Source organism: Balaenoptera ricei, chromosome 11, assembly GCF_028023285.1.
Source record: "Balaenoptera ricei isolate mBalRic1 chromosome 11, mBalRic1.hap2, whole genome shotgun sequence".
NCBI classification, from domain to species: Eukaryota; Metazoa; Chordata; class Mammalia; order Artiodactyla; family Balaenopteridae; genus Balaenoptera; species Balaenoptera ricei.
This window is the reverse complement of record NC_082649.1, coordinates 38,722,081-38,788,764: the sequence shown is the minus strand read 5'-3', so window position 1 is coordinate 38,788,764 and position 66,684 is coordinate 38,722,081. Positions and strand designations below refer to the sequence as shown.

Sequence of the window (66,684 nt, the reverse complement as noted above, 5' to 3'; positions counted from 1 at the left end):
CTTGGCACTTGGCGGTTCCCTTCTGCTTGTCCTTTCCCTTAAAGGGTGGAAAGAAAAGATAAAGATGTATTTGTATTTATATTATATATTGCATGCTATATCATATATATTGCAATATAATTACATATATGTTAGTATTCTCTACAATTTTAATATTCTTAAGAGGGCCAGGGCTCACAGGCTACATGGAGTAGAAAAAGCTAATTGTCCCCAAACTTCAGAAGGGTTGTTGTGTTGTTATTTCAAAGAACACTGTGTGTCCTTTGCTTGGCACCTGTAAGGCTGGTTGGAAGTGGAGGGTTTCAGTCTAACTCCCCTCACTTCTGAAGCAGTGTCTGAGTTCCTTCCTCTTCCTTTCTGCTTTGTATTGGCCCCTTTTGGGGACATAAAGATAGTTGGGGGAATGCAACGTTGATGGTTCCTGGTGGGCAAGAGCGCAGGATGCATAAGGGTCCAGAGGAGGGCCTCCCCACCCACCCCAGCTTCACAGTCCAGAAGACCGCCAAAGGATTTTATCTGAGCTGGTCACAGAAGAATATAAAATTTGTTATTTGCTATCTAATTTGGGGAAAAAATTTTTTTTAAGTGCAAAGGAGAAAGTAAGACTATTTTAACCACTTAGAAATAACCATTTCCACCATTTTAATGTAATTCCCTACTGTCTCGTTTTTTCTAGGTAAAGCATGCATGTATTTTAGTTTCTTGTACTGGGTTGCTGGGAAATCAGCTGATAGCTGTCGGCAGTCACTGCAGAAGTTCTCAGCATGACTGGAACACAAGGCCCAACAGCTCTTCTGCCCAAGTTTAACTTTTCCTCACTTGCTGAGTATCATGGACTGGCCTGTGCCAACCATTGCCTGTTATTGTTGTTTGCTTGTTCCCGTCATTTTGCTAAGGTATTGGTAGACTCTAACAGTTGAAATTGAATGAGAGCTATAGTTCTCCATCCTAAGAACTTTTGCTATTGGGGGTACACCTCCATGGAAATAAATCTTGGACCAAATTCCACCCCATGTTCAAACACCTGTGAGCGAGGTGGCCCCCAAAAGGCCATATACTTTCTTCTTCAGCTTGAGAAGTTCCCGCTCTCTGCCCTCTGGTACAGCACCAGCACCTGGCATGAAAGATCATTCCAAGGTGGACACAACACTCTTCTGAATGCAAAACAAGCTGCTGAGTATGCCGGTCAGGGGGCCAGAGCAACAGAGCTTTAGACCAAGAAACAATTTTTGTTGTTTTTGATATAACTACATACAGTAATTAAGATACACAAACTTGAATCTCTGTGAATTTTTACATTTGTAACCATCCATGAAACCACCACCCAGATCAAAATACAGAACATTTCCAGTGCCCCAGAAAGTTCTTCATGTTCCATCCTAGTCAATATCTACTCCCCCCATCCCCCAAGGGTAACTACTAGCCAGGATTCTATGACCATAGATCCGTGTTGCCTGTTCTTGAACTTCATATGAATGGAATCAGACAGTGTGTGTACTTTTTTGTCTGGCTTCTCTCATTCAATATCATGTCTCTGGGCTCCATTCCTGTTATGCACGTAGCTGTAGCTTGTTTTGAGTAGTATTCTATTGTACAAATATACCATAGTGTGTTTATTCTCCTGCTGGTGGACATTAGGTTGTTTCCGTGTTGAGCTGCCATAGTAACACTGCTATGAACATTCTTGTACATGTCATTTGGTGGACACAATGCTCATTTCTCTTCAGAAAATCCCCGAGAGTGGAATTGCTAGGTCACGGGTTGGGTGTGTGTTTAGCTTTAGTAGTTCTACCAAACAGTTTTCCATTGGTTGGATGATTTACACTCTTGTAGCCGTGTATGGCAGTCCAGGTGTTCCATATCCTCGCCAACACTTAGTATTGTCAGCCCATGACGTTTGCTCTAGACCTGCTTGTTGAACGACTTCCGCTAAGAGCCATCATACAGCAAGGCTTCTTTCTTCCTGTACAACACTACCTTGCTCCCAAGGGAGAGTTATGAACTGCCAAGGTGTTTTCAACTAGGGAACCCCCCACTGAGGGGATGGGTGAGGTGGGAGAACTGATCTTGTCCTGTGTGGCTCAGCCTTCTCTTAGCACCTACCTGTGTACTATGGTGCCACCCAGATCCTGCTTGGCTCTTTGGGGAATAAGGAACTTCTTAGTTCAGAGTAACACAATCCTCCCTGGCCCCCTCCTCCTCATCCCTGGCCATTGGACTCTGGAGGACTGAGCCCAGCTTCAGGGCTCCCTCTCTCATACAGACCCACACTGCCAATACTTCACTCCTCAGGCATCCTGGGTACAAGCAGGGCAGAAGGCACCCCCTGCACATTGTGTCCAAATCCTTCCTTGCCCACTGGCTGGTATCTGAAATTCCATTAGCACCTCATGCCTTTACCTCTCAAGGCCATGATCCTTGGGGACATGCCTGTGGCCCTGGTTTCCTTTGAATTACTGGTATCCCAGCGTGATAAAGAATGTGCGAGCAGGTCTTGATGAGGCAGTAGAGCGAAGGACACCGGGTCCTTGAGGGGAGGATTAAAGAGGGGATGAAAAGGGCCTATTTGCTTTTGGCTGACCTTAGTGACACAGACGTACATTTCAGAGCCATCAAGGATGACGGCTCACTAAATCGACTTCAGAGGAATTGTTCAGATCACAGGTGGGCGAAGGTCTGAGATAAGACCGTAGGGTCAGGGGAAGAGACCCAGAGAGGGAGTCTTGTTTAGGAACAAAGCTCTGGAAACAAAAGATTGCAGAGCCCGAATTGATGTGGGCAATCGTGTGAAGCCAGCCCTGTCCTTAGGTGCAAGAACGTGTTGGGGTCTAGGCCAAGCTGTGGGATGAGGACACAGGCTTCCCTGGGCTGTCCAGTGGGGCTTCTGGGTCCACTTATGATTTTGGACACACTCCCAAGGTTTTGGAAGGTTTTGGCGGCCAGAGCCCCGCCATCCCTCCTCCTCCTGCCCCTGTCCCTCCCTCCTCCCTTCCTCACACCCTCCCTTCCCTTTCTCCCTCCCCTCTGTGTCTCCCTCTCTCAGTCTCTCTTCAAATTTTATTATTATTTATTTTTAAGTCCAATTGATTTAAGTGATTCAGAAAATTTAAATATTCAGGAAAGTCTCCCTCCTTGTCCCCAGCCTCCTAGTTCCCCTCCCCAGAGGCAACCGATTTTTCCAGTTGCATATGTAACTTCCCAGAGGTAGTTTAATATCAGCGTATGTGTGCACGTGTGCACATGTGTGTCTATGGGTGTGTGTGTCCCTTTTTTTATACAAATGGTAGCACACCGTTCACATTGGTCTAGCCCTCATTTTTAAATTGTTTTTATTAAATATTGATTAGGTATAAAAATAGTAGTTATACAATATATATCTATTAAAAAAAAAAAAACATAATACAATAAGCCACCTGGTAACTACCACCTCTCCTAGGGCCTTTAAAATCCTCTCTGTGGCCCTTCCCAGCCTCACCTTTCTTCCCCTAAATACTGTCCTAAATGTTATGCTTATCATGCCCTTTTTTCCTTTATAGTCCTGCCATATGTTCATGTCACCATACAATAAGTATGGGGTAATGTCTCACCTTTTTGGATTTTGAATAGAAGGAAGTGTACTGCGTGCAGTCTTCTACAGCTTGCTTGTATCGCACCCACGATTAGATTAAGGGTCTTGAGGTTCAGTTGAGTGAGGCCAATCATTTTCACTCTGGTATGGAATTCCATCGTATGAAGATACCACAATTAATTTTTCATTGCACTATTTAAGGACATTTGGGTTGCTTCCAATTTTTTGCTGCTAGGATCAGTGCTGGTGTGAATGTTCTTAATTGTTTCTCCTGGTGTGTATGTATGTTTGGGGGGGTTGGTTGGGGTAAGGATTTCCGTGGGGCATTTGCAGAGGCCTAGGGAACACACATTATTGTCAACTTCAGTTGATAAGGGCAAACTGTTTCCCAGAGTGGTTGTGTCAGTTCACATACTTGCCAGCTGTTTGAGAGTTCCCTTTGCTTCACTCCCTCGCCGATGCTTGGAATTATCAGTTTTTAAAATTTTACAGGCTGATACATGTGGGATCATAACTCATTGTGGTTTAAATTTTTTATTTCCCTGATTATGCACTTCGAATTTTTTTACTTAAAATATATTTTGGCAATTGTCCTGCATCAGAGCGGTAAGGACTTCCTCCTCCTTTCTTGGACTGGAGAGTGTTCCATCATATGAAAATATGACTATTTAACCAGTTCCTTATTGATAGACATTGAGTTGGCTCCATTGTTTTACAGTCAATTCTGCAATGAATAGCTTTGTATAGAGATGGTAAAGTGTGTCTGTACCTGAGGGAGTCTATATGTAGGTTTCTTACACAGGAATCTTCTGAGATGTTTAGATGAAAATGGAAGATGGTTTTTGCTCCCCTCTGGCCCTCCACCTGTCTGCTTCCAGCAAATTGCCTTAATTCCCAAGTTCCCAAGATGGGAACTGTATCTGTCCTGTCTTGTTTCACCACCACACCTTTTCTCTCAGATGGTGATGCTCATCTTCACCCCTTCCCTCTGAACCAACCCAGGACCAACTTGTTCACCCCTACACTCCACCCCCACCCCCCGACACACAGATTCCTTAGGGACGGTCCTACCCCGGCTTCTCCTTCTTATGACCATCCCCATCTCAAGAATTAGTATTTCCTAAGGGGGTGGACTTTGCCTGGCCCTGAAGGAGAAGATAAGAAAACTGACCGCAGCCCTTACAGAATGAATAGTCTCAAAGGGGGCGGGGCAACAGATACATAAAACAACCAGGAAGTCAGTCGTAGGACAAATCCCAGCCCAGCACCTATCGACTGTGCTGCCCTGGCAAACCTGGGCATCATTTCTTTTTTATTTATTTCTTTATTTGTTTATGGCTGTGTTGGGTCTTCGTTTCTGTGCCAGGGCTTTCTCTAGTTGCGGCGAGCGGGGGCCACTCTTCATCGCGGTGCGCGGCCCTTTCACTGTTGCGGCCTCTCTTGTTGCAGGGCACAGGCTCCAGACGCGCAGGCTCAGTAGTTGCGGCTCACGGGCCTAGTAGCTCTGCGGCATGTGAGATCTTCCCAGACCAGGGCTCGAACCCGTGTCCCCTGCATTGGCAGGCAGATTCTCAACCACTGCGCCACCAGGGAAGCCCCTGATTTCTTCATAGAAAGAGGACAGTAACCCTTCTCTGGGGCTTGGGGCCGAGTGGGGCCTATGTTCACGCACTTGCAGGTCATAGCTTTCCTTGTTATCAAGGACACTTCTAATTCAAGGAGCCCATGATAATGACTATGGTAGACACAAGTTCAGGGTCTGAGAGCATCCGGAGGAAGGGGAAGGAAGCCCAAATTGGCATGTCGGTTCACAAAGAGCTTTTCCTTATTCTGCTATAGAGCCCACATATTCTCTCTTTGGTGGGTGTTTTAGGGGGCTCTGAACTTATGCAGCTATAAAGCATGCTACAGTGAACAGCCTTGACCTCAGGTCATCTGGCATGAGCAGGTACATCTGCTGGATGAGGCTCTAGAAGGGGAGCTGCTGAGTGCACTGGGCACCATTCAGTACATCCTCCCTGAATCTGCTCATAGACTCAACCATAAAGATACTTCTTCCTTCCGTAATCAGACTCCTTTAGCACTTTCTCCCATAGACTCTGGCTGTCTGGGTACATGTCCTGTCTTCTGGGTACTTCTTTGGGGAGGGAGCAGGCCTAATTTCCTTCTCCTGTGCCCAGCACGCAGTAGGTGGGCACTCAACACAGGTGAACTGAGTTACCATTTACCTTCATAGAACATTTCCTCATTTGGTCCTCAAAACGACCTTGTGTGTGGGCCTGGCGGAATGATCGTCCCCACTTTACAGGTGGGTAAGCTGAGGCTCAGAGACACCCTGTCTTGCCCTTGGCCATACTTGGCCTTGGCTTCAGGCTGAGGAGGAATGGAAACCCAGGGCTTCTGACTCCCAGCACAGATTCACTACCCCTGGGCCACACTGCCTCCCAGGGGCTGTTGAAATGCAATTAGCTGAGGTAGGACCCTTGTCTCAGTCTTACTCTCTGGCTGTTTTTCCGTACACAGAACTAATGGCCAGGGCCTTCAAAGCCTTATTTTCTTGTTTATTTGCCAACAAAGATTAGAAAGATCAATATCTAACCAACATTTTTTGAGTCCTCACACACTCCAGGCAACCTCTCAGCTCATTTACTTTTCAGAAGCTGAGACATTATTATCCCCCTCATACAGATGAGGTTAAATGAGTGGTAAGTAGCAGAGCCGGGATTTAAACCCACGCAGAGTCCACTTTCTTAACTTTTCTATACCACTGGCTCTCAGTCAATGGCTTTTAATATATGACACTAATGAATTATCATTATAATATTATTTCAAGCCTCTGTTGAAATGGTGGCTCTCTGCTTGGTATTTTAAGGATGACAGGAAGGTCCTTGGGGGAATTCCCTGGTGGTCCAGTGGTTAGGACTCCACGCTTTCACTGCCGAGGGCATGGGTTCGATCCCTGGTTGGGGAACTAAGATCCCACAAGCTGTGCAGCATGGCCCCCCAAAAAAATAAAAATAATAAAAATAAATAAATAAAGTGATCATTTTAAAAAATAAAATAAAATAACAAACAAACAGAGAAGGAAGGTCCTTCACCCATAAAAAACTAAATACCTTCCCAGCAGTTTAGGGCTGCTATGATTGCACAAGTAGAGCTATATCCCTTAGGCTGACAGCTTTGATCCTTGATGAAACGAAATACTTCCAGGTCTTTGTCAACTTTTTAATGCTCAGTCCTGCTTTTCATGCCATGAACAGCTCTCTCCTTCTCTATAGTTCTTACAATAAAACAAAAGAGGTTTTACTCAAATGTAACATTAAGTCACACTATTAAATATGACTTTATAAACTCCTCCTCTCACCACTGTCACTATTTACGAATTATCTGAAGGTCTTATCTCCTGTTACAGAAACTGGATTTGGATCTGCTTGCCTGACACACAGCAAAGCCAATCTACTGACCCCAGGTTGTGGTGAAGAAAAGTACAGCGTTTATTGAAGGCACTGAGCAAGGAGAGCGGGTAGCTCATGCTCAAAAGACCCAAACTCCCCAGTGGCTTTCAGGGAAGGGTTTTTAAAGGCAATATTAGGGATGTGGGTTGCATTCTTCTGGCTGGTTGGTAGTGAAGTAACAGGGTGAGGTTTCGGGAATCAACATCATCAACCTTCTGGTTCCAACCGGCCTGGGGGTCTATGTGCTTGTGGTCAGCAGTTTTCCTGGTTGCAAGCGGGAGAGGTCTGGTTTGTGTAAAAACAGTTTAGGAATGTGTGTCAGACCTCGTTATCTATATCTTTCAGGGAACTGGGAATGTGCCTGATTTATAGTCTAAATTGTTAAGTTTCCTAGCCCAACAGCTATTCTTTGTTTCTGTGTGTTCGAATTTCCTAATCATTATCTCTTGAGCCAGACTTTTGAGACAGAGGAGGGGCCTGAAGCAAAGCCTTTTACCTCAAGAGATGGGGAACATGGGAGGGGTAGCTCGTACACCCAAGAGGTCCTAAAGTGTCGCACACAGTTTCACTCCCACCTCACTGTCCTCTGTCCCACTCGTCCTGCCATCACGCTCAGTGCTTTCACCATCCATTTGCCCGATCCACTGATGATTTGTCCTCCCTGCTCCATGGCCTCCTCTCCCCCAATGATCTTATCTTCCCTGGCTCACTACTCAGCCCCACACTCAAGCCCTAGGCCCTCTGAATATCCCATGTTCAAAGCTCTTTCTAGCTCTTCTCTTCAAGCCTTTACTCCCATGGGCCCCATAGTCCACTGATCTCACTACCTTTCACTGTCCCCTTCAAATCCCTTCTCCCCTCCTTTCCCTGACTCAACTCCATCGTTAGTGATTGCAACTCTTCTCTTATCTACAGCCTCCCCTCCCGTACCTCAAGCTTTCTAGATTGTACTCACTTGGCAAAACTCCAGCCCAGTTAAATCCAGCTCTTGGCCAGCTCCACCTGCTCCACTGTATATTTTACTTGTTTATTTTGCTTGCCTCTGTCTGCCCCTGTAGTATGTCAGCCCCACGAGGGCAGGGACCGTGCCTCAGTCCACTGCTCTGTGTCTCAGTCCATACACAGAGCAGTGGACTGAGGCACGATCCCTGCCCTCATGGGGATGACAAGGTAAATGTGCATGTTTGTTGAATGCATTTCTTTCAGAGTGTGGAGAAGGATCTGAGAACTCGTTTATGGTGGTATGTGGGGGCAAAGTGGAGGATGGCGGTCACATTGTGTCCAAGGAGGAACAGAGGAGTGGGAGCAGGATGAGGAGGACAAGCAGGGGACTCCTCAAGTTCACCCAAGGAAAATGCTGCTATTCCTTCCTAACTGACTCTTCTTGTTCTGGGAGAAGATCTTGAAAGAGTTCTTCATTCTCGAGCCCAAATTACAGAATTCTAAACCTTTACCAAATTGTTGTTTCCTGCTAGTCTTGGTCACTTAAGGCTTCCAAGAAGACATTTGAATAGCCGTGATTAGCAGAGAATTGAAGCCCAGAGAACAGAAGGGACACATGGGCACTGGTGGCAGAGCCAGGACTCGAACCCGTATCCTGCCTGCAGTCCTGAGTTCTCCCCTACTGCCTGCTGTGCTGCCCTGCTGTGCTGTCATTTGCCCAATTGTCCTTATCCTTAAAAGAAGGAGAGAAAATGTTTTGTCTAACCCACACTGAACACTCATGAAAAATGCTGTGGAAGAGATTTGTTACCAGTTCGGGTCCTTGGACTCTTTAATCCATAGAAATTGATAAGAGGCCAGACGAGGAATTCAGGCAAGGCTTTATTGGGAGCAAAAACAAATAATGGGTTCCCTTGCTCGGTCTCCTAGGAGGGTGGGCTGGTTCCTTAAAGGGGGTGATGGTAGGGGCAGATTGGTGGGTCAGGCCAGAGGGGTAGCTTAGGTGGTCTGCCCACCCCCTCGGTGGTGCTGTGTGCAGGAGTCATGCACAGGACTCACCCTGTTTTTCTCCTAGTACCTCAGAAATAGCAGTAGGTTTATGGCCTTTTTATGTCTTATTCTTCATAATTGCCCCAACTGTGCATGTATATAGTTATTTTTAGTCCCTTATAGTTTCTTTGTACTGTGTCGCTCTGGTAGAGGGTCCTAGGTCCCAGCCTATCTTAGATTGAAGGATCCAACAAGGCTCCAGCAAACCTGTATGACATGCTTACAGAGTGACACACATTCCCTCATCTAATCCCCACGGCAGCCCCCTGAGGTTGGTACTGTTATTACCCCCATTGTATGGAGAAGGAAGCAGAGACACAAGGAGGTTACACAACTACGCACACAGGAAGTGGCGGAGCCTCTGTGTGATTCAAGAGCCTATGCTTATAACCTTGATGCTCTAGGGTCGTAAATGCAACACAAAAATGACTTTTCAGTTTAAGCAAATTTTTTCCCCTGAAAGGTTTGAGTCCTGTCAACAAAAGGGACTCTGACCCTCTGAAACAGGAAGCAGTGTGCGAAGGCAGGCACTCCTTGTTAAATTGTGTGCAAGAGGTGTTTCAGCCCCAAGTCTGAAGGGGAAGTGCCAGAGGACAGGGGAAGGGGAAATGACACTTGGTTTGTCCCATTTTGTGCCAGATGCTGTCTGTACGTTAGCTCCACTCAATTCTCACAGTGGGCCTAGGTCATGTGTTCCCGCAGCTAGTTGGTGGTAGAAGTGGGATTCAAAACGTACACATTTTACTCTATCAAGAGGCTTCCCAAGGCAGTGTTACATAGGACATGTTTAAACACCACAAATAAGGCATTTCTGGGTCATGAGCTTGGAATTTAAAGTAATCTTGGTAAGCCCCAGCTGAGGCTCTGACCATTGCATTCTTTCCTTCCTCTTTATCACTTGAGAACTGAAAAATTTTGTACAGACTAGACTTTCCACTGAGATGGGTAGAGGAGTTTGAACCAACTAATCGCTAAGTTTTGACTCCAAAAAAGGAAACAACTTGCTCTAGTTTGCCAAAACTTAGGTCAAATACATTTTTTTAAAAAACTGAATTGTCCACAGGATCCCATTTGGTATTTTTGTCTTTTTAAAGATCAGTGAACTAACTTGAGGTTTCTAAATAGAGGCAGCCCAGAGTGATAGAACCGTGGCCTGGGGGTCAGGACTCCTGGGTCCTGGGCCTGGCTCTGACTTGGGCTTGCTGTGTGACCTTGAGCAGGTTACCTCCCATCCTGGGCTTCAGCGCTATGAAATAAAGGGCTTGTGTCTGATGAGCTCTCTGTTCACCTCTAGACCTCAGGTTCTAGGATAGGATCATGGGCTCTGGACTCAGACGCTGGAATTCAAACCCCTGTGTCATCGTTTACTGGTTGGTAAGTGAGCATGTTGAACAAGCTGCTTAACTACTCTGGGATTCAGTTTCTTCATATGTAAAACAGATTGATAATACCTCTGTCAAGGGGTTGCAAAGACTGAATGAGGAGATTCCATAGTTCCCAGCACGAACAGAGGATGCACTCAACACTGGTTAGACACAGCAGTGATGAGGGTTCTTTGTATGTTATTAAAAATCAATAAAGAACCAGATCATAAAAATCTAAACTTCCACCAGTAAGTACTTATTGAGCACATATTCTTCATTTGTGGTGAAACTTTCGGTTGGCTACCCAAACCATTCCCAGCCCCTTCTTGGCCGTCTCCAACCACAGAGACTGGAAATCCCGATATTCTCTTTCCCAGCCTTGCTCGAAGCTTGGGGTGGCCGTGTGATCCATGTTTTGGCCATGAGACATAAACTACCGGGTGTCTTCTAGGAAAGTTTCTGTTCCCTGCTATAAGGGACAGTTACCAGTGGACAGCCCCCTGCTGCTGCCCCTTCTGTTTTTTTCCTGCCTTAAAAATGTATTATGTGGAGCAATGGCAGCAGTCTTGTGATCATGAAGCACAATCATGGGGAGGAAAAGCCAACAAGCCAAGTGTATCAAAGTGTAAGGCTGGAAAGAGTCTGGGTCCTGGATGACATTGTTGAACAGAGAAATCAGCCCCAGCAGCTGCTGGCTGTTAGACTTCTCACTAAATGTTAAAATACAAACCCTGTTTGTTTAAGCCACTGTCATCTGGGCTTCCTGTTCCGTAGCTGAGCCCATCCTATCTCATACATCATTCAACAAACATTAAGTTTCTACTAGTACTAGGCACAATTCTAGGTATGAGGTTTACAAGAAAGGATAAGACATCTTTGAGGTTTTACAGCCTATTCAGGAAGACAGCCAAGTTTTTTTTTTTTTTTTTAATGCAATGAAAATGTAAGTGGTGGTACAACTGAAGTCTCTAAATGTTAGCCTGAGCACATAAAGGAAGGGGTAGACTATTGCTTCTAGACTGTAAAAGCTTTCAGAACAGATACTTTGTTTTTCTTACCAATACATCTCTAGCACGTCTCTTTGCATATAGCCAACACTCAATAAATATTTGTTGGATTTGGTAACTGTTCATGCGGCTTACCCTGCGTGAAGGATGATCTCACTTCTGTGCCCTTTTGAAGCTAAGTATGGCCACAGGACTTGCTTTAGCCAATGAAATGTAAGCAGAATCGAAAAGGGAACCCTCATGCACTGTTGGTGGGAATGTAAATTAATACAACCACTAAGGAAAAGAATATGGAGATTCCTCAAAAAATTAAAAATATAACTACCATATGAACCAGCAATTCTACTTCTGAGTGTTTATCCAAAGAAAACAAAACCACTAATTTAGAAAGATACATGCACCCCTGTGTTCACTGCAGCATAATTTACAACAGCCAAGATATGGAAGCAACCTAAGTGTCCATCAATAGATGAATGGATAAAAAAGAATGAAATCTTGCCATTTGTGATAACATACATGGACCTAGAGGGTATTATGCTAAATGAAGTAAGTCAAACAGAGAAAGACAAATACCATATGATTTCACTTATATGTGGACTCTAAAAACAAAACAAACAAACATAATGAAACAGAAACAGATTCATAGATACAGAGAACAGACTAATGGTTGTGGGGAGGGGGGTTGGGGGATGATGGGTGAAACATAGGTCCATTTCAGGCGGAAGCAGGTAGAAGCTGGTGCCAGTCTCTGTGCTCTCTCTTCCCCCTTGCTGTTTGTTGCTGGAACACAAACTAGCCAAACCTGACTAATACAATGAATGAATCATTAATTAAATGAATGAGTGAATTAATAGTGGCAGTGTTGGGAATGGATTAAAGGGGTGAGGACACCCAAGGCAGGAAGTTTGGGGCTGACACTATTGGTTCCCTACCCTAATAGAAACTGCCTCTTCACGCTCTTCTCATTCCTGCTGGCAGAGCCTGCATCCCACTATTGAGATTGAAACTGATAAATGATGGCTTTCCCAGCCTCCCCTGCAGCTAAGGCATGAATGTGTGACCAGTGCTGGCTAGTGGACCCCGAGGGAGAGTCTTCTGGGGGGCTTTCTGGAAAGGGCTTTTCTCTCAAATAGAAAGAACAGGGGCTTCCCTGGTGGCGTAGTGGTTGAAAGTCTGCCTGCTAATGCAGGGGACACGGGTTCAAGCCCTGGTCGGGGAAGATCCCACAAGCCGCGGAGCAACTAGGCCCGTGAGCCACAGCTACTGAGCCTGCGCGTCTGGAGCTTGTGCTCCGCCACAAGAGAGGCCGCGACAGTGAGAGGCCCGTGCACCACGATGAAGAGTGCCCCCGCTCGCTGCAACTAGAGGAAGCCCTCACATAGAAAACGAAGACCCAACACAGCCATAAATAAATAAATAAATAAATAAATAAATAAATAAATAAAAGTTTAAAAAAAAAAAAAGGGAGAACAGACTTTCCTCATTGTGTAAGCTACTCCACATGGACTTTTCTGTTACTTGCAGCCTAAAGCACGATAACTGATACAGCATTGATTGCTACAATGTGGCAGGAGCCCATGTGAGAGATGAGGCTTAGTTGAAAGGATAGAGAGGAAAAGATAGAGCTGAGGAAAGCTTGGAAGTAAAATCAATAGGACTCATGACTGATTGGGTGCAGGGGTTGAGCTGTGTGCTGTGCGGAATAAAAGAGGTTTAAAACCCAGTCACTGATGTCAAGGATCCCAGTGAGAGAGATACATACTGAATGAAAACACCAACTGCACGAGGTAGCCTATCACGGGCCAATGTGTACTGTAGGAGCTGTGAGGAGGGAGGGATGAGGAGGCAGCACAGGACTTGAAGAATGGCTGGACTTCGGGTTTGGATGGATAAAGAAGATGATGATAGTCTGGGCAGACCCTTCCTAATATATCTTAGACCAAATTTTATAGCTAGTACTTTACAAATAGTCTTTGTCTTACAACTTACATTTTTAACTTTGTTTCAACCATTTTCACATATTAGATGAAAGGCAATAGAGGGACAATCCAGTTCAATACCAAATGTACTTTAAATGTAAGCATGATTTAAAATATGGCTACTTAATAAATCATTAGGTAGATACGCTGTAGGTCATTTACCTATTTCCTTGCTCTCAGATGCTATGGGTTTTCAATGCTTGAATATCTAAAATAATGCTCTGGTGGGACTTCCCTGGTGGTCCAGTGGTTAAGATGCTGTGCTTCCATTGCAGGGGGCGCAGGTTCGATCCCTGGTCAGGGAACTAAGATCCCGCATGCCGCCACACAGCGTGGCCAAAAAATAGAAAAAAAAAATTAAAATAATGCTGTGGTGAGCTCTTTTGGCTAGAGTTTTTTCTATGCCTTAAATTATTTCCTGAGGATAAATTTTCAAGAATGGAATAACTCATTCAAAGAAATATTGAAAGCAGTGAGCCTTACCCAAGACACAGCTGCTATAATTCTTGATAAATAGCCAAATTGACTTCCAAAATGCTTCTATCATTGCACATGAGATTTTTGTTTAATATGAAAAGTGCAAACCTGGATCCACCTGACTCAGGAAGAACTTAGTATGTATTATGGCTATTTTCACCTTGTGAGCTTAGCCCTCAGGACTCTCTTTTTCATCTTAGGTTCCTAATAGTCAGGGTGGGCTGCTTCTGTTCTGAGCTCATATGGTCTGAATACATGGCTTAAGTTGGAGATATAGTTAACTGAGCTAGAAAGCAATATGCTTCCTCATCTTTTCTTGAAACAGAACTCCAACCCTTCATCAAAGAGCTAAACAAAGTAACCATTAAATAGCCAAGTAAATAATTCGACGTGATGATTTGCTTTTAAAAAGTAAACTCTTAGGTTTAAATAATAATTAAGTTTCTTGAGAAATAAATGTTTCTATTCTTTTCTCACTAATCCTGAATTATTTTCAAGCACAGCTTAATCTCATCCTGGTCTTGGTCCTCTGATTAGAATGGGCCATTCTAATTGGAGTTAGAATTAAAAAGTCCTTGCAGGGCTGATGTAAGGACCTATCTGGCTTCCCAGACGAGCAACCTGTTGTTATACTGGCTGTCAAGTCTACTTAACTCTCAGCCTTGGGCTCAGACCCCCTTACCCCCTTGCCCCCCCCACACACAGGCTGAGACCACTTTGGGCCCCAGATAAGCAGACAAGAGGGGCTAGCCACGTGAACTGGACTGTCATCTGTCTCCTCCTGAGGGAGAGGACGGTCCTGGGCATTGAGAGAGAAGCACAATCCTAGCAGAGACTGGAAAAGGATGCTCAAAGGGATGGCAGGGGCCTACCTCCCATTTGTAGCCTTTTTTTTTTAGACTCCACATATAAGCGATATCATATATGTCTTTCTCTGTCTGACTTCACTCAGTATGACAATCTCTAGGTCCATCCATGTTGCTGCAAATGGCATTATTTCATCCTTTTTTATGGCCGAGTAATATTCCATTGTATCTATGTACCACATCTTCTTTATCCATTCTTCTGTTGATGGACATTTAGGTTGCTTCCATGTCCTGGCTATTGTAAATAGTGCTTCAATGAACATTGGGGTGTATGTATCTTTTGGAATTATAGTTTTCTCTGGATATATGTCCAAGAGTGGGATTGCTGGATCATATGGTAGCTCTATTTTTAGTTTTTTAAGGACTCTCCATACTGTTCTCCATAGTAGCTGTACCAGTTTACATTTCCACCAACAGTGCGGGAGGGTTTCCTTTTCTCCACACCCTCTCCAGCATTTATTGTTTACCTCCCAGTTTGGCTAGACATCAAATGTCTGCATCATTGAAAAATCACGAGAGTACCTGAACAATGAATTGGCAACCTTTTTCCTAACTACAGGCCTAATCAAAACTCAATATAATAAGTTTCCCTTTACTTCTCTGAATCTCATTTCCTCTTCTATAAACTGGGGTTTAAAAACTCTAAAACTCTGGGGCTTCCCTGGTTGCCCAGTGGTTAAGAATCCTCCTGCCAAGAAAGGAGACACAGGTTCGAGCCCTGGTCCGGGAAGATCCCACATGCCGCGGAGCAACTAAGCCCATGCACCACAACTACTGAGCCTGCGCTCTAGAGCCCGCGAGCCACAACTACTGAAGCCAGCGCTCCTAGAACCCGTGCTCGGCAACAAGAGAAGCCACCGCAATGAGAAGCACCCGCACCGCAATGAAGAGTAGCCCCTGCTCGCTGCAACTAGAGAAAGCCCCGCGCAGCAACAAAGACCCAATGTAGCCAAAAATAAAATAATAAATAAATTTTTAAAAAAAACCTCTAACTCATAGTATTGCTATAAAAACCAAATGAGATGATAATGTGAAGGTCTCTGAAAACAGATTAAGAAATTATTATTCGTTTTTTGTTTTCATTAATAATAATGTAGCTAACATCTATATTGCAATTTACAGTTTACAGTAGTTCTTCTCAAACTCTAATGTGCATATGAATCACTTGGGAGTCTTGTTAAAATGTGGATCTTAGGTTCAGTAGGCCTGGGACATGAGATTCTGCTGCTGCTTGTTCACACACACTTTGAGTAACAAGGGTTTGCAGCAATTTGCAAACATGAAATTTACTAATAGTCAGTTCCTGACAGACTTCAAGTCATCAGTTTGGACCGTTGTTAGTGTATCCCACATGTTATATGATCAAAGCTCAAGGTCTGAACCGATTGCTGATATAGACACCCATGGTGGCCAAGTAAGTGTTGTCTTGGGTTTGACAAACTGTTCCTGGAAGGTGAGTATCTCAGGAAATATCCAAGGACAATGGGTCTCTCCTTGTAACCATAGCTTAAGTTAGGGCCCAGAGTTTTGCTCTGATAATTATTTAAACTAAGCTGAGGAAGTGGTGATTTTCATGGGTTTACTGCTTGACAGGCGCTCTATACCCCGGTGCTGGGGGATGCTTCCCTCTAAAAACATTTATTATCTCCTGAAAACAGTTTAAAATATGTTTTTAAAAAACTATTGAAAAGATGATGTAAAATTACCAGTAAGCACCATTTTGAGAAAGGAAGATCCCCACAATCCCACCACACAATGGTTTTTATTGTTATAGTTCCTTTCTAGATGACACATCTTTCTGTACTATATTTCCTTGGTTCTAAAATACCATCAAATTTAAGCCTCAGCATTGATTTAGTAAAAGCTTTTTAGGGGGAAAAAAAACCCACCACAAGAACCTATTAAGAATGCCCATTGATTGAGATATATTCTGATAATGGAAACTTTAAAATGTGGGTTAGAATTGTGCCTTAGAGTTGAGGAATATAGTAGGAAAAAAGATATTAATCTATTTTACTTTGCTACGTACCAGGAAGTGTTTTAAATTATTTGATTTTTTGAATCAGAAACACGCTCACCTGGTTCAACATTTAGAGGGTAGAAAAGTTGTCAGTGACTTGTTCCCAAATGTCCACTTCTCTGTCCCCTCCCTAGAGGCCCAGGTGTTTTCAGTCACTTGTTTGCTGGTCAGAGGTATTTTGTGCTTAGAGCTGCAAGTGAAGTCTTCAATTTTTTGCCCCCTTTTTTACATGGATGGCATCATCTCATACTCTTTTTCCAGGATCTTGCTTTTTCACTTAACAAAATATCAAGATTGATCCACATCATGCCAAGACCATTTTGATTTCTTTTGTTTTGCTAAGATTACATCACAAACATTTCTCTATCTTTTTATACAATTGCTATAATTATCCTTCTCAATGACTGTTTGGTTTTGTGGGGTGACTGGGCCACAATTTAATAACAACTCCCTGTTGTTGGGCATTTAGGTTGTTTCCAGTGTTTGGTTATGACACGGAACACGTGATGACCATTTAGTCATTCAGCAAGTATTTTTTTGACACCCATGAGTTGCCATCCTCCAGTGTACCAAAGTGCCCTCCCCCACGGGGCTGACGGTCACGCAGCGGGAGTAGCCAGGGAAATGAATAAGAGCACAGAAGGGTTCCCAGTCCCCCAAGGGGCCTCTGAGTATAGTCGGGGATCCCACATGGGGAAAAGAGAGATCAAGGTGGTGACAGATCCGCCAACAAGCACTGGCCGGTGTGAATGAATGAGTTGGTTACAGCTTATTCATCAGGCTTGCGAGCTTGGTTAACGTGCATCCACCTCAGATACAGATCCAACCCCCAGTGCTGACTATGTCACTGCCCAGGACACCAGTTATGTGAATTTACAGAGGTGGTAAATAAAGAATTACAATGGTTAATACTTTGTAAGCACTTACCATATACTAGGACAACCCTCTAGGAGATGAGTATTCTTTTCCCATACATACGAAAACTAAGGCACTGAGATGTTAAGTAACTTGGAATCAACATAGCTATGATTTAAACCCAGACAGCCCAGGTCCCTGACCACCTACACTGTACTGTCCTGAGGAAGGTCACTGGACTCAACCCTGGGGTACAATTTGTCTTTGTTCTGTGAATGCTGGCCCAATCCCTCTCCCTTCTTAAATCTCAACAAGGATAAAGTCAGGGTGCCTTTAATTCCCATTTATTGGATGAGCATTTTCCTAGGTTGAGCCTGGCTTTTCTTCCTCTCCAGAGAATTGCCTACCAGTACCTTTGAGGTGGGAGCTCTCCTCCTCCACTGGGGGAGGGGGTGCAGAGCCTCTTCCTACCCTGCAGCCGGACAGTGCAAGGGGACTCAGAGCCTACGGTGGCCCAGACTGCAAGACTCAGACAGCTGGTCTTGGGGCTGCAGGGACCTAGGCGAATCCAACTGGCTCAGACCTGCCCCAACCTTCCATCCCTCTTCCCTCTCATTTCCTGCTTCTCCCAACCACTTCCCCTTGGTTCCCAGACAACTCCCCGCTCCCCCAGACAAAGGCAAGCCTGGATCTCATCAACCAGCACGTTGCTGCAAGCACTGCCGCTTATGCCTTCAGACCCAGCTGCAGAACACATGTAATCAAACTGTCCCAGTGATGCCCAGTCTCCTGTCCCGTTTCTAATAATTCAATTTCTTCTCCTCTTCACCTCAGAATATTTCAAATGCCAAAACAAATAGCGACTTACAGCAATGGGGACCACCTACAGCAATTCTTCTTTGTTTACTGTAATGGAAGTAACAAGGAGAACAGAAAAAACTGGCAATGAAAAATGCATTTCCCTCGCACCCTCAAACCCTGGTCCTCCTCCTCAGAAGTAGCCACCGTGAGTAGTTTTGTTTCTGAAATTTTACGTGCATACACATAGGGAATTTTTTTTCCGTTTTTGACATAAATGGTAGCATATTTATTCTTTGGATCCTTGGGGTGTTTTTTTTTTAATTTTTATTTTTCTCATTTACCAATATATCTTGGAGAACTTCCCATGTGAACACATCCAGATCTCCCTTATTCTTTTCTATGGCTGCAGATAATTACATTATATGGTAAATGAATATATACCAGAATTAATTTAACTAGCTTTCCACTGAGAGATACTTAGGTTGCTTCTAGATTTTTGCTATTACAATTGGTGCTGTATTTAACAACCCTGTGCATATATTGGGGTTCTGGGGGGACTCCTGTGGGTATTTCTGCAGGATAAATTCCTACAAGCATTTATTTTAAAACAGATGGTGCCAAACAGCCCACCAGACTGCAGTTTTTCAATAGAGACTGAACAAATAGCTTAGGCTTGATGGTTAAATCATTTAAAATAACCAAGACTCTCTTTTATATGAGAAGGCATCTTTATGACTTAAAGACACAAGCATATAAACCATAAAGGAAAAGAATGATATATTTTACTACATTAAAATTTTAAACTTCTGTACCATAGAGACATCATAAAAAAGTTAAAAGACAAGCCACAAACTGGGAGAGGATATTTGCAACGCATTCAATGGAGCTATTATTAGTATCAATGTCTACACATTAATAACAGAAGGCAAACGCTGTCCACACCCCAATGGGGAAAGGCTAAGAATAAGCAATTCAGAGAAGAAGAAGGACAATGAACATATGAAATGACGCCTAGCCTCGTAAATAATCAGGAAAATACCAGTGAAACAACAATAAGATAGTGTCCATACCCTTCCGATTGGCAACATTTTAAAAATCTGGTAATACCAAGAGAAGGGAAGCAATTAGATCTCTTATTGTCTGGGAGTGTAAAATGGCACAGCCACTCCAGAGAGCAATTTGGCAACAACTGGTCAAACGGAAGAAGTGCCCTATTTTCCTATTGTGTGTATTCTTGATGGTCTGGCATTTGGCCTCCCTGACTGGGGAGAGACCACCCCTCCCAGGGTTAACCAATTCTTAGTGATAGCAAAGGGCTCAAAGCACACCTTTCACAGCAAGGTAACCAGTCCAGAGCCCTTACTCTGAACCACCTCCTTTATCTGGCTGTTATACTCCAGGAAGCAATATTCCTCTGCCCTAATCACCCAGGGCTAGGTTCCAGACAACTTGAGACCACCTCTATAGTCCAGAGCCTGCTGACACTATTTAAATCAGCCAATCCTAAGCTGTTTCTCTGCCCTGCCTTGCCTTTCTTGCAGAAAACACAAACAAGTTTCTGGGCCATGATTTCCCCTCATCCCGTCTGCCTCCTGACCAAACCTGGTGCTTCCCCATATAGCCCTGCATGGCATGGCAAGCCCCCTTGAATCAGGGTGTAAATAATAAAAATTTTCTTTCATTGGCATTAGCTTCTCCATGTCACCACTCAGTTACCTCCATAAATTAAAATCCCATGGCTACAACTGGTATACCCACATTGTGACCTTGAGCATTTCCCACATGATATAAAGGGAGATGTATAAAAGGGTTCTCACTGTAGCACTGTTGGTGATAGTAAAACAATGGAAACAACCTGAATGTCCATCAGCAAGAGAATAATGAATATGTTGCCCCATGGTCTCATAATAGGTTACCAAAGCAGTAACATGGAAAAGACCAGAGCCATGTATCCCAACGCTGAATGAAAACAGCAAATTGCAGAATAAGTCAATGTGCTTGCTTATGTGAAATTTAAAATATTTATAAACCAATACTAGGGCTTCCCTGGTGGCGCAGTGGTTGAGAGTCTGCCTGCCAATGCAGGGGACACGGGTTCAAGCCCTGGTCTGGGAAGATCCCACATGCCGCGGAGCAACTGGGCCCGTGAGCCACAACTACTGAGCCTGCGCGTCTGGAGCCTGTGCTCCGCAACAAGAGAAGCCGCGATAGTGAGAGGCCCGTGCACCGCGATGAAGAGTGGCCCCCGCTTGCCACAACTAGAGAAAGCCCTCGCACAGAAACGAAGACCCAACGCAGCCAAAAATAAATAACTAAATAAAAACAAAAAAACCCCAATACTATATATTGTTTATAAAACATATTCATGTAATAAAAATATAAAAACAGGGAAGGGAAAGGCTCTCTCCAATCTGGGACATGGTTTTCCCATGGGAGGGAGAGTGGGGGTAAAATTAGGAAAGAGTTCAAAGGAGGTTTCACCTCTACCTATGATGTTTCATTTCTTTAAAACCAAGCAAGTATTTGTCCAAGATATGATGAAATGTTAAGATTAGTTCAATCTGTCAGGTAGGTACATGGTTGTTTGCTATTCTATTTTCAGCACTTTACTGTATGATTAAGCTGTTTCATAATGAGAATAAGATGTGATTTAGGCTGCATGAATGATCTCAAGGTCATGTAAAAGGACATGACAGGGTGCTAGCAAGCTCTGTCCCCATCTCAAGAGTGTCAAATTTTCTCCTCTCGCCTTGTCTTTTTTTTTTTTAATTACTGACTTTTTAGAAAAGGTGTAAAACTTGTACCCCACAGAGGATATACATATATGTTGATCAAGTATTCAAAAATTAAGTCACAGACCTCAAAAGTCAAGTGCTATATTAGAGGGCTGTTCAATTAATTAGCAGAACCTCACTTGTTTTTCAGGAGGAATAAGGAAGAGAAAAATATTCTATTCTAACAAAGGTAATAGTTGGTAAACAATTTCTAAAAGGTATAATAAAATTCTTCTGAAATTTTCAGATTGAATTTTTCAGAATTTTTATGAATCAGATTTCAGCTATAATAAACTATACCTTAAAGTATTTCTTTTATTTTTCCTAAAAACAAAGAACTAGTTTTTATTTGTTCTTCTCAAGATGATATTTCTACATTTTACTAGAAATACTGAATAGTCCTTGCATTAGTCCTGAGGTTTTCAGCAGCAAATATCAAATGCACATTGGCTTCAAAAGTAAAGGCATTCAATTATCTGATATAACAGGAAGGGTACAAATGGTTTGGGGGTTGGTACAGTCACTCAACAATCTCCTCAAGGACCCAGACTCTTTCTTTCTCTCTCTTCTGCTATCCTCAGTGAAGTAGCCAGCCTCCAAATTGTCCCTTAAGAATCCCCACTTTCTGGTCACATAGACCAACCCTGGCAAAATGTAGGAGGGGTGTGAATATGGCAGAAGGGATGGTTATCACTTCTCACAGTGTTATAAAAAGACTACGGCTTCCATTGGGGGTTCACACTCTCTATCCCTCTTATTCTCTCTCACTCCCTTGCACATCTCACTCTGGGAAAAGCAAGCTGTCATCTTGTGAGCAGCCCAGTGGAGAGGACCATGTGGCGAGGCACTGAAGCTTTCTATCAATAGCCAGCTAAGAACTGATGCCTACCAGCAACCATGAAAGTGTGTTTGGAAGTGGATTGTTCCACCCCAATGACCCTTGAGATGATTGCAACCCTAGCTATCAGCTTGACTACAACCTAATGAGAGACCCCAAGCCTGGAACTAATCCATTTCTGGGTTCCTAATGCTTGGAAACAGTGTAAGATCATAAACGTTTGTTATTTGAAGGAACTGAATTTTGAGGTAATTTGTGACACGGCCATAGATAACTAATACACTCAATGTGGCTGTGGCTGCCTGTTTCCCCTGATGGGTACAAGATGGCTGCCATAGCTCCATCCTCCTTGTTCTCACAGGATAGCATCTCAGGCAGGAAGAAAGGGGGATGGGGTGAAAGGGGCTCTCCTTATGTACCTTTCTCCTTTTATCAAGGAGGAAAACCTTTGTTGGGAGCCACCCAGCAGATTCCCCCTTACTTCTCATTGGCCAAAACTGGGTCTTATGATGGACTCTAGCTGCAAGGGAGGCTTGGAAATCAAGTATCTAACCTTTCAGCTGCTCTGTAGGGAAGTGGGCAAGGAACAGTGGGCCAGGAATGCCTGCTGTGTAGCAACAAGTTATCTACCAGCCCTTCTCCCAGTTTCACTTTGTCTTTGTTTCCTTTCCTTTTTTTTTTTGGCCACGTGGCACAGCATGCAGGATCCTGGTTTCCTGACCAGGGATTGAACCTACACCCCCTGCTTTGGGAGTGCAGAGTCTTAACCACTGGACCGCCAGGGAAGTCCTGTCTTTGTTTTCACCTGGCATCATTTAACTTGTTCCTTCATACTCTGTATTCACAGTAACCAGAAGTTAGGCCTCCCTTAGATTCAGGTTAAACACTATTGGCAAGATTACTCATGGGCGATGCTGTGACCTTCATATTCTTTCACATCCAGAAACAACCACGTTCTTCACTCAATAAACATTTTACAAGATTTAAGTAAAGGGGGGTGCACCATCAATGAAAAGCTAACCCAGAATCTCAATGCCATCTTTTTCCCCAAGAGATGTGTCCTGGGTGGTTTCACATATTTTATATTTAGGGACACTCTAGGTTCTTCTATAAGTTCCTTTTGGGTTGTCTTGTTGGAATTGTGTGTGATAAGCAGTCTCAGTTTCTTGCATGTGATTTCCTCAGAGGCTGATGAGTCATAAGAGCAGCATTAACTTAGTGTAAAACACCTGAGAGGATTATGAGCCGACTTTAAAAATCAAATGCAGAAATGTCAGAATGTGATCCTTTCTTGATGGCATCCACTTGGGAGTTCTTAGGGCTTTGAGCATAATGTCAGGAACAATAGGAAATGAGACGAACCTTCTCAATCGCTTAACACCAAAGAACTGGATGAGCGAGTCCTGCGGCCCTCCCCCAGCCCTCGTCAGATGTATAGAATACTCTGCCAGGGACAGCGCGTGGGAACATGTTAACAGTTCCAATGGGGCCTTCCTAAGTGCAATCGTGAATTTCTAGTTTGCCTGTTTGCATAGAGGCTCTGCTGTACCTGTCCCTATGGAACTGAAGACTATCCTTCCTCAGTGAGGACCATGGCCTAATCCAACAGCCAGGCCTGAAGAGCAAGGTGCCAGGGACCGAGTCAGGACACAGTGCTGTCTTTGAAAGGGTGGTGGGCCCCCAGCCTTCTCGAGGCCCTGCAGTCCATGTAGAACAAGTGGCCTTGCCTCCTATTTCACTGGGAATAGCAAGATGACCGGGAAGGAGCATACCTGTCCAAGGTTGTCTTCCTTCAACATGACCCTGTGCCCACCTCCAACTGCTCACCCTTCTCTGCTACTCAATGGCAGGGGTCTCTGCCCTGTCTCTGGAGCCTTCCCTGCCTCTCCTCCAAAGCTCCAGTGTCCTGCTGTCATCTCAGACATGTCCTAAAGTAAACTCATACTCTATCCAGTTTCCCCAGCTCTGTCCCATTTTTCCCAAGACTGCCAAAGGCAGCCCCACCCCTCCCAGCACCCAGGCTGAAAATGAGGCATCAGCCATGACTCATCCTGCCCATCCAACCAGTCCCCAGGTCCTGAGAGTCTCTGAGGCAATGGCTTCATTAACTTATCTTTTGTGAGCCGCCACCTTGGCTTGGCCACCAACATCCAAAGGAGGATGCAGCACTATCCTCCTTCCTTATCCTCCAGCCTGTCTCATTGCCCTTCCAAGACTCTCCTGCCTGAGAACTCTCCTAGCTCCTCCTGCATGTTGCAAGTGCAAATGCATCTGCTGACCCCATCTTTCTACTCCACCTTTTCTCCCAGGTCCATCTGTTCCAAAAGCCTTGGCCCTTTCTGACCTTTGATAACGAGACACACCACGTGCCAGGCATTTTACAGCTATATTTTAAATTTTACAGTTCCTGTACAGCATAGGCATTATTGTCCCTTTTACAGATGAGGAAAACTGAGGCCTGGAGCGGTTACCACACGTCACACTGCCTATAAATAGCAGAGATGGGCTTCAACCCACGTCTGTCTGTTCCAAGGCCCTTCATCCTGTGTAACTGCCTGCCATCACACCCCTTCCCTCTCTGTAAGGACCTCATGCTGCTCTTGCCACAATAGCCTCCCTCCTCCTTCCAGCTTCTTCAAACACCCCAACCCAGAGCTCTACCACATAGCTTCTCTGATGGTTCCAGCCCACGCCACTCACCCTCATCTCTTAACTTTTCTGGCAGGAATCTCAGCCCTGCACAATTTGGTACTTAATTATAGACTGCCTTGTATGGGTCTCTGGTTATTTCTCATTTGTCTATCTTGTTCCCAAGAAGTGTAGGCGTCTGACTTAAGGGATGGGGCTTCTACTCCCTCCCATTTCCCAGGACCCCCAGCGCAGAGCTGGACAGGCCAACCGGATTTCCCAGGAAGGAGGCAGGGTCTCAGTGTTGCAAAAGCTGATTGGACTCCACCCAGCCCCACCCCACCCTTCACCCCAGCCAGTCGGTTGCCTCAGATGTCTGTTTAACATACGTGAGCCTGCCCCGTGTGCGCATGCGCACACGTACACGCAAGCGCAGAGACACGGGCGAGCACGCGTTTTCTCTGTTGCAGACACATTTAGTTAGGAGTTCCCTTCTCAAACAGAGGTAATATACTTGGAACTACCTACCTGAGATAGAAAACCCCCTCCTGACCGATCACCGGGCGCTGCCCCCAATGTGAAATTCCAATACAGATCAGTAAGGCGGACAGAGTTGGTGGGAGCTCCCCAGGGCGGGTTCAGTATGGCTATCGCATCCTAACAGAGTATGGAGCTGGACTGGGGATTGGGCAGGGGACTTTGTGTGTCGATTCCAATTCTGATCCTGCCTCTAGGTGGCCTGGGGGGATGTTGAAGGGGGAGACGTGATTTGCCACTTTGCTGCTTTGCGACCTCCTCAGGCAATGAAATCTGCCACGTTGCACAGCTCCAGAGGGGCATGACCAGTGCTCCCTGGAGCTAACCCTGGTCCCCCCGCCACCTCCCTTTGGGCTCCAAATCATCTCTCTGCCCTGACCCAGATGCCCCCATACCTGGCGTCCCAAGCTGTTCATCCTTGGGGTTAAATACTGGCATCTCAGACTTCTCATTTCAAAGTGAGAACAGTGCACAGTATGAAGCCCAAACAGAATGATCGGGATTCCAGATTGATTTCTTCTGGGACATTTAGGATACAGCATAAAGATTCAGGGCTTGGAGAGAGGGCACTGACTAAGAGTTAGTGTGTCAGTAAAGGGCCAAGGAGAAAAGAAGGTGGGAGATGGAGAGGCGGTGGTGGGTGGTGCCCCTGAAGCCAAAACTCTTTTCCTTTCCAACTTTGCTGGTGGCCATTCCTAACGTGAATAAAAAAGTGAATAAGCAAAGGGGCACTTATGTAAGAAGAACAAATAAAAATAATTGTGTAACACATCACACAAAGCCTGGAGAAGGATCCCAGGGAAGGGCATCGCTGTGGAGGCATGGGTGCTGTGAGCCGTGTTTCCCTCTAAAACCAGAGCCAACTTGGCAGCCCTGCCCCTGCGGGAAGGGGATACCGTCCTCCTGGCGGGAGGTCAGTTCCTTTACTGTAGTGTGTTGGGGAGGGAGGCGCCATCCCATAACCATCGTTGGAGGTTTTGCAACCAGATGAGTGAACCCTTCGGGGCTAAAGGCTGAGCAGCGCGCGCGCAGGGCCAGGGCGCTGCTCACCCATCAGGGCTTCCTGCACCTCGTCCTGGGCCTGGGCCCTTTACCAGGCTTTGGGGCTGCCTACTGACGTAGCTCAACAGGCCCAGGCAGCTGCTGCCTGAGCCACCCATGGGTGTCCCAGCCGCCTGGGGAGAGACGGCCACATTCCAGGCTCCGGGCTGGCAGAGAGGCTTGGCAGTGAGTTCCGACAGGAGGGCAGCCTGCGCTTGGGCAGGCCAGCGCTGAGGGTTTTCTCCCCCACCCCGGGAGGCCCCAGGCTGGAGAGATGGAAGAACAGGTGTTCAAGGGGGACCCAGATACCCCTCATTCCATCTCCTTCTCGGGCAGTGGATTCCTCTCCTTCTACCAGGCCGGGGCGGTGGATGCCTTTCGGGACCTGGCCCCCCGGATGCTGGAAACGGCCCATCGCTTTGCTGGGACGTCGGCAGGTGCGGTGATTGCAGCCTTGGCCATCTGTGGGATTGAAATGGGTAAGGCCTTTGTTCTAGGTTCCCTGGGGAGCCTCTGGACGGATTCCACAAAGCAGAGCCTGAGGATGGCTTGGGGATGCTTTGGGGAACAAAGCCAGGCCTTCTGGGTGGCAGGAAAGGAAGAGGTGGGTCGAGTGGGACAGCATTTGAGGTTGGGGTCTGCTGGGTCCCAGTCTCTGACCCACTGGGTGAGCTTGGAACCCTTTCTCCCTCTCCCTCAACACCCTTACCTGCCATGCCCTTTCCCCCAAGGTCTGGGAGAGGGAAAAGCGGTATCTCTCTCAAACATCCTGGGCTTGGAAGTTACACCATGACACAGTCATACATTGGGGTGAAGAGCTTCTCCTGTGTGGCCTCGTTTAAAATGCAAATATCCTTGCAAAGGACAAATTGGCACGTTCATCATCTTGGTGGGGATGGATTCGTCAGACCAGCTTCCAGGTGGCCATGGATTCGTCAGACCAGCTTCCAGGTGGCCGGAGGTGCAAGCCCTGGGGCTGGAGGGATGGCCAGAGGGGCCGGCGGAGGAGGGAAACTGGGAAGGAATATGGGAGATCTCACTTTGCCTCCTGCCCCACTAGTCCAGAGGGCCCAGAGGGAAGGATGGGACCACACACCCAGAGGCAGAAGCACCATCCCGTGGAAGGGGTGGGCACATTCCGAGCAGCCCCACACAGCAGGCCCAGACCTGGTCCCAGAGCAGCCCTGGGCTGCCTTGGCTTGGGGAGGGGGTGAGCATTTATTCATTGGCTGCACTACCATTCTGTGCCAGCCTCTGTTCCAGGCCCTGGAGACAAAGTCCCTGCCCTCATGGAACAGAAATTCTAGAGAGAGGAGACACATAATAACCAACCAAAAAGTAGTCTCATAACGTCATATCAGGAAGTGGTAAGATCTATGAATAAAATTACAGCAGAAAAGGGTCAGAGAATGAAGTGAGGACTATTTTGGAAAGGGTGTCAGGGAGGCCATTTGGGAGGAGGTGACATTCAAGCAGAGACCTGAGTGAAACGAGAGAACAAGCCATTAGAAGATCAGTAAGGAAAGACTGTTCTAGGCAGAGGACCAGCTGGAGAGCCTGTGGGGTTGGGGAGTGGTGGATGAGGAGGAGAGAGGTGGTGGATAAGGCTGGAGGGGCAGGCAGGGGCTAGATCACGTGGGGCCTTGTAGCCGGAGTATGAGCTCTGATTTCACTCCGGGAGAGTGGGGAGCACAGGCTGCTGGGAGGGAGGCAAAGTGGGGAGGCAGCTAAGAGCACGCGATCCACAGGGATTGGATCCCAGTGCTGGCACTTCATGATGTGGATCTGGCACAAATTACTGGATGCTCTGTGCCTCAGCTTCTGCATCTCTCCAGCTGAGATTCTACTAGTATCTCATTCCCGGGGTTGTTAAAGGGTTAATGGAGCAAGTGAGTGACCTGCTTATCGCAGTGCCTGGCACATGGCAAGCACTTGGTACATGTCAACTGCCTGGTTTGGGTTGTTAAGGAACCCCGGCCGCTGTGGGGGAGTGAGATGGAGGGGGCAAGGGAGAAACAAGGAGAGCAGTAGGTGAAGGTTGTAAGTTGAGACGAGGGATGGGCAGGGCAGGTGCCTGGGCAGTGAGGGTGGTGAGAAGCGGTTGGATTTAGGATACACTTTGAAGGTAGAGCCAGCGAGACTTGCTGAAGGGCCAGCTGCAGTGAGTGAAGAAGGGTGCGAGCAGGGCCCCTTCCTGCCTGGGGATCTGCGCTGGGTGGGAAGTCTTTGTTTTAAAGAATAATTGTAATGCCCATTTCCTGAGTACCTCTTTTGTGCAAGATATTTTTTTTGCTAATAATTCAGAGTAAATTCTTTCTTACTGTACAGAATTCTCAAACAATGCAAAAGTATCTAGAGTTTTTTTAAAAAGCCTCTACTCACCTCCCCCTTGTCCCCAGTCCCAGTTTCCCTCTTGTAGCCAGTGGAAGGGCTCTGCTTGGATCCTTCTAGATCTTTTTTTTTTTTTTTTTTTGCCAAGACGTCTGTGAATGTAGCAGTTGATGTTTCAGTCACACCATGGACCCCACTCTCTGGTCCTGGAGTCACAGAATCCTACCCTTGGAGACACCCTGCCTCTGGCAGTCTCTCTCTTTCCAGGTACCTGTGTCGCTCACCTGCTCCATCGCTGCCACCCTCCTCATGTCTTTAGTTCAACTTCTTAGAATACACCATCGTCTTCATCCTCAGGCATTCGAGGACTTTCAGAATTAATTCAAGTCAATCGATTCAGTAAATACTGCCAAAAACTGACTTGGCCAGGCTGTGACCGATGTGGACAGCAGGGGAGAGGAACTCAGACCCATGAGAAGGACACCTGATGGCCGTGTAACCAAGGGCTGGTCCGTGTGCTGGACCGCATGCGTGCAATTGGGAGGGAAGGGTGACATGCGTGTGGGGCTTGCTCTTTTCACTCAGCAGCATGTTTATGAGATTGATCCACGTCACGTCAGTGTACTTCATTCCTTTTAACTGCCATGCAATTTACTATTAACCAGCACTTTCTCTGTATCAGGCACTGTTCTAACTCTTTGGTGTATTAATTCATTCAGTCCTCACAACAACCCTCTGAGGTGAAAACTATTATTATCTCCATTTACAGAGGAGGAAACTGAGTCACAGAAAGCTTAAATAACTTGCCTAAGGGGATACAAACAGTACTTGATAAACCTGGTGTTTGAACCTAGCCTGGCCTTTAAGCCACTCTGCTTCTTGACAAAGCAGTGTCAGGGGGCGTGGATGCTAGTTGTATGGATACCAGGGTCAGGGAAGCTTCTCTGAGCAGGTGGAATTTGCACACAGACCTGAAGGAGGGGAGGGAGTGAGCCACAAGAATATCTGGGGAGAGCATTCAATGAAGAGGGACACGTGACTTGTATAACAGCCTGTCATCAGTTAGAAACAGAACAAGAACCAGGACTCGGTCTCCTGACTTTCTTCAATCCTCTTTACCTCTTTTACCTCTTTCAGTGTTTATTCCATTAAGACTGTATCACGGTTCATTTAGTCATTCTGTTGATGGACACGGCCAAGTTTTTGTTGCTATAAACAACACTACAATGAGCATCCTTGTTTGTGTCTCCCAGGCCCACATGGAATGTTTCCCTAGGGTACACGTCACATGAAATTAACCAGACTTGGCTAAATTACTCTCCAAAGTGGTTGTAACAATTTAACCACTAGCAGCATATATGAGTTCTAATTTCCCCACAATGTCATCAACCCTTGGTACTATCAGACTGCACAGTTTTTTTGTTTTTGTTTTTTTTAGCTGTGCTGCGCAGCTTACAGGATCTCAGTACCCCAACAAGGGATTGAGCCCAGGCCATGGCAGTGAAAGCCCAGAATCCTAACCACTAGGCCACCGGGGAACTCCCAAGACCGCAGCGTTTTAAGTCAATCTGATCAATGTGAAATTGATTCTCATTTTATTTTGCTTATTTAATCTGAACCTCCTGATAACTAGTGATGTTAAGCATCTCTATGTATTTATCGACCACTTGTGTTTCCTCTTCTGTAACTTACCTGCTCATGACCTTTTCCTGTTTTTTCTACCATTATCCTTTTCTCTTCAACTTGTAGATGTTCTTTAGATAGTCTGTACATGAATCATTTGTCAGTTATGGACATTGCAGATATCTTATCCCATTCCATGACTTGCCTTTTTATTTGACCATGTCTGTTGTTATTCAGAAAATTTCAATTTTGATGCAGTCAGATGTATCAATAAATCTTTTCCGCTTACAATTTGTGTTTTTTAATATCTTTCTTTGTTGCAATGACTTCTATATTTTCTTTCAAAAGTTTTAAAGTTTTGCTCTTTCATATTTGAGTTCATCCATCTGAAATTTATTTTGTGGCTAGTTTGAGGTAGAAATAGAAGTTTTTGATTGTGATAACCAATTACCCCACACTATTTATAGGCAGCCCTTTCCACACTTGTTTGAAAGGTTGCCTCTGGCTTATTCAAGTTCCTGGAGTCCCAAGAGTCTGTCTCTGGAGTCTCTCTTCTCTTCTTTTGGTGAATTTGTCTATTTCTGCACCAAATCACACTGTTTTCATCACTATAGGCTTGTAATAAGGGGTACATCATATATGGCAGTCGTCTTCTCCTTTTTCAGTTTCTTCTTCAAATATTGACTCTATTATTCTTAACCCTCTTTTTCCCCCATGTGAAAAGCTCTTTTAGAATTTTGATTAAGATTATATCTTCCCGTTTATAATATAGTCTATCTATCTCTCTATTTCTTCTGGCCTTTTATTTTTTTTTGCCCTTCAATAAAGATTTTGTGTGTCTTTTCTTAGATTTATTAGTTTTTGTTGCTATGGGGAATGGGATTTTTTTTTTTTTTTTTGGCTGCGTTGGGTCTTCGTTGCTGCGTGCGGGCTTTCTCTAGTAGCGGCGAGCGGGGGCTTCTCTTCATTGCGGTGGCTCCTCTTGTTGTGGAGCATGGGCTCTAGGTGTGCGGGCTTCAGTAGTTGTGGCACGTGGGCTCAGTAGTTGTGGCGCATGGCCTTAGTTGCTCCACGGCATGTGGGATCTTCCCAGACCAGGGATCGAACCCTTGTCCCCTGCATTGGCAGGAGGTTTCTTAACCATTGCGCCACCGGGGAAGTCCCGGGATCTTTTTTTCTATGGCATTTTCTAATCTAATTGACTATTGTTGATATAAAGGGATGTTGGTGGTTTTTGCTAAATGATATTGTTTTGAGCAACCTCATGAACATTCTTAATAGTTCTAAAAGTTTCTTGGTAGATTATCTCATACTTTATGTGTAAAGAATCATACTATCTGCATATAACTAGAGGTTTGTCTCTTTAAAAAAAAAAAAATTCTTGGGCTTCCCTCGTGGTGCCATGGTTAAGAATCCGCCTGCCAATGCAGGGGGCACGGGTTCGAGCCCTGGTCCGGGAAGATCCCACATGCCGCAGAGCAAATAAGCCCGTGCGCCACAACTACTGAGCCTTCATGCCACAGCTACTGAAGCCTGCACGCCTAGAGCCCATGCTCCACAATAAGAGAAGCCACCGCAATGAGAAGCCCACGCACCGCAACGAAGAGTAGCCCTTGCTCACCGCAACTAGAGAAAGCCCGAGCGCAGCAACAAAGACCCAACACAGACAAAAATAAATTAATAAAATTAATAAATTAAAAAAAAATTCTTCAACATGTGGCCCCCAGGCCTCTCTCCTCCAGGCCATGCCCCCTCTTCTTGTTCCCAGTCTGGGCTTTTCTGTCCTCAGATTGTGTTTTGTTCTGTGGAAGCTTAGGCAGCAGCGGGTCCATCTTCTGGCCATGTGTGCCTAGTTCTGTGATAGGGCCAATTTGGGGGCATGTGAAAATGTTTATAAAGCACTTAACCCAGTGCCTGGTTTTCATTAAAGATGCATTAGAGAATGAATGTTTGTTCACTCATTTATTCAGCTGAGGAGAGTTGGTCTCCCTGACAACCAGTGCGGAGATTCATGATTTCCAATCTGGCGCTAGGAACTTGCCTCAAAACTGCATTTGCATAACTTTGAAAAATAATTTTGTCTTATCAGAGAATGGACATTCGATGGACTTAAAACCCCATCCCCACTTAAGCTACTATTTGGCACCTTCCCCCCCCATAAAAACTTCATGGCAAGCCAATTATTCATTCATTCATTCATTCAATGAGTGTTTTTTGAGCATATACTGGGTCCTGCAGAGGATACAGAGATATAATACAAGATGAAACTCCACCCATGCCCTCAAAGAGCTTACAGTCTACTCAAACCCCAAGGTAGTAACCAAGTCGTTACAATACAAAAAGTTCCAACTTTTTGAATGTTAGAAAATTAAAAGGCAGAGGAGTGCAGGGGGAGGGAGCAGACAGCTCCCATCGTGGAAGGCCTCATGGAAGTGACATTTGAGCTAGTGCTTGAAAGGTGAGTAGAAATTTGACAGGTAGAGACAGTTTGGACAGGAGCCTTAGCTTCTAGCCAGGACGCTGCATAACGACAGGACAAAGTCACGTGGTGGGGAAATGTGATGTCTCCAGGGAGTGGTGAAGAGTGCAGGTCCCCTGGTGTCAGGGGTTGATGCAAAAGTTTCAGAAAGGCAGCTTTTGACTCGGCAAGGGTTGTCCAAGGTGGGAAAGGGCTATTTTGGAAGCAGGGGAGCACCTGCCCTCCGAGAGGCCCACGGAGAGGCTGGGAAGCACCTGATTGCTACTGGTGAGTCCCCTTCATTTAGCTCGGTGACTGACAGGACCTGTCAACCTGAGGTCTCCAGCCTCCCAGACTGAAACCTACAGTGAGAAGTATTTTTTGTATTGAGACCCAGGGTGAACATAAATCTAAAAGAGAAGTTTCATGATAGAAACTTTACCATACTCTATGCTACAATTTTGATATTTTCTTCTAGTCATTAAAGAATTCTTCACTTAGTCAATGGTTCTCAATCTTGCACATCTGAATCACCTGGGAGCTTTTAAAACGTCCACTGCCCAAGCTTCTCCCCCAAATGAATTAAATCAGGATCTCTGGGGATGGAACCCGGCATCAGTGTTTATTCAACGCCCAGGTGATCCTGGTGTGCAGCCACAGTTAAGCCCCAGTGCCCTTTGCAAAACTAAGAGGTACTACCTCCCTGAGACGCCAGGACTGTATGACCAGGCGGTGGAAATGGGTCAGGCATTGCTTATGGAAACCTGTAAAATGCCCACCACAGTCCTGGACTAGTGAAAATTCCGTATCTGATTATTAGTGGGATATGTATTTTTCCAGGATAGAGAGAAACAGTTTTCCTACAGTGGCTTTAGACTGGACTAGATTCTGTGAATTCCTCTGGCTGGGTCACAAATGAGGAACACGGACCTTGGTTCAGGGGCTGGTCCATCCCTTGCCCTTAGCCCAAGCCCACATCCAGTCTGCTTTTCTGAGAAGCCTGTGGAGACCCATGGCTCAGAGCTTCTACTGGCTGTTTTTCTTTTTCTATGGCTTTTAGTATATTCACAAAGTTGTGCACCCAACATCACAATCAGTTATACAACATTTTAATTATTCCCCCGAAGAAACCCCATACCCCTTAGCTGTTAACATTCAATACCGCCATTCAAGTGTCTGACAGCCATTAATCTACTTTCTGTCTCTATAGATTTGCCTATTCTGGACATTTAATATACATGGAATCATACAATATTTGTCCTTTTGTGTCTGGCTTCTTTCACCTAACATAATGTTTTCTAAACTCATCCATTGTAGCATGGGTCAGTACTTCACTCCTTTTTATTGTCGAATAATATCCCCTTGTGTGGATATAATACATTTTTAAAATCCATTCATCAGGAAATGTACATTTGGGTTGTTTTTACTTTGGGCTATTATAAATAATGTCATTATGAACATTCATGTACATTTTAAAAACTTTAGATAACTTTTTTTTTTTTTGGCCATACCACACAGCCTACGAGATATTAGTTCCCCAACCAGGGATTGAATCCATGCCCCCTACAGTGGAAGCACAGAGTCCTAACCACTGGACCACCAGGGAAGTCCTTAAATAACTTTTGAAAACAGAAAAATTTCAAACATCTTGGAGAGAATAATATAATGAATCCTCAAGAACCCATCATCTAACTTCAACTATTATCAACACTTACCAACTGGGTTTCATCTGTATACTCCTAACCCTGCTTCGTTTTGTTTTTTTATATTATTTTGAAATAATTTAAAATCTGCATAGAAGTTGCATGTAACCTCACTAGGCTTTGTTTTCTTGCGGGAACATTTCGCAACATGTATCTCTGCAAGTAAGCACTGTGAGCCTGAGGAGAAGCCCAGGGGAGTGAGGCTGGTTGGTCTCACGGCACAGAATGGTGCTGGGAAGTACCAGCCTCAGTGGCTGTTCCCCTGCTGGGTGCGGGTAGGACAGGGGACTGAGCTGACTTTTAGCTGAGCTCATCAGGTGACTTTGTTTTGGCCTCTAAAATTAACTGTTTTCCAATACCTCTTACGCTGCCTGCTCAAAAAAGCCAACCCACCAAACACCCAAACTGCTAAATAAAGTATTAAAAGGGTGGGCCTGATGATTAGGGCTGGGATTGAGAGCTCTTCACGTCCACGATAGTCTCAGGGTGTGTCATATCTCTGTGCCTTTGCTCACGCTGTTCTCTCTCCCTGGGATGCCATCCCCTTTCTTCTTCCCCTGTGTTGCATCTCCCCATCCTCCAAGGCCCACCGCAGATGTCACCTCCTCTGAGAGTCTCTCGTCATTCCCGTCAGGCACTAAGTCCTTGGTGCTCCCACAGCTCGCTCTCGGAGAGCACTTGACTCAGAGACCAGAATCCCCCTGGGAAAGAGCACTTGCCTAGGAAGCAGGCTCTCTGGATTCTGAGAACAAAAGTGTCTACAGTCAGACTGTGAGCCTAGCTTGCCACACACATTGTTTTCACGTGGTCTTTCAGAGTAGGGTTTAGTAAACAGGGAGGTGGTCTTCAAACCAAAGTTGGTCTGACCCCAACGTCCAAACTCTGTCCACCTTCCCTTTCCTCTTGCCCCAGGAATCCATTCAGCAGTGAGTGGCCTTGGACAGGCCACCCTGAGCCTCAGCTCAGCTACTGAGCAGTGGGTGGGAATAATGCCTGCTGAGCCCTCCCCACAGCTGGCTCTGGGATCAGCAGTGGGGTTGGCAGTGGTCCCTGGGAACAAGCTTTGCAAACTCGGATTGATACTGCAGTTGCACTGGTTGGGATAGCAGTGGCTCAACAAGACCCGAGAGCATTGCTCGCTCACGTGGCCTTTGCGCTCCAGCCCTCCAAGCCTGGTGTGGTAGCTCCACAGAATTAGGACCCAGGTTCCTTCCGTCATGTTGCTCACAGTCCAAGAGGGCTCCCCGCCATGTCTGCATCCCAGCTAGTTGGGGAAGGAAAGGGGGGCACACTTCTTCCCTCTCAGGGCAGACCTTGAAGGTGACACACATCATGTCACCTCACATCCTATGGATCAGAACTTAGTTACATGACCACACCTGACTGCAAGGGAGGCTGGGAAATGTAGACTTTATTGTGGGAGGCCATGTGTCCAGCTAAAAATTGGAGGTTCAACTGCTAAGGAAGAAGGGGAGAATAGATACTGGGGACAATTAGCAGTCGTTGTCACAGTCGCTGTAATTGGATATATGATGATGATGGAAAAACTCTGTCCCTGCCTGGGACCCAGACCTTGACTCCATAACCACCCACAGGTCAAGTCCAGTGTGTTGGCTGGGAAGGGGCTCAGCTCTGAACCATCAGCAGACTGCCTTCCTGGCGGCTGGCATGTGAGTGCTCCAGTCTTGCTAGAGGTCCTGGGCAGTGCCTCACGGCACCTGCTGTGTCCCCTACCTAGAATGACCTTCTGTTTTTCTCTCCAGAGATAACACCTCTTCCCGACATATCCTCCCAATTTACCCCACTGGATCTCTTTCCATGATCTCGAGTTTATCTATGGAATCTGTCCACCTACTCTAGCACTTGACAGTATCCTCTCTTAATTGTTTCAGACCCTGTGTCTCATCCCATCAACTAGATTGTTTGAGCAATCTGACATCTTACGGGTTCCATGGCTCCCACAAACTGCTGGTCCAACAAGAACTGCCTGATAGACTCCTGACAATTGCTGGCCGTTGGGAAGTGTGACACTGAATGTGTCTTTGCAGTTTTTACTTTGGGGTTTACCTGATATAACGTATAATACTAGAATGTCATAGAAGGAAGGTCAGCGAGTCCAACTCCTCCACTTTATGGATGATTGTATTTAGACTTTGGAAGAGGAAGTGACTGGTTGGAAGTGGACCTCACTTAGGCCAGTGGTTTCCAAACTGTGTTCTGAGGAACCCCAGGGCTCTATGGGGGCCAAGGTGGGGTTAGGAAGGGTGGAGCAGGGGAGCAGGGAGAGGACACACATTGAAGCCCTGGGCCCTTACCCCAGCTTCAATGAGTACAACCCTGCTATTGTCCACTCTTTATAAAATTTCTCTTAAACAAAGTGTTCCAATGATTTTTTTTTCTGTGCCTCTCCTGATCTCCAATGATTTTTTTTTTCTTTTTAAGTTTGAAAGCCACTGTTTGAGTCTAATCTACTTAGTGTGAAGACAGAGAAGTTGAGGACCGGATTCCGGCTGAATTTACAATGATAAAATAGACCATTTGTCCAGTCACTCATTCTAGGTCCTAGGGATCTAGCACCGAACAAAACACTCTGCCCTCATGAAGCTGACATGCTCTTTGTGAAATCAAGCCATAAATAACTAAACATCCAGAAAAATATCAGCATGCATGCTCAAAGAAGAAAATAAAGCAGGTGAAGGGTGTGATGAATGATCAAAGGGTAAAGTTTCAGGTGGGCTGGGTGGGGAGGCCCACTCTGAGGTGGAAGGAAGGGTGGGAGAGCCATGCACTCTGAGAGGGGAGTGTTCCAGGCTGAGATCAGCAGGCGCAACAGCCCTGCACACAGATGTGCTTGCATTCTCAGAAGGAAGACAAGCTGTCTTTCCGGACAGGAAGTGAGTTCCAAAAGGACCTTGCAAAGGAGCTGAGCGGGCCAGAGGACTAGTGGGGATCCCCACCCCACAAATGTGGGCACAGCAGGACCCGGCACAACTCCTCCTGTGGAGGCAGGGGATACTACAGGTGTTTTGGTCTGCCTCCCATGCCTGGTCCAGTGCTGCCTTGGGCAGCTCCTGCCACCCCTCCTGAGGCCCCGGAGCCAAGTGTGGCTGAAGTTATTGTCATTGGCAGGTGGCTCAGGTGTGTTCTGGGTAGTGGACCCACTGGGGCCTCAGGGGCGGATGCTGGGAGGACGACACTGCCTCTGTGAGAAGCTTGACTTTGGTGACTTCTTTCCTCAGTCACCCGTGTGCCTGTCTTTGTCACTCAGTTGAGGGACAAGACACCCCAGGGTTGATGGAGAGCTCATATCCCAGGAACAAGGGGGACTGGGCTGGTGTTCCAGCTCTGCCACTAATCACTGTGGGTCCTCCGCCCACCGGTGACGTGCCTTCCCCTCAGTTTTCCCATCTGTAACTTGGGAGTGGGGACACATCCCTTGGACATTACGGTGAGGGACAAAAGAAGTCATGGATGTACCTGGCAAAGTGCCTAGCAAATATTCATCACAAAATGTTTTTGATGAATGAATGTTGAATAAATGGATCAACAAGTGAAAAGAAAATGATCTTGAAATAGAAAAGCATAGGTAATGCAGCAGTTTTCAAACTTAACTGAAGAACATCCTAGAGAAGTCATTAAACTTATTAAAACAGACCACTGGACTCCAACCTGGTCTGGTTAATATTTTTTAATACTTTAATTGTGAGCTCATCTGCACAAGGACTTGGTTTTTCTATGGGAATTCTGTGTGGCTTGGGCGGTGGAAGGACTGTCTGAGCTGGTTTGCTTTGGCCCTGGCCAGGCACTCAGGGTTATCAGCAACTCAGGACCAATTTTGATGGTAATCACCCTGCAGGTTGTGTCAGTTCAAGCTCTAAACCACAGGTGATACAGGCTTGGGGCTTTGCGTTTTTATGGGAGACTTTGTGTTGTTTCACCCAGAGCCCTGCTCAGAGACAAGCCATTGGCACGTTTCATTGGCCCAGCAGCTGTTGGAGGGTCCCGGCTTTAAGCAGCGTCTCAGTTCAACTGCCCCTCACACAGCCCAGAATGACAGGCCCTGTGGCTGCCAGTTTCTGGTCTAATAATCACAGCATCAGCTTTCTCTCTCATGGCACTGGCTTTCAGTTCCTTCTTCATTTCTGCTCTTTCTTGTGAAGTCAACCATGTCTCATGATTTTATTTTGTATCATGCTCTTTGTTCTGGTTGTTGTTGTTGTTGATGATGATGATGATGATGATATTGTTCTTAAGGCTGGAGAGGTTCCTTTTTAGCTTAGCACTCTATTACTGGAGCTAGAAGTCTCTCCAAAGTTCTTTAAGACATGAGTAGAACCACCAGTTTTTCCTGTTGCAGGCGTGTGTGTGTGTGTGTGTGTGTGTGTGTGTGTGTGTGTGTGTGTGTGTTGCCCAGACATAACCTGAAGTTCAGCCCAGGCTGCTAGGTGCACTTTCAGAATCAAAATGTCCTCATCAAAAATCATTCCCAGAGTTCTTTATCTGCCTGAGATGACACCGTTTTCTGTAGAATGAACTCTGCTCTGATTCACATCTTAGTGTCACACTAATAATACTATTTATCAGGCGCTTGGAATGTGCCAGGTACTTTGCCCAAAGCTTTGCATGAACCATTTACTTTTATCTTCTCACAATCCTATCAATTAGATACTTTTTTTATACCTATTTTACAAAGTGGGAAACAGGCGTTCAGAGAGATTAGCTAACACAGTGAGCCAAGACTGGAATCTTTCTTCATTTCTACATTTCTATATCCTCTCTAATCATGATTTCAGAATTGCTTTGCAAGCAACACCCCAGCTTTCCTACCAGACTCCATGGGCCAAGCAATCATTTGCACATTGGTTAAGAAAGTGAGATCAAATGACATGATGTATGCAAAAAAAAAAAAAGCTTTTGTAAAATGTACAGAAATGACATTGCTGGGTGGTCGTGGTTGTACCTCCTACTACTGTGATGGAATCAGTATCTGTCAGTTCACTGAAAGTAACTTGTGTTTTACATGTTTAACCTCTCAAACCAAAGGGATAAAAATTTATTTTACCCAAACGATTCCTTGGACTCAAGTAGAAGACAACTGAATGGAAAATCGAGTGATACTCTGAATGTGTTGGTTACACATTAGAAACATCTAACTATTTGGAAAGCCAGTCATGCAGGTGACCTATGTTGATTCATTCCTCTTAAATCAGCAGGTGTTAACTGAGCCCCTGCCGAGTGTCTGACAGCCTTGGTCGATCTATGGGTTTTTTTCACTTTTTTTTTTTTTTGGCCACACGGCATGTGGGATCCTAGTTCCCCGACCAGGTATCGAACCTGTGCCCTGTGCAGTGGAAGCACCGAGTCCTAACCACTGGACTGCCAGGGAATTCCCTGTTTTTTCTTTCTTTCTTTCTTTCTTTTTCTTACTTTAATAATAATTAACTTGTTATTCTGGAATAATGATGGATTAACAGAAAAGTTGCTGAGATAATACAGATAGCTCCATACATCCTTCACCCAGTTTCCCCTAATGTTACCATCTTATATAACCACAGTACATTTGCCAACCCTCAGACATTAATATTGGTACATTAGTATTAACTATAGGTTTCACCAATTTTTCTACTGATGTCCTTTTTCTGTCCCAGAATCCAATCCAGCATCCCACACTACATTTGGTGGATCCATTTTTAGTCCAGCTCACTTAGAGAATATTAAAATAGCGATGTTTTCTTTGCTTCTCTTTGGGATCAAATTCTAATTCCATTTCTAATTCTACAGGGAAAAGAAGCAGACAAATGATAAACAAATCTCCAGGCTGGTTTGACTCTCATTTGAATTAGGAGTTGACTCATCAGTCCTGAGGGTAACTCACCTCTGTCCTCCTGAGATGAACACGTAAAGAAAAAGCTCCTCTTCAGCCCCAGCTCAGGGTCTCGTGTCCATTAATGGAGGGGCAAGAGTTAGGACCAGGCTTGACAGAGCAAACTGCTCGGTCAAGCCCCAAGTCCGGCTGAGTCACTGAAGAATTCCACCTTCCTGACCACCAGTTGGGAAGAGTCCCAGCAGTCCAATAGAGAAGATACTCTTTGATCTCCTCCTTCAGTTCATTCATTCTTTACCATTCATTATTAATTTATTCAGCAAACATTTATTAAGTCCCTACAGTGTGCCAGGTACTGAATTAAGTGCTGGGAGTATAACAGGAGCAAAACAGAAATATGGAACATTAAATAGTTCTTTAATTTATTCTTGAATACCTACTAAGTGTTCAACACAGAGCTAGGTTTGGCCACCCCTCGAGGCATCTTAGTTCCCCGACCAGGGATCGAACCCGTTCCCCCTGCAGTGGCAACAAGGAGTCTTAACCACTGGACTGCCAGGAAAGTCCCAGGAGAAGGGTGTTCTTGATACAGGTCCTGTCCTCAAGGAATGCGCTAGCCAGAGAGACAGGACAGACCACTGAAGGCAGCCTGAGATAAATGGTGCAGACGGTACGGGGAAAGAGAGTGCTAACAGCGAGGGTGATCAGGGAAGGCTTTAAGGAGAAAGCCCAGATCTTAAGCTGGGCTTTATGGTGAAGTCTGCATAGATAGGAAAAAATAAGTAAGTAAATAGAAGTTGTGTAGCAGGAAGAAAAGCAGGATTGTGCACTTTGTGTTTACCGATGAGAGAAGAGGTTGGCCTGGCTTGAGAAGGGTCTCTGGGTGTGCGGACAGAGGAGCGTATGTTTGAAGATGTGATTTGAGTTCTGTTGCTCTAAAGAGAGTCTTCCTGTCTCCCAGGGACATCTGAGCCCTTAGGAGATGTGCCTAAACTAAATCCTAGAAAGGCAGATCCCAAGAGCCTTTGTAGAGCCACCCCGCTCCCCCTACCTCACCGTGGGAACTGGAGGCTCTGGAGTTGAAGGGCGTGTCCCTGGTGGAGGCAGTGAGCTGTGGTGGAAAGAACACTGTCTTTGGGGCCCTCAGGAGTTGGAGGCCTAGCTCTGCTGTTTTCCAGTGTGTGACCGTAGCCAATCTACTGGCTGAGCTTCTGTTTCCTCATCTGTAAAGAGGAGATAGCCACAGTACCTACCTCAAAGGGGTGTCATGAAGATTACATGAAACTATGAGGCCTCAGAACCTGGCACAGCACCTGGCACCAAGGAGGTACCAAAGAGTGGTAGTCAGTAAGAGCAGTAAACAGCTGGTGGGATCGAAACCTGTGGTTCCATGAGAACTTCAAGACTCATGTAACGTAGACGGAGGTCTATGTAGGTAGGTAGGTAGGTAACAGACCCCACCAACTGAAGTCTTGGACAGCTGGGGCAGTGAATACTGCCAGTCAGCAGAAATGGACTTCAACTATCAGTGGTTCTGAAAGAGGGAGGCATGGGCATTCCTCTGTAGTGGTCCCCTAATTTGGGCAAATCTCAAATGAGGAGGTGCTCTGAGATGGTCTTTTCTCTTTATAGCAGAGGCTCACCTGGAGGTCCCCTGACCACATACACACAAACACACACACACATATACACTAAGACTGTAGAGTGACTAGTTCACAACATTTGCATTATCCCAGTGTCCCCTCAGTAGTTCAGGGAGAGTCTGTAGGGTAGGATAGGCTACAGCCTGGAGGGGCGCAGCATTGGTTTCTACCTTGGAGCAGAATCCCAAATGGACTTCTGGGTCCACCAAAGAAAACAGAGAGAGAAGAGCAGGGGCAATGGCCCTGAGAACTTTGTGAGGTTCCAGAGAACTTTCTAGATACATTCTCTCTGCCTGTTTCATCTCAAGGTAATCAGTAGATCCTTCAGTGGAAAGTTGTGGAGATTGTGTCTAGATTCTGGGGGAGAGGCACACGGGGGCTGAGTGAGGCCCCAGGCCCTGAGAAAAAGCTCCGAGGGCACCTTGACAGGAATCCAGGTGAGGAACCAGTGGCAGGCACTGCTGTTTCCATGGCAACCTGATGTAAGATGATTTGAACTTTTTACACCAATTTTTTGGTAAACTCTTATGGTTAGGAAAAGGTCTCTGTGGAATATTGTTATTATCCATAAGAAGTATTGTTTTTGTTTATTGTTTTTTGTTTTACTAAGTGCTTACGAAGTCAGAGTTGTTTTGCTTTTGGCTAAAGCCAATAATGCATTCAGAACAGAGAAGGAAAATGTGAGTTTTGTCATATATTCTAGTTCCAGTTTCTGCTAACATAGACAGCATGACCTAGGGTATATCCAGCCTTTATTCATTTCTCCATTTAGCCAGCTAGCCAGCCATCCAGCCACCCATTCAGCCATATTTATTGAGCTCAACCTTTATCCTGAGCTAGGTTTTTACCTGTAAAATGAGAGAATTAGTCTGGTTTAGTATTTTTGACCTAGGCTCCTAGATCCTTAGGAGTTTCAGGGCTGCGCTTTCAGGGCCTTCTTTCCTAGGGTTGGCTGGGGCAATTGGGCCTGAGACCCCACTTGCCTTCAACCCAGAACAGCCCTGTTTTTAGTTGTTTTGTAATACACATTAGGTTTTCATTTGAGATTTCTTTTGAACGGAGGCTCCTTGGCTGAAAAATCGCCGCCCCGGAGGGTCTCTATGGAACTTCCAGTGGTGCAGTGGTGACACTGCAGCTTCAAGCCAATTTTTTTTTCAATCAGTGCCCTTGCAGTGTAGGATTTAGAAATAAAATGGTGAATCAACCAGTTCCCCACCCCCCTCCCGCGCAGGCGCTCGCTGTCTCTGTGAGGATAAACTGAGATTACAAGTGTGAAAACCTGCTTGGGTAAACGACTGTTGTTAAGATAATACTAACAATAATTATCATAGTGGAGTCGGGCAGTCAAGATATACCCACAGGGAAATACAGCCTATAATTCAGCCTACAAGTAGGGATCAGGTAAAAGCAGTTGACTCCCAGGGTCTCCACACAGGGACTCAGAGAATTGCATGGCTTTCCTGGGAACGTGACTCTGCTCGCCAACGCCTCCACAGAGGCTGCTGAGCCCCCTGATTCCCTGGTGCCCACCGCTCCCGCAGGTGGGGGAGCAGGGCCGCAGTGAGAGGGGCCTCACGGTGATTGGCTGAACTGGAAGTTGTTGCTAGGCTACCAGTCCGAGGCAGACTGGGGCCTCTAGTCCCATCCTCCACTGCAGATTCATCCTGCACAGCCAATTTAATTCGGGCACCCTGTGAACGAGATCCCCAGCAGTTTAAATTGTCAGCTGCCAAGTGCCCATCTTTCTAGGATTTAACACTTAGCAAGAGGCTACGTGAGGGACGGAAAGAGAAGCCCTGTTTTTACACTCTGGGTCACCTTGAATAGCTTCTTCTCTCTCTGGGCTGCAGTGTCCTCCCTTGATTTCTGATTTCATTCATTTATTCATTATTCATGCATGCATCTATGTTTATTAAGTACCTGCCATGTTCCATGCACTATATCAAGTGCTAGGGACAAAGGGATGAATGAGATGGAGGCCATCCTTGCCCTCATGAAGGGGGAAACATTACGCACTGAAGCATACAAGTGAGATAAACACATATCTATTTCCTTCCTTCCTCGTCAATTTTACTAAGCCCCCCTTTTCCCCTACTAAATCTGTAGGGTCCCCCAAGTTGACAGGGTAAGGAGTGCTGCTGCCAACCATGCCTAAACTACATTACACGTCACCCATACCCTTACCACTCCCTGAAACCGGGGTACATCCTCTCATCTCCACAGTGCTTTTACTTTGTTCTCTTGAACCCACAAGTGAGCCTCAGTGCACCTTGATAAAGATGTGGGACGGAGATCATTGTCCCCTGTTCAGATGAGAAAGCTGAAAGCCAGAAACATCAAGAAGCCCTATCCATGGTCACATGGAGAATTACTGGCATAACGAGTATTGAGCACTTACTATGTGCCGGCTCTTAAAAAACTATCTTCCTCATAACAACCCAGTAAGGTAAGTATTATTATTATTCCCATTTTATAGGTGGCAAAATCGAGGCTGGAAGAAGTTATTTGACTTGCCAGTGGTAACCCAGATAGTATGTGGCAAAGCTGGGATTTGAACCAAATCTCCCTGGCTCCAAAGCCTGAGCTTTTTCCAAGAAATGGGTCTGGTCACAGAAAAGAGTCTCTGAGTGGCTGACACTGGAGTGGCTTCCACATGCCCTTCAAAACCTCCCAGTCCCAGGATCTTATTTAATTTCCTGCTGAAGTTCTTGGCACAATAGGCTCGTAAAACCTGGTGAACTGGCCACATTTATCAATATAGTTAACTCTGTTATCTATCCATCTATCTGTGATGATCTTGCCTTCAAGTTTTTATTGGGTAATTAAGTCAAGTAACTCTTCCCTGTAAGCATCTCCATCGCTTGCTTTGTTGGGTTTTTATTTTCCTATGTTCATGTACTGAACAAACACCGAGCACCCACCAAGTGTTGTGGGAGGTTTAGTGGGTGTAGGTGAGTGGGGCCCATCCCTCCCCTTGAGGAGTTCCCAGCTTAGAGCAAAGTTTCTGAAGGGTCTTCCATGGGCAAAGTGCAGTGATAGGCCATGGAGAGAGGAGGACCACAAACACCTGCCCTCAGAGAATCTCCTGGGTTTGGGAGACAGACCCGCAATTAGATTATAGAAAGGTGTGAAAGGAGGTGGGAGGGAGCAGAAGTGGATGTGGTAAGTGTGGGCTGGGGGTGGAAGCAGCCCGCCTTGAGTTCCCACAGTGCTGCTTTTAAATCCCAACTTGCTCTGGCCACTGTGGGACACTGTGTCTCAGAGCCCAGCAGCCTGCAGCTTGGAAGGAGGCCTTTAAATGGGAGAAGGTGCTGGAAAGAACAGAGATGTGTAAAGAAACAAGCTAAATTTATCCTTCCTCGTAGACCCCCAGCAATTGCTATGCTTAACACCTGACTTTCTATCAACAGAGACTTGTTTAACCAGAAGGTTAGTTGTTTTTCTCTGAGAAAGAGACAGAGGGGAAGAGAGAGAGAGAGAAAGAGATAGAGACTCTGAAGACAGAGATGCACAGAAAGACACCTGAGGAGAAGCAAGGAGAGACAGAGATAAAGGCATCCTTTGGTACACAGCCCTGGTGAGCAGCAGGAAAGAATACTAAACTGGGCACCTGAGTGGGAGAAATCAGGCAATCTCCCGCCCCCTTCCTCCCTGTCTACCTTGCTAATTTCCAGATAGCACCATTTTTCAGATGTAAGTATATAGGAGATGTCTGTGTTATCTTGGCCACTGCTTTGTCCTTGTCACCCGCTACCACCCCTATATAGCTGAGAGTTGACTGTAAGTGGATAATATACAAAAGCAATGATTTAAGTAAGTATTATAAGACTAAACATGCATGCCTTTGACCTAACATTCCCACCTCCAGGAATTTATCCTACAGAAAATAATTAAGGACACAGGCAAAGAATTTAGCAAGAGATTATTCATTGCAGCGTTGTTTAGAAAAGCAAGGAAACTAACTAAATAGCCAACCCCTGTTGGAGACCTGCTCAATAAATAATGGTATAACCTTACAATAGGTGTCCATACTGCTTGTAAATTGGGTTATAAATGGTTACTTATTGATGTGGAAAGACATGATTTATTAGGTGAAAAAAGCAAGTTACAAAATAGTGTATACAGTGTGACTCCATATAAGTATTCTTATAAGTAAGAATAAATATAAAATATATAGTCTAGGAAGACATAAACCGAATGTTAATCTCTGGGTGGATGGATTCTAAGACATTAAAATTTTTTTCTTTTTGCTTATCTGCATTAAAAAAAATTTTTTTTCCCACAATGAACATGTATTTCTTGTGCAATGAGAACAAATTTCCTTCCAGTGGTCCCAGCAAGCACCTCCTGCTGGGAGTCCAGGAGTGTACGGGCAAGCTGAATCAGGTGCTCCTGGCTCTGAGGCATTGTGGGAAAGGCCACCAACCCTTGTGAGGCCACTTCAAGCTGCTCATTAAGAATTTCCAAAACAGCGGGTCCCCACCCTGTTTCCACTCGCCATCCTGACTGGTCTTGCGAGCAAGAACTCAGTGACCCAACACCTTGGTATCAAAATGCTCAGTTGCTTCATAACCGACTGGTGGGTTGGCTGCCGCCCTCCCTTGAGGCAAAACAGTTTGTACAAGTTGGTACTTGGTAAAGCTAACCTTGCTAAAACTGCGGGGCCTTCCCAGCTAGCCAGGAGCACCCTTCCCTGTAAGGGAGTGATGGCTAAGGCGCTGTGTTGAGCAGGTCAGCCCCTACTACACAGAGGCAGCTGTGATTCTGAACGTTGGAGAGAAAAAGCCATCACCATGGCAACCCAGGCTCGCTCAGCCTCTGGGATCAGTCCAACACTCAGGGAAAGAAGGTGGAGTCTGGAGTCAGAACAAATACTGCCTGGCTGTCTGACCTCGGGTAGGACACTTAGCTTTTCTCTGCCTCAGCTTCTACACCTATAAAATGATACGAAAGTTCCTTATCTTACCAGCTCCCCGGATTAATGAGGAATAATCTGTGAATGGTAAAATGCAAGAGGAGTAGAGCATCCCTAGCTTTGGTTTGTCCCCAGATTGCTGTGTGTGACCTTGGGCAAATCACTTAAACGTTCTGTGCTTCAGATGCTCTATTTGTAAACAGGAAAGTAACGTGCACTGTGATGGCTTCTCAGATTTATTGTCAGGTGCCCATGAGAATCCCAGGATCTCAGGTTTGGAAGGAATCTTAGCCCTTACCACGCATGCAGGAATCCCTTTGATAAGTTCTTTGACCGAGGTACTTGTCCTGCCTCTGCTTGGTTACCTCCAGTGGCAAAGAGTTCATGACCGCACAACTTCCCAGGTAGCTCTTGCTGCATGACACTAATTGTAAGAAAGTTCTTCTGTATATGATGTTTTACAATTAAATATTTGTTTAAAAAATTAGCAGTTCTTTTCAGAGCTATTTCTACTCCTGATGTTCCCAGTGGGTTTGCACAAGGTAGAAATTAGCAGCAATTGGCCAGAGGCAGGTACAGGCCCAGCTCTGAAAGCTTTTACCTTACTGTAGCAGAAGGAGTATGGGTTCCGGGGTCACACACTCTAGGTTAAAATCCCACTTTGTACACTTACTAGATGGTTGACCTTGGGCAACTTATATTAGCTCTCCGAACCTCAGTTTCCTGATCAGTAAATGGGGACAGAAACACCTACCTCACAGTATTGCTGTGATAGCACTTCTTATTAAGCTTACAACTCTAACTTCCCTGGTAGAATTCTGGGGATTGTGGGGGGCAGGTGGGTTACACCTTCCTCTGCCAGCCCTTGGACAACGCAGCTGCCCTCCAAGCCCCATCTGGCACGTGTAGGCCCTTATGTGCCCAGGCTGTGCTCCTCTCAGAAGGAGACAGAAGGTTTATCTCGCCCTCCTGGGAACCCCTGCAGCACAGCTTTGGGTCTGTAATTTAGGGCCTTCTCCCTCTCAGGCCTGTACCGGGGGCCATAAAAGGAAGATGATGCAATGGCTTCAAGACCAAGTTCACCCCTCCCTGTAATTCCCCTGCCTCAAGGTCAGCAGCCCCACAGACTTCGCCAGCGCTAAGCAAGTGTCCCAGGGTGTCACTTGTTGAAGGCTTTCAGCCGTATTTAATGGGAATCTCATATGGGGCCAAAAGCCTCTAAGACTCGAAAGAATGCAGTCTGGTGGTGGACTTCAGGCATGGTGATAGGGAAAGCTATCTGGGGTAGAAAAGTGGTCCTCTGCTTCAATAGGAAGGAGTCAGGACGCCTGACTAGCTGTGGGCTCTCTGGAGCCAGTGACTTCGTTCCTCCATGCCTTGCTTCCCTTGTGTGCAGAATGACAGGTTGATGCCTGAGACCTTCCCTGCCTCAGAATTATAGGTCTCCCCATTTGTTGGATGCAGGATGAGATGGCGAAATCGCCCTTGACCTCTTTTTGCCATGAGGGCCGCTGAGCTCCCGCTCCTCTCTGCTTCCTCCACAGATGAGTACCTCCGAGTCCTCAATGTGGGTGTGGCCGAGGTGAAGAAATCCTTCTTGGGGCCCTTGTCCCCGTCCTGTAAGCTGGTGCAGATGATGAGGCAGTTTCTGTACCGGGTCCTGCCTGAGGACTCCTACAAGGTCGCCACGGGGAAGCTCCACGTGAGCCTCACCCGGTTCACGGATGGAGAGAGTGTTGTGGTTTCAGAATATACATCCAAGGAAGAGCTCATCGAGGCAAGGGGGTGGGACCTGGGAATAACGGTGGGGCCAGGGAGTGGGGCGGGGCCAGGGATAAGGGCGGGGCCAGGGAGTGGGGGCAGAGCCCAGGGAGTTAGGGCAGGAAAGGAGAGGCTGGCTCTGCTTCTCTTGACGGGCCTCTGGGATGGTCCACTTGTCTGCCTCACTTCCTTCCTTCTACTTTCTGCTTCCCTAGTTTTTCCCTCCCTTCACCCTCCTGGCATCTATCTCTCTGTGTCAGGCACGCCGTTAGACAAGATGGACCCAGAGACGCCAAAAACTAATCAGACTTGCTCACCATCCTACACTTCAGCACTCAGAGTCTGCCTCCTTTTGCCTCTGTCTTGCCCTCTGCTCTAATCCTGCAGCTTCTCAGAGGCCCGTTTGTATTACCAACAGAGGTCCCATGGCTCCTCTAGGGCCTGGACTTCAGTGTTTCCCCACTAAATTACTCCCAGTTCGTGGGAACAGCTTCCCTCTGCCCCCTCTCTTCCGCTGGTCCTTGATAAAAAGGATTGTGTTATCACTAAATGGGTTAACACTTAGGAAAGGGGATTCTGACAGTGCACTGTTCTAAGCTCATTAATATACATTTTAGTTATGACTTATTATTGCTGGAGAGTGCTGTGGATATGTCCAGTTTTCTTTCAGGACAAGAGCTGAGCTGCATGACCCTCCACCCATATTTCCACTCCCCTCCCCTCCTCTGAGTACAAGACCCTCGCCACCCATCCTCACATCCCCACACTGGCATGGCCTTGACCCTGGGGGTTGGGGATGAATAGGCAGGGACATGGATATCTCCTCCAGCTACCTCATGTCCCCTGGGTTTATTAGCACCCAGCTCTTCAAGACTTTTCTCTCTCCAGCCCTCTCCCACCACCTCCCACTCTTACCCATGCCAACCAGAGCAAATCACACAAAGCAGGCCTCTGTGTCTGCACCTGCCATGCCCCCTGCCTCGTGCCGGATGCCCTTCCCTCCTTCCCACCCCACTTCACCTGCTTGGTGAGACTCCAGTCACTCCTGCCAGGGAACTTTCCTTCATCACCTGCCTGCCTTGCAACCCCTGGGTTGGGTGCTTCTTCTTTGGGACCACGACGCCCATGCTCACCTCCATCACAGCACCTGTCACCCCATGTACTGTCACCTACTTGCTTGCTCCCCCTCTGAGCATCACAGCACCTGTCACCCCATGTACTGTCACCTACTTGCTTGCTCCCCCTCTGAGCATTCCCAAGGGTAGGCATCTCACCCTCCTTTGATTCCAGGCCCAGGCCAGACACATTAATGGTTTTTGAATCCCATCGGATTCATGGAAATTTGGTGCTAGAAGGAACCCTGGAGATCATTGAGGCCACTCTCTCCCTTTAAAACTGGGACATCCGGCCCAGCCTGACCAAGTAGGTTACCAAGGATCCAGCCAGGAGCTGAACTTGGGGCTCCACTTCCCAGGGCAGTGACTCCACCTTGGGTTTAAGGAGGGCCAGGCTGATGGTGGGCCAGATGCCCGCAGGTGATCCCTCCCCACCCAGCCCCCAGGCCTTGGGCATCTCAACCCTGTTCTCTCCCCCACAGGCCCTGTACTGCAGCTGCTTTGTCCCTGTGTACTGCGGCCTCATTCCTCCAACTTACCGTGGCGTGGTAGGTACCTCAGTGTGGGAGGGGGGGTGAGCTGGGATCCAGGGGTGCCTCAGGGCCCCTGTGACCCACATTTGGGAGGAGTGGTCTCAGAATTCAGTGGCAAGACCAAGAATTGAAAAGGTCCTTGTGGTTTCCTACTCAGAATTCCCAGCGTAGATAGATTTCTGGGGCTTTAAGAAGACCTTCTCCCCCTAAGTTGGGCTTCTCTCTGGACCCACCAACACATTACTGAACCCAGCAAGTCAAGGCTCCACGGGTTTGCCAGATTTCCCCAGCAGGAAAATCTAGCAGGTCTGAGACTCTGTACCTCTAATCAACTTCAGCTGATGCCAGTGCTGCCGGCCCACGGACGACACTCTGAGTAGGAAGATTTAACCCATGCCCCCTCCTCATTTTACGTATAGAGAAAATGAGATCCAGAGATTAGGAATCAGCTAGTAGATGGACCCCCGTATTGCATGTCATTCATTTAATTCGCAGGCACCCAGAGAGTTAGAGCCTCAGTGTCTGTGATCCTTTGTTCACATCTGAGGAAACAGAAGCCCCAAGAGGGGAAGGGAGTTGAGGGTAGACACAGGGTGGTCAGGGGTGCTCTGGAGGGTGTTGAGGGTGTCTGACCTCAACAGAGGGAGGCAGCTTGGACCCAGGGCAGTCTGGAGGAGGGATATTTCACAACCTGCTCAGACCCACCACTTGTGCACCTTCTCAAAAGGCCCTGTGGATGAGCTCCTTTCCCCGGCCCTGCCCTCAGACACTGAGGGACTCCACGAGGGGTAACGTGACAGGGAAGCATTCACTCCTGCTTCATCCAGAGTATGGATGCCCCCGGACCTCGGTGTCAAACCTTCTCCCAAGGGACCCATTTCTTTGCTCTCCCTGAGTGGGGGAGAGGACCTATGACCCCAGATGAGCATTTCTCACTCTGCCTCCCCCCTCCGCCCTGCAGCGGTACATCGACGGGGGCTTCTCGGGCATGCAACCCTGCTCCTTCTGGACGGACTCCATCACCATCTCCACCTTCAGTGGTCAGCAGGACATCTGCCCGCGGGACTGCCCCGCCATCTTCTGTGACTTCCGCATGTTCAACTGCTCTTTCCAGTTCTCCCTGGAGAACATCGCCAGGATGACCCATGCCCTGTTCCCCCCAGACCTGGTGGTAAGAGACAGGAGGGACCTGGGGGGTGGGCAAGGAGAGCCCGAAAGGGTGATGGGGGCTGGAGTGGGATGGGGGAGCCAATGAGGCCCACTCAGTCCATCTCAAATGATCCCTTAAACTTCCTCCTAAAGCTGTATCCTGGCTTTGCTGCCAACTGGGTATGTGACCTTGAACAAGGGCCCTAAGTGCTCCCAGCCTCAATTTTCTCCCCTGTAAAATGAGATGACCTCAGAACCACTGATAGCAATGTTGGCTGAACTCTCCCATTTTGACATGCAATGTGGGTTCAGCAAACTATGGCCCAGGGGCCAAATCCAGCATATGACTTGTTTTTGTACAGCCTGTGAGCTAAGAATGGACTTTCTATTTTTAAAGCATCGTTTAAAAAATTAAAAAAAAAAAACAAGAAGAAGCGACAGAGACTATATGTGGCCTACAAAGCCCCAAATATTTACTGTTTGGCCCTTTACAGAAAAGGCATTGTGGGCAATATCTGGTGTAATCCTCCAGCATCCTCTGTGATAGATACTGTTATTATTCCCATTTTACAAGTGAAGAAACTGAGGCTGTGAGAGGTTACATTCACACAGCCACCCAGCCAATAAGTGGCAGCACTGGGATTTGAACCCAGTCTCCAAATGCTGCTCTTTATACTGTCCAAATGCACCTTCTCTGGTTCTACTATAAACATCGCACCCTCTCCGGCCCAGGGAAAGCTGATGATCAGCTGTTCTTAGCAGGTAGTGAAGGATGGGCACATTTTGAAAAGCTCATCATATAAAGCTTAAGAGCAATGAAAGCAGCTGCTTTGGGAGAGGGGACTATGGGTCTCTCTGTTGCTACAGTCTTAGTTATTTTCCTGGTGCCCCACCTTGCAGATCCTGCACAATTATTACTACCGAGGGTATGAAGATGCCGTTTCGTACTTGAGGCGGCTGAGTAAGTACCGTGTGGCGCCCCGAGGAAGAGGAGGAAGGTGGGGCAAAGACAGGAAGTAGAAGGGCTGGATAGAGGAGCATTTCCCCCCAATTTGTGAACTGGAGGTGCTCTTCACCTAGGAGAGCTGGAAATGGGCACAGGGACCTGACAGCCTTCATTGTCCAGATGTTACTGTGGCCAGAAATTAGGACCACTGTGGAAAAGGGGCTTTAGGTTAACTGATGGGACAGTGTCTAGGGCTTTTGTACAAACGTATTTCTGAATTTAAAAACTATGCTTAGGAAATACATAGCTCATATCTCCCTGGAGCATTCCATTCTCATATCATTACATTTTCTTGCATTTTATTATCTTTCCAGTGAAACAGTATTGTTAATGTAGAACTAGATGTGACTAGTTTATGTTTGTGTGAGACTTTTGAGTGACATATTGATCAACAAATGAGAGAGAAGAGTCCTTGTCCTAGGTTGGTTTGGAAAGCATGGCCCCACCCCTGTGTATCCTCTGTGCATTATCTGGGTGGAAGGAAGACTCCAATGGCATGCACTAAACACTCTAACTCCATGAAGGCCATGCAAACATCTTTGTTAAAAAGAAAGAAAAAATGCTTTTCTATATTTAGAATTAATTCCATAGAGCATATTTCCAGAAAAAAGGAATTTCTGTATCAAAGGGTGTTTACCTAATGTTATATCATAAATTTTTTTCCATGTTGCTGTATAGTCTTTGTAACTGGCTTTTTGGCACCTGTATAATATTCCATCACAGTTGTACAGAATACTTTGATCATTCTTTGAGTTTCCAAATGTTCACTATTATAAACAATGCTGTGGTGAACTTTTTGTGTATGTAGCTTAAAAAATATATTTAAGGAGTGAGATTAAGGGGTTGAATGAGGTTTTTCTTGTAAGATATGCGCACTTTTTTTCTTCAAAATTGCTTCCTGCTGGGACTTCCCTAGCAGTCCAGCGATTAAGACTCTGTGCTTCCACTGCAGGGGGTGCAGGTTCAATCCCTGTTGAGGAAATAAGATCCTGCATGCCGCGTGGTGCAGCCAAAAAATTGCTTCCTGCTTTCCTAAGCTCCCCTGTCCTAACTCTTTACTTTCTCCTGGGTCCATTCTCCCGACTAGGGGTGTAGGGAGCAGGAGCACAGGATGGAGAGAATGTGGGCTCTGGAGGCAAGTAGCCCTGGGCCAGGGTCCCCATCCCCCAAGCTGTGTGAGCTCCAGGAAATCACTCTCCCTCTCTGAGTCTTGGTTACAAATCTGTAAAAAGGGTTTAGATCCTGCTTTTTGACACACCAGCTATGTGACCTTGAGCAAGTAATTCATCTCCTGGGGCCTGTTTTCTCATCTGTACAAGGTGGCTGACGGTGGAACCTACCTCTGAGTTTTATTCCTAGCCACGGTCAATCCAGTCCACTGCCCCCTCTGACCTCAGGGACAGGCCCCTCCTCTCACCTCTCTGCAGACAGACCCCTCCTAACCCTGACTGTCCCCTGACAACTGCCCCATCTTCCAAATTTTCACAGGTGACAGCTGTGAAGCCGAGCCCCCAGTGTCCAACAGGAGGACGACCTGAGGGGTGTGGTGGTGGTGGAGCTGAGGTCTCACCTACAGAGCTTAGGGAATAGGAAGGTCTGGCTAGGGCCTGTGGTCCTTTCTGCCCCAGGTGGGGAGCCCCTCCATTCTTTCCTCGGTGATGGTGTATATTGAGGGCTTGAGGTCTGGGGAGCCCCTGATTTGTTTCTTGGATCTCGGCGCAGACACCAATTCCCTGCCCCAGGAAATCCCGCTACACCTCAGATTGCAGCCCGCCTACCTGGCTGCCTCCATACCCATCTCTCCCCTAGAACTTTTCCTTTCTCTTCCTCTCAGGGGAAGCCCTGGGAAGACTTACAAAGTGGGTTGTTAAGCATCTCTAGTCTCCCCCATTTCTCAGTAGCCCCTTATCCTCTCACCCTCCCCCCTTCCACCCTTAGCTGGTGTGGACATTTTCACAGGTATGAACGGCAGTCTTAAACCCAAGGATGAAACTCTAATAGTAGCATGGCAGGCAACCACTCCTGAATTGGGGCAGTATATGGAGGATGGCAGGTTTTCCCCAATGGCCCTGGAATCACTCCAAGTAGGAACAGACACAACTCATAAGGGAGAAAAAAACTCGTGCTGGCTGCCAGCTGTTTTTGCTTCCTATTCCAATTTGCAAATGTGTGCGTGGCTTTCTCAGTGCAAGTTTCAGCTCCAGCACCTAAATTCTCTTGGGTTTGGTGGGCCTGGAGTTTTCTCCCGGCACCAGATGCAAGCAGGAAATACTGACATAGCCTGAGAAATCCCCACCTACCATCTGGGAACAGAAAACGGAAGTCTGCTCCAGCCTCCTGCCTGCTTTCTGAAAGGGGGTCAGCTCAGGTAGGAAGCCACACCTGCAAGGTGTCACCCTCAACTCCTCCTCTCACAGCCTGGCATCCTCTTTCTCCTCCTTCCTAAGGGTTCACATCTACCTAATTATTCCTGCCACCAGGTGAGCCTCCCTCTCCACCCTTGGCCTCCCCGACAGCAGCCTTCTACCAAAGGGAAGGACACGGCTTGCTGGCCTCCTTGAAAATCCATATTCCACACACAGACACATGTACATGGGCGTTGAGTGAGGTTGGAGCTCAGAGGATGCCATGTCTGAAATATCCATCCCATATCCAGCCATGCCCGGCCACACTGACCTTCCTCCCTCCCTTCCTCCCAATCACAATTAGGTAAGTTTTGACACAGACACAGACACAGACACACACACCTGTGAAACTAGCACCACAATCAAGATAGGGAACAATCCATCATGCCTGAAGTTTCCTCATGCCCCTTTGGGATCCCTCCCACCTCCCCTCATCCCACCATCCCCAAGCAAACCCTGATGTCTTTCTGTCATTATAGATTAATTTGCATTTTTAGAGTTTTTGATAGATGAACTCTTATAGTATGAATTCTTTTTTGTCTGCGTTCTTTCACTCAGCATAATTATTCTGAGATTCACCCATGTCATTGCATGGTATAAATAGTTCATTCCTTTTTGCATTCCAATCCACTGTATGAATATACCACAGTTCATTTATCCATTCACCTGTTAATAGGCATTTAAGTTGTATCCAATTTGGGGCTGTTACGAATAAAGCTGCTATGTACATTCATGCATGAATTTCTGTATGGACAAATGCTTTCATTTCTCTTGGGTAAATACCCAGGAATGGAATGACCCGATCATATGGTGGATGCATGTTTAATATGTAATATATATATGTCTACAAATATATGTATAACATATAATATTTTAATATAAAATGTAATGTATATAATTGTAGTAAAACACACATAACATAAAATTTACCGTCTTAGCCATTTTAAGTGTACAATTCAGTAGTGTTAAACATACACTGGTGTGCAACCAATCTCCTGAACTTTTCCATCTTGCAAAAATGAAACTCTACACCCATTAACCAACTCTCCTTTTCCCCCACCCCCTAGACCCTGGCAACCACCATTATATTTCTATGAGTTTGAATACTTTAGGTACCTCATGTAAGTGCAATCATAACAGTATTTGTCTATTTGTGACTGGTTTATTTCACGTATAACGTCCTCAAGATTCACGCATGTTGTAGCATGTGACAGGATTTCCTTCCTTAAGGCTAAATAATATTCCATCGTGCATATAGAGCAGATTTTCTTAATCTATTCATTCGTCAGTGGACATTTGGGTTGCTTCCACCTCTTGGCTATTGTGAATAATACTGCAATGAACATGGGTGTGCAGATATCTCTTCGAGATCCTATTTTCAATACTTTTGGATATGTATGGACTGAGAAACATACCCAGAATGTATGTCTAACTTTTTAAGAAGTTACCAAATTGTTTCTAGAGTGGTTGTACCATTTTACATTCCCAACAGTGAATGAGAATTCCAGTTTCCCCACATTCTCACCAACACTTGGTATGGTCATTCTTTTTAATATTAGCCATTCTAATAGGTATGTGGTAGTATCTTATTGTGGTTTTAATTTGCATTTCCCTAATGACTAATGATGCTGAGCATCTTTTCCTTGGCTTATTAGTTGTTCAAATATATTCTTTGGTGAAGTGTCTGTTCAACTCTTTTGCCCATTTTCCCCTAGACCTTTAATAGGCTTTATTTTTTAGAATCATTTTAGATTTACAGAAAAAATGTGAAAATAGTACAGAGAGCTTCCATATACTCCACATCTAGGTTTCCCTATTGTTTTAGGTCTCATACTTGTTAGATGTTATAGCATGGTACACAAATCATTTGGTGCATAGTATGGTATATTGTTTACAATTAGTGAACCAACGTTGATAATTCGTTACAAACTAAAGTCCATACTTTATTCAGATTGCCTTAGTTTTTACCAAATGTCCTTTTTCTGACCCAGGATCCCATTCAGGATCCCTCATCACATTTATTTGTGCTGTCTCCTTAGGCTTCTCTTGTCTGTCACAGTTGCTCAGACTCTCCTTGTTTTTAATGACCTACTGGCCAGATATTTTGTAGAATGTCCCTCAGTTGGGATTTGCTTGGTGTTTTTCTAATGATTAGACTGGGGTTGTGGGTTTGCGGGGGAAAGACCACAGAGGCAAAGTGCCATTCTCATCACGTTATATCAAGGGTACATGCTGTGAGGTGGTGTTTGTCAGGTTTTTCCACTGTAAATCTACTCTTCCTTTCTATACTGTGCTCTTTGGAAGCAAGTCACTAAGAAGTAGGGAGTTATTCTCCATTTCCTTAAGGGCCGAGTATCTACAGAAATTATTGGGAATTCTTCATCATGAGAGATGTGTCTCTTTCTCCGCCTATTCAATCATTTGTTTACCTATTCAATCATTTGTTTATATTAGTATGGACTCGTTGATACTTATTTTATACTGTGGGTTATTACTCAGTCCTACTTTATTTATTTTGTTACTCTAATTGTTCCACCTTTGGCCATTGGGAGCACTTACAATTGACTCTTTTGCCCATTTATTTTTATTTTTTATTTTTATTTTTTTGGCCGCACCACACACAGCTTGTGGGAGCTTGTGGGATCTTAGTTCCCCAACCAGGGATAGAACCTGGGCCCTCAGCAATGAAAGCGTAGAGTGCTAACCACTGGACTGCCAGGGAATTCCCATCTTTTGCCCATTTAAAAAATGGAATTGTTTGTTTTCTTGTTAAGAGCTTTTATGTATTCTAGATAAATGCCCTTTATCAGAAATATGACTTGCAAATATTTTCTCCCAGTCTGTGATTTCTCTTTCCAACTCCCTAACAGTGTCTTTTGAAAAGGAGAAGTTTATCATTTCGATAGGGTCCATATTAAATTTTTTCCTTTGTGGATCATGCTTTTGGTGTCTTTATCTAAGAAATCTTTGCCTCACCCAAGATCACAAAAAGCCTTTCTCCTTTGTCATATTTTCAAAGTTGATTTGGTTATTCTAGGTCTTTTGTCATTTTACATGAATTTTAGAAATGGTTTGTGAATTTCCACACAGAAAACAATCACACTATGTTTTTCTTGTCAACCTATTCTCTCATCCTCTGCAATTACCACCTCAAACCTTCTGCTCCTGATTTCCAGCCTCCTACCCCACCTGACTTCCTACTTCACAGGAAAAACCAAAATCATGAGAGGGGAGTTCTCTCAACTTTGTACCACCAAATATACAGACTCACCTTTCCCTGACCCCCTCCTTCTTAGCATATGAAAGGAAGCGTCCCTCTTCCTGTCTAAAGCTCACCCAACCACCCGGGCTCAGACACCATTCCAATCTCAAGATTCTCTAGTTTTCCATTACTCTCTCTCTCTCCAACCTCCATCTCTCAACTGGATCCTTACCAGCAACGTTTAAATCTACCCCAGGCTTGTCTGTTTTAGAAAACTTTCCCTGGGTTCCCCTCCCCACCTCTCCTGATCAATCCTGGCTCCTTCCTCTTCTCACTCTGCTTTTCCTCCCTAGGCCAACTCCTCCACTGCCACCGTTATGGCTTCAGTTACCATCCATAGGTGGGGCTCCCAAATATATATCTCTAACCCTCATCTCTTCTCTGAGATCCAAACACATATATCCAGCTACCCACTTGTCATCTCTCCTTGGACATCTCAAAGGCCCCCTACACTCAACATGTCTCCAAAACAAACTTCACTCTCCCCACTTCTCCCCAGACCCACCCCTCCATGGTTGTATTCTAAGCCAATGGCACTGACATTCATCCAATTATGTAAGCCCCCCCTCCCCGTCTGTGGAAAAATTGTCTTCCTCAAAACTGGTCCCTGGTGCCAAAAAGGTTGGGGACTGCTGGTGTAAGCCACATCCTTCCCCTCACCCCCGAATCAATCCATCGTCAGTTCTCATTTATTTTACCTCCTAAGCAGAATCCTCTATCTCCTTCCAAGGGGAAGCCCCACACACCTCTCTCAGAACCCTGACAGGGTGCCCTGGGTCCCTTCTTGCTTTCTCAGTGAGTCTCTGCACAGCAGCCAGAGTGATCTTGTCAAAACCAGAGACAGGTCTTCACCTCTCTGCTCGTAAGTCTTCATGGTCTCTATGAAAACCAAGGGTCTTTGATGCCACCTCTAAGCCCTTGCATGGTCTGGCCCCTGTGGCCTCCTCAGCCCCATCTCCCATCACAAGTATCCCCAACCCTGTTCCACCTACACTGACCTTGCAGGGCGTTGGCTTCCTCCTGCTCCCTCAAACCTGTGACCTTTGTGTGTGCTGTTCGCTCTGCCTGAAATGCTCCTCCTCATCCCACCCTGACCACCCCCTGGACCTCTCCCCTGTCACGTCTCAGCTCAAATGTCACTCCCTCTGGGAAGCCCTCCCTGCTCCCGTCTCTTCTAGTACCACATTCTTCACTTCCTAGCACTTGTCTTGGTTAAAACTTGAGGTTATTGGGGTGGTTAGTGCCTGCCCCCAGGCTAGACTGTAAGCTCCAAGAGGCCTATTTTTGTCTCCTTCAACTCCTCAGTGCCTGGTATAATGCCTGGCACATATTAGATGCTCAATAAGTATCCATTGAATAAGTGGATCAATACACAATCAAATATTCAATATGAATTCAAGTAAGTAAAGAAAGGCCTTTGAAAAGCACTAATCCAGGAGTTCCCTGGTGGCCTAGTGGTTAGAATTCTAGGCTTTCACTGCTGGGGTTCAATCCCTGATCGGGGAACTGAGATCCTGCAAGTTGTGCAGCGCAGCAAAAACAGAACAAAAACAATGAAAAGCACTAATCTTGTTTATGAGAATAATTTGGGAAACCATTTTTTGCAAATACTATGCTGATGCCAGGGGTTAGTAATGCCACCTGTGCCCCCATGCTGTTGTTTTTCCTAGATGCTGCTTACCTTAATTCTCCTTCCAAGAGAGTGATTTTCCCCTGGGTAGAAGTGTACTGCCAGATAGAACGCGCCCTTGGCAATGAGTGTCCTGAAAACTGTCAACCAAGCCTCCAAACAGAGCGGGCCAGTCCAGAAGAATCCAGACAACTTCACACACAATGGGCTCCCAAAGGGGAAAGAAAAGGTGGCCGTGGTCCACCTCTGTCCCCACCTGTGCAGACACCTGAATCCACATGTGAGTGGCCTGTGGAGTCACCTGTTTCACCACCTGCATCGCCACTGGCCTCATCACCATCACAGTCTCCAGCTGACTTGCCACCTGTATCACGCCCAGCTGTGCACTTCCTCCCCAGCTCAACACCTGGGCTGTCACCTGTATCACCATCACAGCAGGTACAACTGACTGGATCACCATCCGGATCCCCACCCCCCCAGTCATCTATGTCATCCAGGACGTCCCTGGGGCCTTCCGCTGTGGGGACATCGCCAACATTGCCCCAATGTTCCTCTTCAGCAGCACCTGCACAGCCACTTGTGGAGGAACTGGGCCCAGAACAGCCCCAAGGTATGGACCCTTCTGGCTTCTCACAACTTCCTCATGTCTGGAGCCCGTTGGCAAGTGTGTAATGACATGGTTGCTGGTAACCGTTGCTTTAGAGGGGTGCCTTGGTGAAGTTAGCCCGTAACTTTAGCGGCTCTACTTGCTATGAGGACAGACCACCACGAGAGGGCAGTGTACTTGACATTTGGGTTTTTTCTTCTTTAGTCCAGTGATTCTCAAAGTGTGCTCCCCAACTAGCAGCAATAGCACCACCCGAGAAGTTGTTAGAAATGAAAATTCTCAGGCCCTACCACATACCTACTAAATCACAAATTCTAGGAGTGGGACCCAGCTGTCTGCATTTTTTACAAGCCCTCCACATTTGAGAGCGGCTGTTCTAGTAGATTTTTTATTGTGAAAGCTGCTGTGCCAGGGCAATGCTACTCAAAAAGGGGTCTGTGGACCAGTGCCAGTCCCTGTATTATTTGTTACTAGTTCACAATGAAATGAGTACAGAAAGTGAGAACAAGCACTTAGAAATGTTTATAGCAATACAGTAGAGCCATGACATCCAAGAGCTTGGTCATTTTCCTACTAATTCATTTATATTGTATTTCACAAAAGCGCTAGTCCATTATGGATTGTAAATAGTATTTTAAAAAACTGGTTCTTTACTACAGGTGAAGCACCTCTCTGGGAGCTGCAAAGATGAACAGCTCTTAATTCCTCACTCTCAGGAAATCTCCCCTCCAACAGAGGGAATGGCATGGATACCAACCTCAAAAATGCAAAAAGAATTCTTAAGTACTATATAACTAACAAAAACAGTGTTGAGGGTATTCATAGAGAATAAGATCACATCTCTCTGGGGAGATAAGGAAGGCTTCTTGGAGGTGACAGGTGATTTGAAATGGGCAAGATTTTGACAGTTGTGGTTTGTGGGATCCAACAGAGTAGAAAGAACATTTCAGATTTTGTTTATTCCAGAGGCTCAGGTGCAGAGAAGGAAAGTGCAAGGTACATTCAGGATGAAAAGGATACCTGTTTGGCCACTGTGGGTGGTCTGGGTGGGGACCAAGGCAGAGGGGCCCAAATGATGGACCGAAGCCAGGTGGTAGGGTCCTCATGGTCCACCAGCCAAGCTTCCATAGTTATTACGATAAACAGTAGCACACATTAGCAAGGTTTCCTTCTTTGTGGATCTGCCCCAAGTCAAGGGTGACCCCCCTTTCTCTGGAATAGGTTCACTTTGTCTTTTTTTTGTTTTTCTTTTCTTTTCTTTCTTTCTTTTTTTTTTTTTTTTTGAATAGGTTCACTTTGATTCTTTTTTTTTTTTTTTTTTTAAATTTATTTTTGGCTACGATGGGTCTTGCTGCGAGTGGGCTTTCTCTAGTTGCAGCGAGTAGGGGCTACTTTTCGTTGAGGTGCACGGGCTTCTCATTGTGGTGGCTTCTCGTATTGCGGAGCACGGGCTCTAGAGTGCAGGCTCAGTAGTTGTGGCTCACGGGCTTAGTAGCTCTGCGGCATGTGGGATCTTCCCGGATGAGGGCTTGAACCCATGTCTCCTGCTTTGGCAGGCAGATTCTTAACCACTGTGCCACCAGGGAAGTCCCACTTTGATTCTTTTAACAATGAGACAAAAATATCAGAACATTAAGAGTCAGAAAATTGTTCAAAGTCTTTCACCTGCTCTCTTCTTCCCTGTTACATGAAATGCATTTATTTTATGTTACCGCACCTGTACTTAAAGGCAGCCATCTTCAGGGGCCTGAGAACTTCTGGGCCCAGAGCTGGCATTCCTCACTCATATTGGGGGTGGACAGAGGGTATGGATAGCCCAGTGATTCTCGACTGCAGGCCATATTACCCCCCAGGAGACATTTGGCGACATCTGGAGACATTTTTGGTTGTCACCAAGTGGGTAACGTCTAGTTGGGAGAGGCCAGGGATGCCGCTAAACATCCTGCAATGCTCAACCCCTATAACAACGAATTGCCTGGCCCTTAGCGTCAGTCGTGCTGAGGCTGAGGAATCCTGCTGGAGCCTCCAGCTGGTCTCAGCAGTGACATCCTAGGCCACCTGTAGGAATTGGGCAGAGTGGAGCCCCAGGGGTTCATGTTAGCCGTCGTTTGACAGTGGCCATGTTGTTGTTGGGGGCGGGAGGTGCTGCAAAAAGTCCCAGGAAAATCCATAAACAAAGGAGCCACAAATAGATTTGGGAGAGTGAGGGATATCCAGCAGGTCCCCAAATGAAAGAAATTCAGATAGAGGAATTTATTAATTTATTCTATGTTATTTTTATTTACATGTATTACATAATTACATATTAATATTCATGTGTTATATATCCCCCTACTCATCGGAAACATGCAAAGAGCTTACTTAAGGGAATTCCCTGGTGGTCCGGTGGTTAGCACGCAGGCTTTCACTGCCGTGGGCCCAGGTTCAATCCCTGGTTGGGGAACTAAGATCCCGTAAGCCAAAAAATAAAAATTAAAAAAAGGGAGCTTACTTAAGAACAATGATCATGAAACTATTTCCTATTCCAGCAAAAAAGACAAAAGCATTACATAAAGCAGATGCTAGAAGGTTTAGACCCCTGTGGGGGATTTTCTTGAAAACTTTCCCTAACACAACTGGCTACTTTTTATGAGGGAATTGCTGATAATATTACATCAAGGGTTAGCTTCAGACCTTCTGCAGATGCCACTGCCCTGGATCTCAGTCAAATCCAACAACATGATTCTGGTCCCAAATACGAGAAGTAAAAGTTCTTTACTGTTTCTGAACATTTCACTTACTTCCTATTGTTATTTCAAAAATGACTAAGTACTCCTCCCCAACCCCATCTCACTCATGTCTCCTATATTTTCATTTTTGGCTGTAGCTCCCTTTGCTTCTTCAAATTCCAAAAGCACCGTGCCTCTGGCTAATGTGAAGGAAACCATGAGCAAGCCTTACGCAATGTAAGTGTCTCCTCAATTGGGAACATGTTCTTTCCTTTGGTCAGGGGAGAGGGCCCAGCTAAGTGATATTTTCCATCTCTTTAGCTGCCCAAGGAGCACTGGGTTCCTTTTCTGGATGTGATTTCGGTCCATCCCCTTACCGTTCGCAGACCACCACTCCCTCTTCTCTCTTCCCCAGTGAAGGCAACGTGTGGGACATGAGCCTATTCACGCTGACAGTGTCATTCCCCCTGTCCCTACTGTGCACACTGGGGAATGTACCTTCTCTAAATGCAGTGGGAGAGTGTGTACCCCTCCTCGTATCTGACTCTCTGTTGATGTCTCAGTTCAAAAGAGCTGGCAGGCATGCTACATCCTAGCCTTTGGTGGATCCTGCATAGTATAAGTTGAGAGACTCTACCAAAAACTTCCCTTAATCCAAATTATATTCTATCAGCATAAAAAGAGGGGTAATATTCCTGTGTTGTAGATTGTCCCCAGAAAATCTTTTCTCATAATGCGCACCAACTGTCTGGGTTGCTGGGTTGTTTAACATGTACTCCATTATTGTCTTTGCAGTGATTGGGAGAGGGCCTGGGAAGCTGTTTTTTGTTTGTTTGTTTTGTTTGTTTGTTTCTTCCTCTCTGGGAACCGCAATACCCAGACTCCTTTGTTGACTGAATGCCAGTGGGGTTAGCCAGTGGAATGCAACAGCAGGAGATCAGAGGGTGAATCAAGGGTATTTCTGCCCCCCAACCTCATCCCTTCCTGCCTTGGGTAGCTCTGGCAGTGGCTGAGTTTTTCTATGGCCACAGTTGCAGAGAACAGAGCCTGAGGCACTTTTATTTTTGATATTCCCACTCGATATCATATCAAGTATATTAAAACATACCTGCTTCTCACATTAAGTATAGTTTTAATTATAAAACTTTTGGAAAGAGTTTGCATAAATAATTTTGTGCTTGGGCGTAAATTATGTGTTTTGTTCACATGACAAACTTTATTGCATTGACATATAACTGTATAAAAGTTTAGCTGAGTTTCATTTGACTAGTTGGCATGATGTTACTTAGATAAACGGTCATTGATTACAAAATAAAAGTTCTCTAGGGAACTCTAATGTTCAGCCAGGGTTGAGAACCATGGCATTGGTGTTTCTGTCTACCTTCTGAGCTGGAGCAGGGCTCTGTCATGAACCAACCATTATTTCATCTATTTTCCCAGGGAGAGAACTGCTGAAGACTCCAATTGGGTGAGCAAGGTATTCAAGAAGAACAAACAAAAGACAAGTGACACCAGAAAAGGCTTCCCAAGATATCCACAATCTAAAACACCAGGCAGCAAAATGCAGTGAGCATGACTCATGTTTCTAATTCCACAGGGAGGAGCAGGTTTGGGAATGATCTGCAGGAAGGTTACAGGGGTAGTGAGGGAGTGAATAAGGATGGGGATGGGGAGCTGGGCTTTGGGGTTGGACACACCCAACGTAAAATCCCTGCTCTGCCACAGTCTCACCCGGTGAGTGCGCTTAGGACTCTTGGTCTTTCTGAGCCTCTATCTCCTGATCTGTAAAATAGGGCTAATGCCAGCTCATAAGGTTGTTGTGAGGGTGTAACAAGGTCAACTGTGTAAACTGCTTCACAGAGTGCAAGATGTGTCATAGCACTCAATAATTAGTAGATATTATGGTTATATAACTCCCAGAGGTTAACTAGCCGCCTCTCAGCTTCTGAATAGAACTGCACTTAAAGAAGATGATTCTTTGGGACACTAGTCTACCATCTTCTCCGTCTGCTAGCTTCCGGAATAAAGTTGTTATTCCTTGTCCTAGAAAAAAAAAGAAAAGAACTGTACTTAAAAACCAAACAGGAGGGCTTCCCTGGTGGTCCAGTGGTTAAGAACTCGCCTTCCAATGCAGAGGAGACGGGTTCGATCCCTGGTCAGGGAACTAAGATCCCACATGCCGTGGGGCAACTAAGCCCGTGCACTGCAACTACTGAGCCTGCGTGCTCTAGAGCCCGCGCCACAACTTGAGAGAAGCCCACACGCAGCAACGAAAGATCCCGCATGCCTCAACAAAGATCCTGCATGCTGCCAAATAAATAAATAAATAAATATTAAACAAACAAACAAACAAACAGGTGGGTGCTCATGTGACTCATCAGGTAGCGTTCCTAACTGCTGCAAACCTGCAGCTAACGGTCCTGACCAATGTAGGCCTGCTTCTTATATAGCTTTTGACTCTATTAGACTGTTGTTGATTTAATCAGTCGACCTTTACTGAGCACCTACTAAATGCCAAGCACTCTTCTGGGTTCTGGGGATATCAAAGATGAATTCAGCTTGATCCCAAACTTTCAAGAATTTACCCCACAGTTGAACTTTAGACCAAAGACAAGAGTAAAACCAACTAATCTGCCAAACTGTGAGCCCCGTGTAAACCAAGTCTTAATTTGTTTACTGAACCATAAAATTGTTTTTAAAGGCACATGCATATATACATACACACTCACAAATTCAAAATGCCAGCCTCAAACCCAAATCAAGCCAGGTATCATCTACAGTTATTTCACAGGATTATTGAAGTATTCTCTGAATGGAACAGACCCTGCTATTTAATTTGCTTCAAGCCTTAATTGGTTGGAAAAGTTCCTAGCTCTTTCTATGAGACATCCAGTCCTGGGTGGGAGTCCCTGGGTAGGCACAGGGATGTATCAGGTAGATGAGGGTCAGAGGCTCACCCTGGCAGCTATAGGCCCACTGCAAAATCTGGGCAAGTAGGTACTTGGTGGGTGGTAGGAAGCAGTATGGTGGGGAGGAGATTCAGAGCTGCTGCAGGAAGTAGAGCAGACCTACATGTCACTTTCTGGATTAAAGGATGGGCAGCAAGGATGTAGGACCCAGAGGGCAGTTGGTGGTTTCTGGGGTTTGTAGGATCACTGCTGCCTGGGATTAGTCTCACTCTGTTCCTTGGTCTCCATCCCCAAAACTTCCCTGACCTTTGAGTCTATCTCTAGAAGCTCAGGGTCAGGTTTGGTCATGAGGATGTAGGCAGGTCTGCCATGGGTGTGGAGAAGCTTCCCTGCAGCTAGGAGTGCCCTCTGGAAGCCAGTTCCAGACTCGGGTCTTTGATTCCAGAGCCAGGCCTCTTCCCATACATCAGAGCAGTGGGAACTGTGCAGTTCAGCCAGAGCTACCTTGGTTGATAAACTTCTAGGAATTAAGATGCTTTATAAAGAAGCAGGCTGTGATAAAAAAACAAACAAAACAACATTCATAAGCTGTGGAAAACACTGTTGTCAGTGGGTCACACATCCTGTGTGCGGTGCTCCTTTATAGAACAGGTTATGAAACTGCTTGGGGGCAATTTACCAATTGATTTTAAGCAATTCCATGCTTTGAGTTCAAATACAAGGTTAGTGGGCAGGGAAAAAAAGCTTAAAAATATTAGGCATAGAGAGGTAGGAGTGGTCCAGGAAGAGGAAAGATCTGTTCCCAAACTACAATCACAAGAGACATTGTCACATCCACGGGCTAGTCCTGTGTAAATTCCTGGTCCCCAGCTGATATCTCTCCTGGCAGAGGAGAGAGTC

The 66,684-nt window shown here is 45.9% G+C and overlaps 1 protein-coding gene across 1 annotated transcript; it reads left to right on the top strand.

Moving 5' to 3' along the window:
* The first annotated feature begins 26,476 nt into the window (after positions 1–26,476).
* On the top strand, positions 26,477–64,445 carry PNPLA1 (patatin like phospholipase domain containing 1). The gene is made up of 8 exons (XM_059937490.1): positions 26,477–26,681; positions 48,244–48,476; positions 50,058–50,123; positions 51,070–51,279; positions 52,158–52,218; positions 59,601–60,168; positions 63,026–63,112; positions 64,316–64,445. The coding sequence occupies exons 1-8, from the start codon at positions 26,477–26,479 to the stop codon at positions 64,443–64,445; spliced, it is 1,560 nt and encodes a 519-aa protein (XP_059793473.1).
* The last annotated feature ends 2,239 nt before the right edge of the window (positions 64,446–66,684 follow it).

What these genes read in the sequence shown, in the direction of transcription:
- PNPLA1 (XM_059937490.1), top strand. Translation starts at nt 26,477, where the DNA reads ATGGAAGAACAGGTGTTCAAGGGGGACCCAGATACCCCTCATTCCATC. An exon ending in TTCGTACTTGAGGCGGCTGA is followed by an intron (nt 52,219 to 59,600) that starts GTAAGTACCGTG and finishes TGTTTTTCCTAG; the next exon opens with ATGCTGCTTACCTTAATTCT. An exon ending in CTGGGCCCAGAACAGCCCCA is followed by an intron (nt 60,169 to 63,025) that starts AGGTATGGACCC and finishes ATTTTCATTTTT; the next exon opens with GGCTGTAGCTCCCTTTGCTT.